Source organism: Miscanthus floridulus, chromosome 16 (genome assembly GCF_019320115.1).
Source record: "Miscanthus floridulus cultivar M001 chromosome 16, ASM1932011v1, whole genome shotgun sequence".
Lineage (NCBI taxonomy): Eukaryota > Viridiplantae > Streptophyta > Magnoliopsida > Poales > Poaceae > Miscanthus > Miscanthus floridulus.
The window spans coordinates 105,993,024-106,056,710 of record NC_089595.1 but is presented as its reverse complement, the minus strand read 5'-3'; the positions used below and the strand labels follow the sequence as shown (position 1 = coordinate 106,056,710).

The 63,687-nt window shown below is 46.4% G+C and overlaps 1 protein-coding gene and 1 long non-coding RNA gene across 2 annotated transcripts; one reads left to right on the top strand and one right to left on the bottom strand.

The window, feature by feature from the left end:
• Positions 1–14,936: 14,936 nt before the first annotated feature.
• On the top strand, positions 14,937–19,025 carry LOC136512165 (uncharacterized). Its single transcript, XM_066506147.1, has 7 exons — positions 14,937–15,705; positions 16,130–16,369; positions 17,199–17,288; positions 17,771–17,920; positions 18,029–18,153; positions 18,557–18,686; positions 18,788–19,025. Exons 1-7 carry the CDS (start codon positions 15,076–15,078, stop codon positions 18,911–18,913), a joined length of 1,491 nt encoding a protein of 496 aa, XP_066362244.1. The 5' UTR covers positions 14,937–15,075; the 3' UTR covers positions 18,914–19,025.
• Positions 19,026–19,169: 144 nt separating this feature from the next.
• Positions 19,170–23,443, bottom strand: LOC136512166 (uncharacterized). Its single transcript, XR_010772993.1, has 5 exons — positions 22,579–23,443; positions 21,875–21,931; positions 21,582–21,765; positions 20,825–20,906; positions 19,170–20,372 (listed from the first exon to the last, which is right to left on the bottom strand). It is a non-coding gene; the product is annotated as an uncharacterized lncRNA (long non-coding RNA).
• Positions 23,444–63,687: the final 40,244 nt, after the last annotated feature.

Genomic DNA, 63,687 nt, shown 5'->3' with positions numbered 1-63,687 from the left:
TTAGACATGAAGCCACCCAAAAAGGTGAATGATGTCCAGAAGCTTACCGAATGCATGGCTGCTCTCAGTCGTTTTATATCAAGATTAGGAGAAAAAAGACTACCATTTTTCAAGCTGCTCAAAGCATCCGAGAAGTTTGAGTGGTCGGAGGAAGCAGACGCTGCCTTCACACAGCTAAAACAATACCTTACATCACCTCCGGTCCTCACTGCTCCCAGAGAAGATGAAACTCTCCTACTTTACATTGCGGCAACTAATCGGGTGGTCTCCACTGCTAGGGTGGTCGAGCACGATGAGCCTAGCCATGCCTACAAGGTATAGTGACCAATCTATTTCATCAGTGAGGTACTCAATGAATCCAAGACCAGGTACCCACAGATTCAGAAACTGATCTATGCCATACTGATAACATCTTGAAAAACATTACTTCGACGGATATCGTGTGGTGGTCATGACCGAGTACTCTCTATGAGACATTATTTGTAACAAAGATGCGAATGGGCGCATCGTCAAATGGGCAATGGAGCTATGCCCTTTCTCTTTGGAATTTGCAAGCCATACTACAATCAAGTCTTAGGCACTCGTTGATTTCATCGTTGAGTGGACAGACTTAAGCACACCTCCCTCTCAGGGGCCCGATGAGTATTGGAAGATGTACTTTGACGGCTCTCTCAACATCGACGGCGTAGGAGCAGGAGTCCTTTTCATGTCACCATCCAAGGAGCAGCTCCGGTATGTCCTCAGGATTTATTTCCCAACATCTAATAACGCCACCGAGTACGAAGCATGCCTACATGGTTTGCGCATTGCGGTCGAGCTCGGTGTCAAACGTCTCTATGTCTACGGAGACTCGGCTCTGGTCATCAACCAGCTCAACAAGGACTGGGACATGACCAGCGAAAAGATGGATGCATACTGCAAATCGATCAGAAAGCTAGAAGGCAAGTTCTACGGCATCGAGTACACACATGTGGTCCGAGACAAAAATCAAACAGCAGATGCGCTGTCAAAGTTAGGATCATCCCGAGCCAAAGTCCCACATGGCATATTCGTTCAAGACCTGCTCACGCCTTCCATCGAAGAGGAAGATTCCACGGTCGACAAGCCTCCAGACCAGCTATTGGTGGCTACGGTTCCGGCGTCAAGCACCACTGAGCCACCTCCGACCACTAATGAGCCTGACTGGAGAGTACCTTTCATCAAGTACCTGATAGATGGCAGCGGTTACACTGATCGGACAGAAAACAAACGCCTGATGCGTCGCAGTAAGCAGTATCTACTCGTTGATGGCAAATTATGGCGCAAGAACGCAAAGGAGGAAATTTTGATGAAGTGTATAACCCAGGAGGACGGCGAACATCTCCTAGACCAAATCCATTCTGGCTCCTACGGCAACCACACAGCCTCAAGAACGCTGGTTGGCAAGGCTTTTCGAGCAGAGTTCTATTGGCCTTCAGCTGTAGCCGATGCAGAGAAGCTAGTCCGCCATTATGAGGGTTGTCAGTTCTTCGCCAAGAGAATCCACGTACCGGCACATGAGATCCAGACAATACCAGCCTCTTGGCCCTTCGCATGCTGGGGACTGGATAAGATCGGGCCCTTCAAACCGGCTCCTGGGAAATTTACATGTGTCTTTGTGCTGATCGACAAATTTTCTAAGTGGATAGAGTACATGCCTCTGGTACTGGCATCTTCAGAAAAGGCTGTCATGTTCATCGACCAGGTCATCCACCATTTCGGCATACCCAATAGCATCATCACTGATCTGGGTACTCAGTTCATCGGGAACGTTTTTTGGGACTTCTGCGATGAAAGGAGCATAGTGGTAAAATACGTCTCAGTGGCACACCCTAGAGCCAATGGACAGGTCGAGTGGGCGAATGGTATGATCTTGGACGCACTTAAGAAGAGGATGTATAGAGAAAATGACAAAGCTCCCAGAAGATAGCTCAAAGAGTTACCAGCCGTAGTCTAGGGCCTCAGAACCCAGCCCAGTCGCAATATCGGCGTATCTCCATACTTTATGGTTTACGGTGCTGAGGCAGTACTCCCAGCAGATATAGCCTTTAGATCAGCACAGGTGGAGAACTTCAACGAAGACAAGGCCAATGAAGCGCGAGAGCTAGAAGTGAATAGTGCAGAAGATAAGCGACTCGATTCTTGCGTATGTACAGTCAAATACCTTGCTGTTTTGCGTAGGTACTACAACAAGAACGTTAAGGAGCGGTTCTTCGTGGTTAGAGACCTGGTCCTAAAGTGGAAGACAAATTAGGCTAGTGTCCACAAACTCGCAACTCCATGGGAAGGGCCCTTCATGGTCAAGGAGGTTACACGACCAACGTCTTATAGGTTATCTCACCTGGACGGTACAGACGTACCCAATTCATGGCACATCGACAAGCTTAGGCGTTTCTATGCTTAACTACTAAGATATGTACTCCTCTTGTACTTTTGATTTAATTCAATAAAGCTATTATGATTTCCCCGACCACTCTAATGTGTCACTTCAAAGTCTATTGTTATTCCAACTCAACCAGTCAAAACCGACCACCATTCCTTTCCGGGTTTTCGGAGCAGGCCCTGTCTCCGGTTCCTCCCAATGCGTGCATGGGATCTACTCTCTACGCTATGGGTGATCAGCAGGTCCTCTCTGGTTTGACTTGTCTGCGTCTACGTGTGCACAGGCTACACACCTCACACTCCAACCACAGGCTAAACCAGGGCCATACAAACCTGTCAAGATGACGTGTCGACTAAACTGGTACAACTAAACAGAACACTAACATGTTCTCACTTAGTTACACCAACAAGAGATCCAAGCTTAAATACGTTTTCTACAAAACAAACAAACTTATGATGATATACAATTATGTTATTACAAGCTTGCCTGAAAAGGTCTAAGTTTACAATAACATAGCTACATCTTCTTCTACAGCTATAGCCTATCCTATTGGCTAGTCAGGGCATGTGGCACCTGCTGCTCGCTGGTCCTGACATCATGCTCGAGTCTCAGGGACTCTTGTACTGGTTGAGCTGAAGAAGATGGCCCCGCCGATGCCTGGCTAGTCGAGACCGTAGGCTTCACTGGTTGGCTTAAAACTAATGGCGCTTCCAGCTAACTTGTTGATGGCGTACCCTGTACAGGTGCTATCCCACCTCCACACAGGTTAATGTCGCCAATTATTTTTGCTGACAAGTCCAGCTGGGTCATTCGAAGCTCCTCAGCCTTATCTAGATCTACCTCCTTCGGGTATCCAGCCTCCAGGCATTTGAGATCAATCAAGGGGTAGTGAGCACGCACCATGCTTAGTACATGTGCGCCTATGTACTCACCCGCCTCCTTCACGAACTCTTGGAACCATCCCCATGCCTTTTGGCATCTATCGACCAGTCCGAGCTGTGGCGTCCTTGGCACGTCCTCTGTAAGCGCTGGATCGATAAGGTTGAGGACTGGCAAAATGCCCGTTGCCACTTCCTGGCACCGGTTCTTCCATGCGTCCCGATCCTTGGTGATCTCTTGGCACTACGCTTTCCAGCCGTCACGGTCTTTTATCATGGCTTCCAGATGCTTCTTGGCATTGACTTTTACAACTGCAAATCGCACAAGACATTAAAACGTCATGCCATGATAAGATAAGGTGGGCAACAAAAGTGAGCAAGGGGGTCTGGAACACTTACTTTTTAGTTCCTCTTTCATCTTGGTCATGTGGTCCCGGAGCTGCGACTGGTCGTGCGCCAGTTTCTTGTTGTCCTCCTTTAGGCGATCACACTCTACGACCGCATGGCTATTCTCTTCTCAGAGACGGGCTACTTCGGCTTCTAAGCCTACACTACAGCTGTTACTACCAACAATGCAACAACACTTGTCATGCACTCGTTGTGATAAAGTGACTACTTGTTCTTTCCTGCTCTTTGTTACTGAGCTGGATGACCAGGTTCTGGTTCTGCGCCTCTTGCTCCGTCCTCTCATGATTGGCGGCTTTAAGTTGGTGGCGCAAGCATTCCACTTTGGCCACCAGTTCTTTATTGCTTGCAGTGATCCCCTCGATCTGGTCGAAGAATTTCTTACGGTACCTTATGGTCTTCGTTAAGTCCTATGTGCAAAAAGCTAAGTAAGAAAGTTTGACTACACAGCAAGATCAGGTGATGAAGCAAAACATACCTAGACCTTTGTCACCAGTTGTTTTGCCGCTAGTTCGACCTTCTTGGTTTCTTCGACCTCTGGGATTTCCTCATGAACAACCCATTGGTCGTTTCGCCAGCGCGACACATATACATGTTGTCGCGTGTCCTGTGGACGACCTAGGACCTCTTCTACTTCGTCCTCTTTGGCCTCTTCTTCAGGTAGCGGTGCTGGTCCGGAGTTTGCAGCTTCTGCGATCACTATGGCCTTCCCACGGGCCATAGCATCGACAAACGTGCTCTGTGCTATCATCTTCGGCTGCTGCTCCTCGGTCTGACCCATTATCCTTGGTGCTGAAGTGTCGCCCTCAGCAGGGTTAGTGTTCAAAGCACTTGTGCTTGGCTCGACTCTTCCCTCGACCCCCTGCTCGGGGACTATTGTCTGACCGCTTATGGTCTGAGGCTCTGGTGGACCTTCTGCTATGTTTTCCTCCATGGCCGGCTGCTGGGCAGTCTTCTCTGTAATTGTCGGCGGAGCCATGCCGCTCCCGGCTAGTTGATCCGGATTTTTGGTGGACACCGACCTAGTGTATCCGAGATATGGTTCAGAAGGCAACCATAATCAATAAAAAATGCAAGCTTACATCAAAGTTACTAATACTTACATATTGGAAGCGTGGAATGATGTGGCAAAGGCACATCTCTTTGGCCGTGCTTGCTCCACATGCTGTGTGGGTGACACCTGGTCTCCCTCTACATCTAGCACCGATGCTGGGGCTTGGTGCTCGACCCCTCCACCGCTTGTCCTTTGCACTGTAGTGGTCGGCGATGTGGGTTTCACCGGCACGGAGGAGCCGCCTTGCTCCGTCGACTCCAGTTGCCTCCTCCTCTTTCGAGGGACGAGGCAGAAGATGTCTATGTTCTCTCCCTCCTCTGTGTCATCATCCGACAGAGTGAAGATCGCCTAACGACGCTTGCTGGCCACCGGCCACTTACCAGCAGCCTTGGCCGCCGCCTCTTCTCCAACTCCGAGCATGACCCAGTCCACGTCTTCGATCCTGGTGCTGGTCTGGGCGGTTGGGCCGGCAACTTGCGGCCAATCTACACCAGGGGGTGGCGATACAAACACTGTTGCTCTATCCCGACCATTAATCTAGGAAACACAAAGGAGATAACACAGTAAGTTTCTGTTACAACATAAAACTATGGGTAAAAGGCAGAATGATTTACCTTTGGGGGAGGTCGGGCGAGCTTGAAAGCGTGCTCGATGTCGCTCAATCTGACATAATTTGGATCAGCTAAGTTAAATAGCTCTCCAATTCTGGCTCTGATTTCAATCTTGTCAAGCGCCTCTTGCCTAGTCCTCATTGGGTCTGCGCTACCTTGGTACTCGTAGCTGGGATGTACCCTCCTCTGGCAGGGCTGGATCCTTTGGCTGATGAAGTTCTAGACCACGCTTGGACCTTCTAGTTTCTTCCATGGGATCATCCCAAGTAGTTCTGGGATCTGTTTCAGGTGCTCGGGCTTCTCCGACCAGCTGGTCCTCTTCTCCAGAATGAACCCACATCGCACAGTGTGATCGTGTTCAACTCTTCGTGGATGTAGAACCACTTCTTGTACCAGTCATCAAGCGTCGTGTTCCAAGGGCAGTGCAGGTACTGGGCCTTCATCCCATCACGAAGGTTGAGGTACACACCTCTAGCTATCTTCGAGCCGCTGCTTCCTTTTTTCGTAGACAGAAAAGATGGCGAAAGAAGTCGAAATGGGGCTGGAAGCCGCCATATGCTTCGCAAAGATGAATGAAGGTGGAGACAAGAAGAATCGAGTTGGGATGCAGATTGCAAATCCCAATCTCGTAATATAGACAGAGCCCCTGAAGGAAAGGGTGCACTAGAACCCCAAAACCCCACTTGAAGAAATATTCGAAAACCACAATCTCACCTGGTTGTGGATCGGGGTACCCCTCGCCCTCCGGCACACGCTATCCTGCGAGTTCCTTGTTGTGGAGTACTCCCATGATGACGAGGTCTTCGATGGTCTGCTCGTTGCTTCTTGACTTCCACCACTCCTTCGCCATGACTCCAGCTTTCTTCTGGGTGTCACTTTTCACCATGAATCCGGCCTTGCTGATGAGAGCGGATACGGTGGAGGAGTGATTGGTGATGATTTTGGAGGTATTAGGGTTGGCAAGAGGAAGAAGAAGGCTACGACGGCGAATGGTAATGGGGTTCGGTAAAAAGTAACTTACCAATTCTATACTATATTTAACCAAGAGTTCCACCGTTTCGTCTGCCCGAGATTCTTGGGAGACGTGCACACGCGCCGCAGACGGTTGTTTTCACAACCTCAAGATCTATGCCAATATATGCGCCTCTTCGTTATCAGTGTATGCGCCTCTTTGTTACCAGTGTGAGAGGGCCCACATTGACGCACCTCCTTACTGGTGCCAAGTGACTGTTTGCTTGAAAGGACAAGAAGGCAGTATGACGTACTATACCCGTCTACTTTTTTGACCAGACGTGTCAGATTGGACTTGATAGAGTAAGAAGATAAATAAATACACGAAATAATAGTACAAGTGGCATTTGGTTCTTCGCCGCACGTCTCATGCTCAGGGATGGTCCAGACCACTATCGTGCTCGGGGACTGCTCCGACCACTACCGTACTCGGGGACTGCTCCAAACACTACCGTGCTCGGGGACTGCTCCGACCACTACCGTGCTCGGGGACTGTTCCGACCACTGCTCGGAGACCGCTCTCCTCGGCTACATATGATTTGTACTCCCATACAGTCGAGAGGCATTTATTTGGACCTTGCTACAAGGCTTATACTCTGCCTTCCAGCAAGCTCGGGGACTACATCGGTACGATGCACCTATCGGTGCATCTCGTATTGCTTGTACGACGATTAGATTCTTAACTTCAGTGAAAATTCTTTTTAGACCCTGGCACCACGTGCCTACATCACCTACTACCAGGCTCAGGGACTAAGTGGGCACACTTCACCTTGTGGTGAATGTGTTTATTTTTTCGACCCCTGCGCTTTGACTGATTGCCAGAATTACTACTGTCCAAGGGTCACTTACATTTCTTTTCAGAAATACAAGTGGGCACACTTGATAAGGAAAGAAATCTTTTTCTTTTTTCTTTAAGAGCACCATGCATTCTTCGGACAACCAGAATCTTCGGCTATAATCGTGGTCTACTGCTCTCTATTCTGACCAGAATGCTAGCACATTCGATTGGTCAATGTTTCAATCAGTTGGAGATGACATGAAGACGGATCGCATTAGTCGAAGGAGATTGAACGACGTGTCACAGCATAAAACATGGTACTCGGGGACTAGCTATCGGGGTATTAACCCCTATACCCTTACGGCTAGGCTTGGGCCGGCCCAGATCAGGGGGTCCGGTCCACTAGAAGACGACGCGCGGCCCGGCCAACCTATTTGGAATCCGGCGCAAGGAGTCAAGGCAAATTTGGAGATCAAGCAAGATCCTAGTCAGTTAGAATAGGAATCCTTATCCGGCCACCTATGGCAATTGTAACTGGCTAGGATTAGTTTCCAGATCTGTAACCCTGCCTCTCGAACTATATAAGGCGGGCAGGGGACCTCTCTAAAAAACATCTCTCATTGACATACATCAATACAATTAGACGCAGGACGTAGGTATTACGCCTTCATGGCGGCCGAACCTGGATAAAACCTCGTGTCTGTCTTGCGTCACCATCTTGTTTGTGGCTTGCGCATCTGTCTGCCGACAATCTACTACCTTAGGCATACCCCTAGGTAGACTGCCGATCATATTTCGTCAACACGGGGCATCAAGGGTGCTGACATTGGTGGCGACGCACCATCTGAACCTACACTTCGCTGCCAACTGCAGTGGGTATGCCGAGGGCTTGAGCATGGAGGACATCTAGTCGATTAGGGAGGGTTTGCTGCCGCACGCAAGGTCGGTGGTGGAGCAAGTCTCTGCCCAGTGGGTGATGGATGTCTGCCGTGAAGACATGGCCAGAAGCATGCACGGAGAAGACATTTCCCAGTCTGCAGATGGTGCGGAGCCTGGGTCGGAGGCAAACGTTGCCCCAGCCCCGACCGAGCCGAATGTCGTGTCACCGAGGAGTGAGCAACCTACTCCTCCGTCGGTCGCTCCGACAACAGATGCCGCTGGGCCGGTCCAATAGCTTGCAAAATATAAGTAGTTTAGTGAAGGTAGAAGTTTAAGTTTGTGGGGGAGCCCCCGTGTAAATATTACTGTGTGCTTAATGACTACAGTCGGTTTTGTTTTCTGTGATAGAATTGCTCCATTCGAGGGAGCCTGTTCCCTTTTGTTCCTTAGTTTTCCCTTAGCATAATTTTGTTTTTTATTCTTTCTTTCTCGTACCTGCCCGTTTGTCCCGTAGGCCATGGCCTTGGGAGCCCAGGGCGTGGCCCGAGAGGCTCGGCTACTCATAACCGTAGGGAAAGGCAGGGTGCGATCGGTTGGAATGTTTTTAAAGCAAAGCTACGTAAAGCAAAACTAAGGAACAACTATCCCGTTGGTTAGGTAGGAAGGAATTCCACCATATGTAAACAAAACAGGAAGGTAGTCATTTATGCATAATGATAGTAGTGTACCCTAGTGGAGCCCCTGAGTGCCCCGGGGCGAAAAGTGTTCGGGTCAGGGTGCTTTTGTAGGAGCATATACTAAGTAAACAATGATAAGATTGAAGCTTAGGAAAAACAACATAGCTATTCCAGTAGTTCAGAGAGATGGGCGTTGTTGTCATCCTTCGGTCGGTACGCGTCCTAGCTCTCTACGCTCCCTTTCTTGGTTGCTGCCTCCTTGCCATTGCCAGCCTACCGTAGAAGGTGCTTGAGGAGTTGGCAGTCCTTGTAGAGGTGTTTTACGAGGTAGTCGTGGTTGGTGCATGGGCTCTCCATGAGCTCGTGGAAGTGGCTAGAAGGGCCCTGCTGGGGCTGCGCGCCCGCATGATCAGCTGTGTGGACCAACACAGAGTTGGCCGGTTGGTAGCGATTCTTTCTGTTCTTTTTCCCCCTCTGCATGGAGGGGCCTTCATCCTGATCCCAGTGCTTGGCCTTGCCCTTGCCCTAGCCTCCGTCGGAGCACGATGGGAGTGGCGTTTGTTGGGGGTTTTGGATAAAGGTCCACAGTCCCAAACCATCAGGGCTAGGATTCCGGTCGCTGCTGCCTGTGTCTCGGTTCGGTCCAAGCCACGCGAATACAGGCGGTCGGTGCGGAGCGGTCGCTGGGTCAAGATGAGGTGCCAGTGCGGCCTCCTGTGCCACACTTGGTGATTGTAGCGGCGATCGGGTGGAGCGACCCATCTGCCGTGTTCTCGTTCCCTTAGCGGAGAGCGAGGACATGTATTGGCATCGCTATATGGAGCACTCCACTTATTGAACGGCGGCGGTCTCCACTAGAGGCCGAAGGTTCTGGTGGATCGCCTGTTCATGGGGGTCATTTGGCTTGGACAGGCCACGCAGAAGCATTGCTGCGGCGGCGATGTTCTGGTTCGCCCGAGCGAAGTGTAGGGGATCGTTCCCCCTGTCCATGGTGTTGTGATGGACCTAACGGGTGCGCCCCCGGGCGCCGCTTGCAGGTCTATGCGCGCAGGGCACAGTGTGGTGCGCCAGGCGTGCCGACGTAGTTGGTGGCTGATGCAGCCACCGTTGTCGTAGTTTCTCCCCGTGCTCAAGTGTGAGATCAGGGGTCTCCGCGTGAGGGTCTAGAGAGGTGTGAGTCCATGAGGACTCTGCTTCCACTGGTGGGTGTCCCGGAGGGTCCACCACAGCGCACTCTCAGGACAGACGGTGGCTAGGTGCCATGTCACCGATACTGGAGCCGTCACTCTCGCCATCGTCATCCATAAGGTCATGGAAATAGGTGGGAGCATAGCTCACCATTCCCATGAATTCAGATGCGAGAGGGGGCGGCGTAGGCATCCTTCGGAGCCCCTAGGCGTATGCGTCTGCGGAAGACGCGAGGCCGTAGGGGAACTAGTCGTACGGCGGTGGCGTTGGGGACAATGGGGTTCCGCTAGGTAATCGACGAAAGATAAAGAATAGTAAGTAAATAACAACGTGTATATTACTCACAGCGGGGTTAGAGCAGAGAGTTTGCTCAGAAAGAAGCGCAGATGCCACGTCGTCGAAGCCATGCGTCCCGAAGTTGATGGAGGACGCTCCTCCGATGGGTGCCGGGACACGAGCCTCCTCGCAGAGATGTAGCACGCCGAGCCAGTCGGCGACAAAGTTCAGGCTTCCGAAGAGGAAGGCCTGGGATGGCTCGAAGACGGGTGGGACCTGCATCCCAGTGGGTAAGAGTGTAGGAAACTCCAGCGAGCCGAAGCGAATCGTATCGCCCGAGCCCACCACGGCGAGGGTGGCGGAAAAGTGGGCCATCCGATGACCAAAAAGTGTTGAACGTATAGCGTCCTCCCCACGGACGGCGCCAACTGTCGGTGCAGAAAGTGACCAACTAGTGAATATTTGTAGTTTTGCTATATGTTATGATCAGAGGTGGCCTAGCACTCAATGACACATGATTTATACTGGTTCAGGTAACGTGCCCTACGTCCAGTCAGGGTCGGTTGGTGACTTTATTCCTGAGCCTAGGTGCTCGAAGTTTGCAGTGGGGTTACAAACGAGAAGGAGAAAGATGGGGTGTACAAGTGGTTCGGTCGGCTCCGGTCGGAAGGGCCGAGAGTGACAGAAACTTTGCTATGAGCTAAGTGTTCAAGCCGGGTGCTTGAGGTCCGAACCTAGCGGTTCTGTAGTTGTGAGCTATCGATCTAAGGAACTCTGGCCAACTAGAATCGGTTCTCTTTGTTGGAGGAAGCGCACCCCTTTTATAGATGAAGGGGACAGCTTTACAAGTGAGAGGGTGAGGGTACGTTTGCTGCCGAGCCTTGTTACCCACGCCTTCCAAGCCTTGTTGCCCACACCGGCGGGTACAAGATAGTGGTTGGCGCTTACAACACTGTTGCTGTCACTGTAGAATGTCAGATGCACATCGGAGGTCGTGCTGCCTTTTTTAGGGATGGTGGACATCGGTACCTACAAATACTGTTTGATGCCTAGAGGCATGTGAGGAGTCTCGCTATGTTCACCTGGTACGGTAAATCCTGGCGCCCATACCTCTATCGATGCCCAGAGACACGTGGGGGGCCTTACCGAATGGGAGTTTTAGCGGCCCCTACAATACCGTAGAGGGAGATGTCGATGCCTACAATATTGTTTGTGTCATGGTGGCTATAGAGTACTGTTCCGCACAAGGTATGGTCCCTGGTATAGTGGTTTTGACTTGTGAGCCTTGTCTTGCCTTTCTTCGCACGTCTTCTGGTTCCTACCGAGCGGGCGTCCCCGGTCGGATGGCTCCAGTCGACTCTGAGTGCGCCGGTCGAAGAAGAGCGGTGAGCAGGTTGCCTACGACCCTCGGTCAGAGACGTAGGGTTGGAGCCGGAAGTAGTGTTTTGGGCTAGGCCTTCTAATTGGAGAGGCTGTCCGGTGGTGGCTGGAGTTGAAGCGAACGCTCCGGTCGGAGAGGTGGGCCGAAGCAGCCGATGAGAGAGCATTGTTTCTCTTCGGCCAGTCCTTCCGATCGGTGATTGGGCCGCCCTTTCGGTCTATCATTTTAGACTCTTGGGCCGAGCCTTGGCATGGAAGCCGGTCCTCGAGGGACCCTAGGTTTATGAACCCGTCAGGAAGCAAAACTATTGTAAAGTAAAGATTAACGAGGAAAGGGCAAACTCCCAAGACACGACGTTGGAACTTTACTAAGCACATGCTCTTGGTCAACAAGCTTTCCTTCGGTCATGACATTGGGCTCGTCACAAAGGCTTTCACGCAAGCCACTTAGGCTCACTACTTGTCAACTAACTCTCTTAGTCACCAAGGTGTCATCCACTATGGTGCTTGTCCACCAAGGAGGTGGTCGCATCATCCCCTGTAGACGGTGTCTCTATCGCTCCACTTGAAGCTCAAAAGATCCTCGACGTTGTTGGAGAGTCACTAAGACTCTCAAAGGCTCTAGCACACCAAGATTATAAGGAGCACAAAGTGATCTCTGTCTAGCTCTTGATCTAAAGGCCTAAACACTCACTGAATAAAGCACTAGGCGTGATTACAAACCATAGATATGATAGCTATGCTCTCATATGTGGTTGGAGTGTATTTCAAAAATAGCAAGTTCCTCTAGCCTCTCATGTCTCCAACACAATTGAAGTGTCCAGCTGGAGTAATATAAATAGCACAAGCAAACCAACTAGACATTGCTGCAAATACACATTTTTTCAATCACAAATGATATTGCGACCAAAAAATACCATCGTTTGATTATCCTATTAGTACAACTAGCCATTAGAAACAGTTTGTGAACACCAGATGATAAGATGACTCACAAATGCTTACATTAGATCATACTATGATCATTTAATACTTTGTGCTTCACTTCTAGTTATCACCGGAAGATGACATATAGCGACAAAAAATGCCATCACTAGATTATCCTATGAGACTTTTTCAACACCCTTGAAAGGATAGGATGTCATCTAGAATGGAGTTAATAAGTGTTTCTAGAATTTAACAACAAAATCTCTCAACGGATTAGCTAGGTGCACAACTTCTGCACTTTTGCAGAACCACACTTTTGCGAAACTTCCACATTTTTGCAGAAATTTAGCAAAAAAGGAGAACAACTTGAAATTAGCAAGTCCACAATGCACCTACACTCATAAACACACACAATCAAGTAGTTTGAGTGGGAAACACAAATCAAAGCAAGAACTCAAAAGTAAGCAAATGCTAAATGAAGATTCAAAGATTTGTTTCATAAAGTTTGGCTCCTTCCAAGGGGCCGTGAGCGATCACCAAAGGTCTAGATCTAGCATTGTCTCTTTCCTTGCTTCACTATTGGACTTCTTTTGTTCTTGAGGCAAAGCCGATGCTTTCACAAACTTTCACGTAGCTCAAAATAAGGATAGGAGCTTGCCAGACAACATCTAGCTGTCTAGGAGGTTTAACCTCCAAAAGTAATATATGCTTCACGAAGCCCATAATTGTTTCTGATTTGGTTGCTCACTCTTGCTCTCAACAACTAGGCCCCACTTCATAATGTAGGATTTTGTCTTGTTTTCATGTGTTTTCCTGTTAAAATAAAATGATTCCTATGAAATTCTTATACTATTGTTGCAAAATTCCTGCATTTTAAAGGAAACCTAAATCTTTCAACCCAACTCTTTAGATTTCTCATAAATCACACAAACCTACAAAGAGGGGTTTGGACAGTGCCACAAGGCCTCTACGATGTATCTAGTTCATGCACAAAGCCATCAACCCTACAAATGAAGGGGAAGGAGTATAAATGCAGGCACATGAAAACTAGTCGTTGCAACAAAAAATGCAGAACCTCAACAAAAAGTGTCATAACTTTTTACTCAAAACTCCAATTTCGATGATCTTGGACTCTACGGAAAGCTTATTCGGAGGGCTCGCCATCCTAAATAAAAAACAAACTTTGATACTATCAAATGTACATGTTATGTGAAGGTTTCTCTCATGTTAGCACTTGGTGTTCGTTTAGTTTGAGCACTTGAAACTTGTCGAACTATTCATGTTGCCTCCTTCTTGATAGTATGCCATACTTATACTCAATATGAAAAAGATATGTCTATTTCAATCACCTAAGTTTTCATGTCATTTCTTATTATCTATTCACATGGGTGCAGCCATCTTTGTCTCTTTCTTTTTGACCAATTGAAAGGATCGATATATCACCTAGAGAAGGTACGTGAATAGACATTTCTGAAAAAAAAATAAAACTTGTAGTGGATTACGGGACTAGAATTTCTTGTTAGAGCTAGAATTTTGTAGACACCAGAATTAGGATAAAAATTCAAGATAGAACCAAGTACCGACAAATTTAATAAAAAAATAGAGATCAAAGTAGAGGGCTGGAGTTAGTTTGTCTCCGTTAGATCCTCTTTCCCCTTTCTCTTAAAATTTAGTATAGGAGATTCAGAAAACTGGATTACACTGGATAGGAGATATGTGCTCCATCCGATTGAGATAATCTCATCCCTTTATTTACGTGAACCCCACATGTCAATGCCAAATCAATTTGCAATCTGTCTTCCTCTCCTTTCTTGTTTCTCTCCTATCCATAGCGGCACGCAACAACGACGGGCTGACCTAGGCATGGGGGTACGACGGTGTGCGGAGCTTGCGCAAGAGCGCGCGGTGCGGCGCCAGCATGCTCGGCGTGAGCCACGGCGAAGCGACAGGCGAGGTGGTTGCGCAAACGCGCGTGGCATGGCGACAGTCATCTTGTCTCGCTAGGGCATAACAAGCTGGCGTCGGGCCATGGCGCGGCGGCGGCCCTCCCATGTTTGCGCGTGGTTGCAGCCCACCTGGCGCGGCGGCGTCACCTCCCGATTCGGCGCACGGCGTGCCCAGCGCGGCTATGTGTCGATGTCGCTCAAGAGCGTGGGTCCTGCATGTCAGTGAGAGAGGAATATGAAAGGGAATTGAGAAAAAAATAGAGACTTGAAAAGGAAATCTATTGGAGCTTGATTTTTGTCTTCGATCTTCTTTTTTATTGGTTGTAGGGAAATGAGATAACTTGTTCCAATCAAGTGGAGATGCTCTAACCATCTTCCATTGCGCGCGTGACATGTCCTCACGTGCTCCCGCCACAGAAGCGAACATGTAGGCCCCACAGCGTGCCGACCTCGAATAATATCCAGCCGTCCATCCATCCACGTCGTCTCGTCGGGGACAGGCAAGACGTTATCGCCGTCGCAGCGCCTCCCGATCACCCACCACCGGTCCACCACCACCACTGAACCCGCTTCTTCCTCTCCACACCTCTCGGCTTCGCGAAACCTCGCCCCCATTCCCCTCGAAGCCTACGGGCTCGGGGGGCTTCGATCGAATCGGATCGGAAGCATGGAGATCTCGCTCGAGGCGTCGTGGGTGGGCGTGCAGCGGCACGGGCAGGACCTGGCGGACCGCCTCGCGCAGGGCTTCTCGGGGCTCCTCCTCCACGCGCAGCCGCCGCAGCTGCCCCCGTGGTCGCCGCCCGCGCTGTTGCCGCCCAAGATCGTCATCCCCTTCGACATCGACCTCCCCGTTGTCCCCTTCGTCAGCGGTGTGCGCCGCGCGGCCGGGGCCGTGGACCTCCCCGCAGTGGCCGTGTCCTCTCTCGTCGAGATCGGCGGCAGGCTCGGGCAGGCGGGGTCCGAGCTCGGTGCGGCGGTTCAGCACCTCGCGCGCCAGGTGCCTGTGCCTGTGCCGTTCCGGAAATGGGAAGTCGCACAGCCGCCGACCGCGGTGACGGCGGACGAGGGGGAGGTTGCGCTCGCTGTGAGGGCGGTTGGGTCCACGAACGTCGCTTTGGAAAGGGCTGTAGACATAGGGTCCCTCGAGGTGGCAGCAGCTGCTGCTGCTGCGGTCACTGGAAGTGCCACTGCAGCTAGTGTGGGTGCGGTTGGGGCCATGGGCGACGATGGACTGGATGAGGAGGAAGACGGATTTGATTGCGAAATTGGGACATTGGAGAACTTTGAGAAGGCTAAGGTTTGTATGATCAATCGGATTGACGATGAACTTGCACATAATTGACACATTTTCTGTCACGGGATAACCTAGACTGTTCTGTTCTGAAACATTTTGGTGAGCTAAACTGTGCTTAAGAATATATGATGTTTTGGCTATATGGTTGATTTAGGTGAACTGTTTATAATTTGTCTACATTGAGTTCTTTTTTATGCTTTGGTGCTTTAAATAGCTCTCACTCATCTAATGTGTCTGTTATGGGCCCTTTATGTTAACAACTGGTTGTGATCATTGGTTGTAATTAGCACTACCTGCAGTTCAATTATGCTGTTGGCTGTTGCTGTATCAAAAACTTCTTTCTTACCTTCTGTTAGTCGTATGCGTATTAAATGGATTTTTTAATCCTGAACTACGAGTCATAACTCTTGTATTGATGTTGGCACAGGGCACTGTAAATATCTCAGCAACTTACAACACCAGGCACCATGACTTCGAGAGTTCAGTAGTTGCACGAGGAGACCTTTGGAGGTTAGAGTCATCACGTGGCAATTTAACTTCTGGAAATGATAGCTCGCCACTTTTCCTTGTTCAACTGGGGCCTTTACTGTTTGTTCGAGACTCCACGCTTCTTTTGCCCGTTCATCTGTCAAAGCAACACCTTCTTTGGTATGGTTATGATCGCAAGGTACTTCTCCCCCCTTTCTTTAGGCTTGATGTCATTTCGTCTTATGTATGTGGCCATTCAAATTGTATACTTACATCACTTATCTTGTGATTTGTGAAGACTAGCAAACTATTTGATTATTTTCTATACACCATGGTAGCTTTAAAAGTTTAGCATGCAGTTTATGGTTATAGAAAATCTACTGCAGATGGAACTCGTTCTTGGTTCGAAGGATAGTTCATACATGCAAGTGATAGCATATAATTAGGTGTTAGAGAATACTCTCTGGCGAATCTTTTGCTATCACAGTTATTTATGTTTTTGCACTCCAATACTCAAGTAGCTCTATGGAAGACTTGCATTTCCCAGCTAAATATCTTATCTTGTTTCTGAACATTACAGATTGATATTCAAACTTTTGTTGCTTTTTTTTCCCACTCAAATACTCAAGTAGCTCTATGGAAGCTTTATATTTCCTTAGCTAACTATCTATCTTCTTTCTGAACATTACTGATTGATAACCAACCTTTTGTTGTTTATTTATGTACCCATATCTATATAAATTATTTACATTGCCGAATTTTGGCCCTATCACCAAAGTCAATAAGTCATGCATGTAATATTCTTTTGCTGTTTTCAGAAGTATATTATTTTTTGCATACCAATTTCTGCTAAATCACTGAGGACGTCTAGCACCTAATATAGTTGTGTTTGTCGCCCTCTCTATAGAATTTCACATATTCAAGCATTTCCAGTTTCTGTATCAATTACGCCTATCCAAGCACTTCAAGTTTCTGTACTGGCTGTTCTTTATTGCATGTCCATATTGAAATTCATGCACGTGTTGCAGAACGGAATGCATTCCCTATGTCCAGCTATCTGGTCAAAGCATAGAAAATGGATGCTGATGTCAATGATGTGCCTCAACCCTGTAGCTTGTGTAAGTGTATATGCCTTTTACCTGTCTCTCAACACACCATTTATCCTATTGGTTGTACACATTTTTTTTTCTTTACCAAATTTCTGGTTCTATGAAGATTCAGTCATTTATATCTAGCAAATTAACAATGGGATTGGCTCATATTTGCAAATTGTCACTCCATATGATAAGAACATTGGCTGGATAACTGGGCAGCTGGTGCCTAGTTGGCTGGTTAACAAGCTTTCCTGTTTAATTTTGCCATCATGCTATCAAAGGATATATGATTCCTATCACATAGTTTTTATAGGATTGTCCCCATTAATCGCTTGCAGCAAAATGGGACTCTGACTAGAGTTTTTATAGAATTACTGTGCAATAAAATAGGACTTGCTCATAATTTCTGTGGCATGCCCCTATGTAGAAGTACGGATTGCATCATCTTACCACTGCAGTATGACATTTCTGCTGTTTAATGCTCTTTGCTTGGATTTTTGTTTCAGTCCTTCATGGATGTGCAATTTCCAAATGGACAATTGACATATGTTGCTGGTGAGGGGATAACAGCAAGTGGTTTAATCCCTTTATTTGGCGGATTCCTCCAAGCACATGGAAAGTGTCCTGGTGATACAAGAGTGAGCTTCTCTTTCAAGGTTAGTATATGCGGAAGCATGCTACCTGTAGCATCACTTAATCCTCTTGAGATCTGTTTCTAATTACTTCACCTGCCTCTTCTTATTTCTACTCCATTTCTTTTGAAGAACAAACAAGGTACTAGGTTCACTCCAACGTTTCAGTGGCCTGATAATTCCGTTTCATTTGGAGTTGCACAAGCTGTAGCATGGAAGAGGTCTGGCCTTATGGTGAGGCCCAGCATTCAAATCAGGTAGATTGATATAAGCACTTGCTCAGAGTTATAATTAGCGTTTGCTTTTCAAGATAAATGAGGTTATTCTGAATAGCTTAGTAAAAATGTGGCCTGCTGTTAGTCACAATACAGTGACATCTTTTGTTGGATGCATCGTCTTGTAAATATTTTTGTTGGTCAGGAAAGCTTTGGCAGATAAACTACATTCTACCATAGAATACAACCTGAGAGCGTGTTCATTGATCTTGCTTATGTCATTTTACTTTTTGGCCTTCTTTAAATGAGTACAAACATGGGTGGATATTTAAGTGTCTTTTGGGTTTTCACTACTGTGGTTCTCATGCCATTGTATCAATCCCTTCTTTCCAAGTTTATTTTAGTTGCACACTTCTGAACTTATTAACCGAAGTACATGCACCAGTGTTTGCCCCACTTTCGGAGGAAGTGATCCTGGAATACGCACCGAGTTTGTCCACTCTTTGAAAGACGAACTCAGCGTAATGTGTGGTTTCTCTTGCTCAAGACATCCCTCAGCATTCACAGCTCTCTCTGTAAGCACTCCACCTCTTCTCATGTATAATAAGTTGCCTGTAATTGAATTGCACTGTGCACACCTTACCGCGAACTGAGGCCTCGAATGGTGCTTTGGCAGCTTGGGCGATCCAAATGGAATGGCCAGGTCGGCAGTTCGGGACTAGTAATCACCTTGGAGACACCCCTTGACAACACCGCAAGGCCTTCTTTATCTGTTCAAGTGAACGGGGGTTTTGAGTTCTGACGTCTCCTACGTGAGCTCTGGATACAACTGTATATACTGTATCTCATTTCGAGAAGATGATACCACTGTATATATTGCACGATCCCCGTAGACATATAGCTGCGTTTCAGTAGATATCTTCCCAACGAGTGAAGTGTATATGTCATGTGGGGCCGCTCCTATTCTAGGAAACGGCGTGCCCGAGACGCCCGTCGCGCTACTGAATGCGCGGCTGGCTCACAGCCGTCGGCCTCAGGCCATGCAGGGCAGGCTGTGTCAATCAGCGGATAGGAATAGAAAAAGAGATAAAATTTGTTCTTAAGATTGAGGAGCTAGTTGTTAGGCTCAAGGCCTATTTAGCCATGTACGTGGATAAGGAATAAAGCAAGTCCATCTAATCTCTCTCACCTTCCCACTAAGCCTAGCCGACCGAGGGGCAAAACCTCAGCCCTAGACGACGACGGCAGGAGATTACGAGCTCCGTAGTCGAGGGCCAGCTACCTTAGGGCACGACGCCCTTGACAACCTGGTATCAGAGCGAACCTGCTGCGTCGGTTACATGGGAAGATTTGGACTCCTTCCGCGACAAGCATCCAGCGTTCTAGCTCGAGGACGAGCTGCTCGTCAAGGGGGGAGAGATGTCATGTGGGGCCGCTCCTATTCTAGGAAACGGCGCGCCCGAGACGTCCATCGCGTTACTGAACGTGCGGCTGGCTCACAGCCGTCGGCCTCAGACCACGCGGGGCAGGCTGTGTCAATCAGCGGATAGGAATAGAAAGAGAGATCAAATTGGTTCCTAAGATTGAGGAGTAATTAGCTCCTAGTCGTTAGGCTCAAGGCCTATTGTTTTGGTCCACTATATATGAATAAATTTGAAGGCTCATATGTCGTGCGTTACAACTATTTGTCTTAGTAACAACTATACTAAATATTTGTCTTAATAACAACTATGCTCCTATGTCAATTTTTGATGCGTGTCATTTTTTTTTACCATTTATGCGATATACAGAAGGTCATCACATCAATCCTATCGAACTAGAAATCATGCACGGCATTGCCGCGCGGATGATCCTGTGCCGGGCCAGCACCAGCCTGCGATACTTCAGCCAGCCGCTGCAGGCGAACAGGACCGGATTCCATACACATTGTGTATAGCTTGGTTGAGGAAATCATTCTCAAGAAAGGATAATAGCTATATCAACTTGAATAGATAAAAGGAAGTTCAGAATACGTGGTAGATCTAGATAGTATAGCGATTCAGAAGAACTCGTGATAACCAAAGAAGACATGTCAACATCTCATTGATCTGATTTTGTGTATATTGCAGTATATACGACGGACACCACGGGGCCTCACATGGAGATACACAAAAGGTGCTAGAACTCCTATATATATAATGACTGCAGCATGCAATAGCCATATAACCCTTCTGTTCCAAGTCTTGTCTTCTATTTTCATGTTCCTGCTTGTTGAATAGTCGCTGCAAGTGTGTAACAGGGAAAAACAATCAGAATATGCTTTTTTTTTGCTGTATGCCTATACTGAGTTTCAATTATGGGCAGTAAACTTTAGGGTTACTCAATCAGAACTATGGAGATTGGAGAATAGGATAAACATGATACATTTGTCTCATGTGCAAGGGAACTTTGCTAATATCATGTGGAATCGAAAGTGATGATGGAGCTTAAGCTATAATCTGGTCCAGCCAGAGATGCTTTTTTTATTACTTATTTACCTTTTTATTTTTCACTTGTTGGTTTAGAAAATTAGAAGGTTTCAAATAAAGATGAGTTGAGTTCCAATTGGATTAAATTTTGGTAGGTCTTGGTGCACATTTTTTCTCTTATATAGAGATAACAAATTTAAACGAGCTTCTGTTAGTATTGTTCTATTTCTACTGCTGGGACCTTGAGATATGTGATGGACCCTGACCTGGCCTTGCTGTTGGAATTTACCGGCAAAGAGGGTGTTTTTGCTGTCCAGGGTTTGACCCAGGGGAGCACGGTAGGTTGTCCTGCAAGAGCTCTTTCTTGCCAGTTTAGAATCCATATGAATCAGTATAAGCACAAAATAAAAGGAATAGATGTCTAAGCTATTACCTATGTGTATGCAAGATTTAGGGAATTTCATCGCGAGGTAGCTTTATATCCCCTTTTCTATAAATTTTTTTATAATGGGCCTTGAAGTTGGAGCTAACAACACTGATTGAAGATTTGTTTTGTTTGTCAGTCCAATCGTACAAGTATCATGCAGTGATAATTTTAGCGTAGCCGTAGCATAACTTTCCAATGTGTTGCACATGACAACTGAGGCTGTGAGGTGGACTAATGTGTTTATGACAATATCACTCGATTGAAAACATATTGACATTTTTTTTCTTTGGATTAGTTGCTTAAAGTAGTGCATAAAAGATACTAATCAATGTTAGGCATGCATTTCCACATTATACCATACTGCAGTTAAGATTCTTGTCTGAAGTTGAATGATCCTTACAGGTTTCTGGTCTAATTTATTTAGTTTTGCAAGGAACTTGTTCATTCTTATAAGCACATTATATATAAAACATCTGCACATTCGAGATATTCATCTAAAAGCTCAAAATTCATGATTTGAGATTATCTACCAAAAAAAGGAACAAGATAAGCATTGTCAGACAATGAACTGCCTTATTTTCTTTGTAAACCCATACCTTTCTGAGCAAGAGCATAATCAGAATTCAGAAGTGCAAATACAATGTCGATGTCACTATCACTATTGTGGACCAGCTTGTAGAGTTCCACGTCGATATCAACGGTGGCATCGCGACTGATTCTTTCTGTTGATCAACTCCAGGTGCTGAATCAGTTTTGATTGGTTGACATTCAGGTTGCGCTCTGCTTGCCAAGCAGGCGGCAAATTTCATGAACAATGGAAGCAATACCCGATCAAACCAAAGCCTCCAAGAAATGCCAGAGAGCAAGAATAGCTAGCACGCATCCTAACCTTGTCATGGGCTGGCTGCTTGGCAACGTTGTCTTCTTTTCGTCCCTTCTACTCTTCCTGAAGAGAGGAAAGGAACGCCACGGTTAAACAAATTTGGACCCAAGAACCATAAAAAAAGACACGATCTTGTGATAGGAGATTACTGCAACATGGGCTAACAAAGTTGCTCAATTAATTATAGGGTAGTTTAGATGTGCTAAAAGCCTGAATATTTCCTCTACCAAATGCATAGAAAAGAATACCTTATTGCATTCGCCGCTTTTCTTATTTTTCCTGTTTTATCTTATAGCATAGTGAATAAAAGCAATTTCGAGAGTGAATGAAATGTAGCATTGGTACAAATTCTATTTTGATAAAACGGTAGCGTAACCAAAAATACCATTACAAATCCCAAACCAGGTTCAGATTACGCATGTTTGGGCTTAAGGTTAGAAATCGTTTCTGAACGATAACACTGAGCACTGCATAATTCAAAACTACGAAATCTCTCCCACTCAATCAATGCACATCTAGGAGCTAACTAATCATTTCGTCTCCCTTCTCCTTCCTGAAAATATTTGAATACAAATGCTTTCTAATAGCATTACAATAAAGTCGGCAACCAGCACGTATCTACCAGTACAAGCAATATCCGAGTATTGATGGACGGTGCTACGACGTTCTCTGCTCAACTATATAAAATGCGTATACTGCAGGACACATACCTGCTGGCCGCTATGGGCCCCTTGGCGTCAGGGGCCTGGAGCGTGTGCCCGCTCGCCCTGCCCCTGGGTCGGGCAAGTTGGATCAGTGCCAAATCTGGCGGTTGCCACATTGCCTGGAGGAGGGGAGTGGTAGTCCATTGCTGCGGGAGAGTGAGGTACGGACGCCATGGATTTCGGCTATAAATCACGGCGGCGTTCATCCAGCCGAGAACGACGCCATTTAGCCACCGCCATTGTCGACGCAATCCATGCCAACATCACTTGTGGCTAGCCATGGAGGAACGACTGAGCTCAAGGCGGGGGCGAGGGCTGACAGGGTCGCTGGGGCCTCATCCGACGCCGGGGTGGCCTGGACTGGAGTGGCTAGGGCCGCCGCGCCAGCACCCTGCCTGCGCCGGGGCCGCTGGGGCCTCCACCCGCACCGGGAGGAGGGAGGTGTGGGGGTCGCCCGCGAGCGGCCTCCTCCTCACGGGCTACCGCCGCCGCCAACCGCACGGGCACAGCTGGCGGCGCCCATGGTCGCGCAGGTGCGCGGGGGCCCTGGGCAGGCTCCATCACTACCGGCCGCTCTTCCCCTGGCGGGAATCGGCAGTGCCAAGCGCGTGCTCTTCTCTGCTCCCGTGGGGAAGAAGGGGAAAATCTCGTTGGTGCAAGGGTCTTACGGACGCGCGCCAGACGGGCCGTGCGCATGGCCGGCGGCCCGGGTCCGGGTTGACGGCTTAGCGGGGCAGCGGGGGTTGATGGTGCCCGCACCCCGCCCGCGCTGGGGCCGCTGGCCGCCGCCCGTGCCGGGAGGAGGGAGGTGCGGAGGAGGCGGACGGCGGTGGGAGGACTGGAGGAGAGAAACGCGCCGCGGACAGCAGCCTGTTCGTTTGGACTTTGGCTGTCGTAAACGATCGTAAATTTCAGTCGAAATACGTACAAATAGCCTATAGTACTTTTTTACGAACCAGCAACGATACGAACCAGCCAACCGAACACGCCGTAGATCGAGAAGACGCCCGCGAACGGGTTTGCGAGGATTCGCGACCGCCCGGGTTGACGGCTTAACGGGAGTGAGACTCGCTACAACCCAGATCGGACGATCCATATGACGTATTGGCTGGATAACGGCTGAAGGGTTTGCGGGTGACGTGGTTCGATCCGTTGCCCGTCTTTTTGGAAACATGATTCCTACGTAGAGATGTGAGACAGTGAGAGTGGGGGTCTGCCTGTCCCAATTCAATTGGGGTGACTCCTTTTTACACGCTCGATGGTGGCAGTCTGGCAGAACAAGGCTCACGAGCTAAATGAGTTTTTTTAATCAATATTTTAAAATTCAACCTGGTTTGAAAAGGCTTTTTATACATCTATAATCTTTTTGGTCGCACCAATAAGACTAGTGCGATAAAACTACTCTGTCGCGCTACATGTACCGGTGAGACAAAGGTAGGCCAGCGTGGCGGGCTAGTGGGGCCTGCCTTGCTGCGCTATCCGGCTCGGCGCAATAGGGCATCATGCCATCCCGCCTGGCACGACACTGCCATGATCGAAGGAAGCTCAAAGGCGTGGGCCCTAGTAGGTCATTTTGCGCGCCATGTGTCTGTAGGTAGTGAGCACCCTTTTTGCCAATAATTACCAGAGGCATATTAGAAATGAATTGAACGTTCATATTCAAAATATAATACGCTTGTGAAGAACCACAAATGATGTCATTATTCGTCGTTGGGACACGTGGGAAAGCGGAGGCAGGCCCTTTTCATTACGCGTTAAAGATCTACTTATACAAGTGCATATTCATACTTGTGCAGCACATGCCAGGGCAACACCGGCCGGCATCATTTGAAAGTCATGCAAGCCGACTTTCCTAGTAGACAAGTGTTGTGTTTACTAAAATTACCTTACATATGAAATATCAAAACCAGGAGAGATTGAAGGCAAGGTTGTACAACATATTACCATGTAGTTTTCAAGGGTGCTCTCTCTGGATGGGCATCGACCCTTGCGATCTGATTGTAGGGGTCCTTGTCATCTGACTCAACATTCGACGGGCCAGCTGGAGTAAGGTGGCTTAAGCCAAATCCTTGCGGACCTGTGGAGAGACTACACTGCACTTGAGATGCTATATCCATGCTTCGCATTGGCTGCACTTAGGGAGATTGATGTCCATAATCTCTCCAGTAGGGGGTTGAGAACCCGAAGATTAATGTTGTGCTGTCGGTCCGTGCATTGGTCACAACCTAGAGTTTTCTCTGGTCATACTTTAGATCCATTTTTTTTAATCATATAGTCGTGCTACTAATCCGTTGTCGTCACCATAACCATGGGAGTGCATCACCTTGTGCCTCCTTCCTCCATGACAACACCAGTCACGTCAACAAGACTGTATTATGTGACAACATGATTGCTCGTCTATTCAGTAGGGCAGGCGCAATGTATATGTCTCAGATGGCATTAGGGGTGGGACCCATCCCTAGCGGAATTAGATATGGTCACAACAATGTTTACTACGCATGTAGGAGATAAGAGTGGGATTGGCTCACTAGAAAAAAAATTGATCGCCTAACCACCCATAAAGTCTGTTGCGCGAGAAAGCGATCCCCAATCCTCTTAGAGTGGAGAGAGTTTGGTTATAGCGCCAACAAAATCCTTCATGCGCAAAATACGCTCTCGCAAAATTCTACGCTAGATCCATCAATGTGAAGCTTCGCAAAATTCTACGCTAGATCCATCAAAGTGAAGCTTCGCAAAATTCTACGCTAGATCCATCAGAGTCGGTGGGAGCTAGGAGAAGCTACTATTTTAGCTCCATCTCTCATCCACCCTTTGGAAGAGCATGTTTTAAGAAGCTCATCAAGTAGAGTTATTACATTTTACGCCGTTTAGCATAAAATAGCTCCAAAAGCTCATTGAGCTGGTGGAAAAGGCATACCAAACGAGATCTAAGATGTATTAAGCCGAGCCATCGCACCACTGTATACAGCGGATATGAAGTGAAAAGGGCTTATGAACATCTGCTCTTAGTGATGCGCATGGCGATGTCATATCTTGGGCCTGTCCTGATCGTTGTCTCTGCCTGTACAGTGGGAGTAAGGATGAAAACGGACGGAATCGAACGGAGAACTCCTCAACCGTTTTCTACTTTTACATTTGAATACGAAAATGAAAACGAAAGCGGACAAACCGAACACGAAAACGAACACGAACTTACGGAATATCGAGAATTTCGAAAACGAAACAATTCGAGCGGAATTATATCGAACACGGTCGGTATACGAAAACTCAATACGAAATACCGACCCGTAGACCAAGTGCATACATGATCAAGTTCAAGTGCATATAATAATTAACAAGTGCATATTATAGAAACATGAACTCGAACTGAGTCAGAATAATTTTATTAATCTTTTTAGAATAGATGTAGTATTTTATTTTAAAGATTTATTCAGATTTTTCTTTTGAGTAACTAAGATTTATTCGGCTGATGCAAAAACTATCAAATGATTGACTTTGCAGGTGGGGGTTAAACCGATGAGCTTGATGGGCTATGGCCCAGGTGGGCTTTCGTGTAGATGCTGCCGGTTTTCTGACATTTAGCACCATCTCATGAGGTGAAGAGAGACGAGGCTGAGCGCCGTCTATAAGAGAGGGCAGCTGGCCACCAGTAGAAAGAACACAGCTGCGTGGTGAACAACCTGTAATTGGGTTGTATGACCTGTGCAGTTGGCCAAATTCGGTTTAAACCGAATTTTCAATTCGGAATATTTCAAATTAAAAGTAGAAAAGTAGAAAACGGTCGGAAAAATGTCTAAACCGTTTTCTACTTTTACATTTGAAATACGAAACATCTGAAATACGAAAGCGAAAACGGTAAAGTCGGACAAGAAAATGCGGATTCGATCGGATTAAATATAAAAAAACGATACGGTTCGGTTCGGGATATTTCCGTTCTGTTTTCATCCTTAAGTGGGAGTGCCGTCTCACAGTATAGCACGTGTGTCTATTCACCCAGGAACAAGACACCATTAGCACACCGTGCCACCACCGTCGCTGAGCCCGATTTTTTTATTTTTTAGCTCTTTTTTTTAATTTTTCACAAATATAACCCTGAAGGTAAGATTTCAAAAATCTAGACTCTTATCTCGTCACCATCGTTGCTAGCGCCGAGCTCTTGGGCTAGACGCAGACATGACGGTGACATGGCAGACAGCTCGGCACCGTAGATCTTGGGACCGAGCCTAGCGCCATGCTTACTGACACCGAGCCTGTCTTAGGTATGACATTACGGGCGATGCAAGTGCAGTAGTAGGTACGGTAACAGTCCAAGTCTAACCAACTGCAGAGGGAACAGAGAGACGCCAAGCCTGTCTTACGTATGACATCATGGACGATGCAAGTGCAGTAGTAGGTACGGTAACAGTCTAAGTTGAACCAACTGCAGAGAGAACGGAGAGACTTTTGGTCTCCGACAATGGCTCGTATAGTATATCTAATCTAAAATGAAGAAGATATTATTGATAGATGCTGCAGCTGTAATATAATACAGCCAACGACACAGCCAGTCTCGGTATATAGCCTAAGGGCATGTACAACCTACGGACGGGTTCCGTCTCTAAGCGTCTCGAATCTATCATACACATAGATATAAAGATAGGCCATACAACCCATAGACGAGAGTCCGTCTCTAATCTGTTTAATGCTTTGCATATAGCTAGGATCAACTATAAATAATTTTTTGTACACCATTGTGTGACTATTTGATAGAAAATGTATCAAGGATAAATAAGAGCAACATGATTACAATATTTTTTATAAACCATCAATATATAATTATGTTATATATAGTTGCGACGTCTTTTGTCTAATTTTCTTACCCGGGAAGAAATTTAACTGGGAAGTATTCATGTAACTAGTAGATAACATTCAGATAACTAGGAGATAACAGGAAGATATATATCTGAAAACAGGAAGACACCTTCCAATTCCAAACCAAAGAACAGGGCTGCTTTCGAGAGTCTAAAATTCAGAACTGAAAACAGGATAACTGAAAAAGGAAAACATTGCTGACGGTTCAGAAGACTTCCGAGTCCTTGAGAGTCTATTCACTAGCAGCATTCGTGCTCAGGGGCGGATCCAGCGGTGGGGGGTGTGGGGGGGGGGGGGGGGGGCTCAAGCCCCCCCTACCCAAACCGAATCAGTGCAAATTACTGTAGAGTCCCTATGAATTTTTAGGCAAAGTTCTATAGTATAGGGGTTGAGACTTAAGATCGAGTAACAGTGTTGTTCAATCCCCCTAAAATATTTCCTGGATCCGCCGCTTTTCGTGCTTCATGTCTACATTGCAACATTCAGTCATCAAAACAATTCTCTCACAATAAATCTGAATGGTACAGAAAGCCAAGGCAAATAGCACATCAACAGATACCCCTATGCAGCCACTTCAAATCTGCTTGTAGTCTGAACATCCAGCTTCTTATACAACTCTCTACTTTGTATTTGAGCAGGTAGCTCTTCCGATTTCAGAACGGATAGCACCCTGATGAACAAGGTATCCAAGTAGCACTGCACATAATCTCGCTGAACAACCAAATAGTAATAATTAACAATAATGCAGATATGATGCAATTTGCATCTTCGCCGTACTGCATCTAAGCATTCTAATACAATAATTAAACAACAAGGTGCATAAGCCATACGCCCCATACCTGCTCCTCCGCAGTGAAGTCGATCACGCACAGGTCATGTTGCTCCCACCGCACCCAATGCAGCCGCTCCCCGCCGCCGGCGTGCCCGGGCTCTTCCGCTCTAAGACCGACGCCGCCCCAATGCCATACTTGGGCTCTTTCGCCCCAAAAGCTGGTGAAGAGAAGGGTAGATTTGGCGCGTAGAATCTTTCTTGCGCGCGCCCTCAACTTCCTCTGCGGACGCGCCCGCACTGGATCCGTGGGCTCGTCGACTCAAGGAGCCCCTCCCGTACAACGCGTCTCCAGCGGTTGAGAGCGTCTTGGAGCACGCGCCCTTGCCGTCGACTCGTGAGGCGACGAGGAGAGCGTCGACTCGTGAGACCGGGGTTGTTTTCGTAAAATTCACGCGCTGGAGACGGCACCAGAAGACGTGTTGTACGTGCCCTAAAGACCTCAACCGTTGAAGACTAGCAGTAGCAGTAGGCCAGTAGCAAATACTACTCCAGTAATTAATAGTAATGAGTACTCCGTACTTGCGGGCAGACATGAGGTGTCCGGACCGAAAGCCACAGCAGGGAGGACCGAGGACCGATTGCAATTGCAAGCTACTCCCCCATCACAATCACATTTGGCCTGGCATCGCTGGATTGGACGCCACGAACCGCGCGCCTGCCTCGGCGCCAAATGAATTAAGGTGGTGTTTGATCGATGACTAAAATTTAGAAAGTGTGTTGAAAAGATATTATACAGGGTATTCGGATACTAATAAAAAATAAATTACATAATTTATCAGTACTCCACGAAATGAATTTTTTAAACCTAATTAATCTGTCATTAGCACATATTTACTGTAGCATCATATTGTCAAATCATAAACTAATTAGGCTTAAAAGATTCGTCTCGCAAATTAATCGTAAACTATGTAATTAGTTTTGTAATTAATCTATATTTAATATTCTATGTACGTGTTCAAATATTCGATGGAACAACCACTGCAATTTTAGAGGGGACCTAGCAACGCAGGACAATCGACAGCGTGACATGCCCCCGATAATAAAGAAAAAAAATAGTAGTAGTATAAGCTACTGTAGGCGCCAATCGTCCGGCCTAACCACGCGGCGTCCGCGTCTCTCGGTCCACACCTGCCGATGCCCGATGCCCGATGCCGATCCATGTCCATGTCCGTCCTCACGGCACGGGCCTCCCCGCACGTCGCGCTCCGCGGCCGGTGGCCAGGGGACGACGACGCTTTTACACGCGCGACGCCGGCTGCACTCCCAAGTCAAGCTCTCGTCCCGTGCCACCGCCGCCGCCGCAAAGATCTACGATACCAAGCTTAACGCTAAGATCGATGACGCCGAGCTCGACGTCAAGGTCTAAGACATCGAGCTGCCTGTCATGTTATCGCTATGTCTACATCCAGCCTCTGTCTACATCTAGCCCAAAAGCTCGGCGTCAGTAACAATGATGCCGAGACATATAAGCTAAATCTTACCTCAAGGACATATTTGTGAAAAAATTTCAAAAAAAAAGCTAAAAAATAAAAAATTCGCTCGCTGAGCGGCCGAGACATCAAAGAGAAGCGATGGCAAGTGCCGAGCACAACGCTACCGGACACCTGACCGGCGCAACTGGCACGACAGGGGAGCTTTGACGACGACTTTGTAGCAACGTTATCTAGTGCATCGCGTTACACTTTTTACAGTTACAGACATGGACTTTTACACTGTTTTCAGCTTGGCCATGCACAAGCACGTACACCTTATTCGACTCTTTCAACATTTTGGATGCATGTGTCATTGTCGTGCTTTGTTTTATCTCAAGAACTGGAAAAAAAAAACGTAAAGGTAGCAGTAGCGAGAGCAAAGAAATCGATCGCGCCGGAGTCCCAGCACGGCTGCTGCACACTGGTTAACGAGCACCAGGCAGTGAACTGAGGCTAGTGCCCGGCGCCAGGACTGGGCACCGACCGCATCAACCGCGCCGCCCTGCCGGTGGCCGGGAACCACCTCGGCACCGCCGCGGGCTCCTCGCCGCCGCCGACGACACTCGGTGGCGGTGGCACTCTGAGCACCAGGCCACCCTCGAAGTACATCACCTTGCCGCCTTCCTCTTCGGCCTCCGCCAGCAGCTTGCGGCCCTCGCATGGCGAGCAGCGAGACAGCAGCAGGAGCAGGCACAGGGCAAGGCACGCCCACGCGGCCCGCAGCGACGACGACGACTCGGGCGCCTTCCCGCCGATACTGCCGCCGAGTGAACCCATTGGATTGGAGTAGTATTGGACGACCTTGAGGTGGTGGCCGGTCGGCGTTGCTTGCTCTGCTCTCGTTGGAACTTGGAAGAGTGGCGCTCGGCCCGGCCTGCACTGCTTGGAGGAAGGTTAATAATACAGCTGGCTTGTTGGCTGTAAGGTTTTTTTTTAGCCTTTTCTTAGCTTATTCATACAGTAGTTGGCTCTTTACAGTTAATACATGGCCCACTTGTCTCTCTTACAGACTTTCTTGATTCTTGTGTCCAAGCCGGCTGTAAGCTTACAGCCCGCTTCTCCCCTCTCTCCTTCACTTCAGTATTTAGTCGGCTTATAGCCTGCTATTATACTTGCTCTTATAGTCGGCGGCACGGCACCTGCTTTGTTGCTCAGACAGGCTTTGATGATTGGCTGCTTTGCTGGTGGCGATGGAGCCGAGCGCCGCGCTCAATTTATAGGCCCGCGGCGCGGGGAGATTCCTCGTCTCCGGTGGAGAACTCTTCGCGACTAACTGCCGGCCACCAAACTAGGGCCTGTTTAGTTCCTAATTTTTTTTTAATCTTGCGGCACATGCATGAAGTATTAAATGTAGATAAAAAAAACTAATTACATAGTTGGGTGAGAAATCGCGAGACGAAACTTTCAAATATAATTAGTTCATAATTAGACACTAATTGTCAAATACAAACAAAAGTTCTACGATAGCCAAAACCTACAATTTTTTGCATCTAAACGCGCCCCTGGTATCTTTCTCTACAGACGGCAGTTGGGTTCTCAACTTTTCCGCTCATGTCTTTCCGTAGTACCATACCAAAGCAGGAGAATTCTGTATGTAGCCATGCTATACGTTATAAAATTCCGCTCTACTGTTAAAGCTGCCGAAGTGGAATTCCCGGTGTTCTTTTTTAACGGACGGCCGATTCAGAGGTGATGACCGTCCTTTTCGATGAAAAGTTTGGTTGAAAAATATTGTTTGCTGATTTATTGTGATAAACCAGCCAGGTTGATAAGTTCTAGCGAACCATCTCTATGTACTACCGCTTCCAATCTGAACATGTCAACCGTCTGACTAACGAGTTCTTTTGTTATTAGAGATAACAACATGGGCAGTTAGTTGGAACGTGTAACTGATTACTTTTAGGTGAAGTGTTCTAACCAAACTACATTTGGCAAACATGCAGCATCTTCAGTACAAAGCTTGCGCGAATCCTCAGTTAAGTATGAGACTTCTCAAAAAAGAATATTGATGGACTTTAGAGTGTCTGTATAGTACTCCGTATACTAGTAGTGTACTAGTGCTGATTGCTGAAAATGAATATATAAACAGTTAAACACTCGTGTGGGGTGCGTACGTGTGCGTCAGCGACGGAGTTCTTGACCTATAAGGAGAGGAGGATCACGAGCAAGTAACCTAGCCAGCAACTAGCAGCCAGCAGCTGCGAATCGGGATGTCGGCATGTGCTAGCCACCGGTTGCCATGGGGAAAAAACCGAAGGAATCGCGGGCGAAACAGACGGCGGCCAGCGAAAGGGCGGCCAAATCTGACTCGAGAATGCATTGCAGGGCCGGGAGGGAGAGAGCGGCCAGGATTAAACATGCATCCGGCCATTGCTGTGTTCGTTCTTCTTCTTCTCTGTTTCCATCTGCTCTATCGCGTCCTCGTGCAAGCCAATGCAATCAGTCGTCCTCGTGGAAATGGCATATTCGTTCCTCGCCTCATGCATCGTCTGACTTAGTATAAACCTTGTTTTTAATTCCCTTTTTATATAGGGTATAAGACGTGGTTTTTTTTAGGTTATCATGGCCGACCGCGATAGATTTGCAAAAGGGAAGGAAGCATGGGAAAACAATGGTTCACAAAGTTCAGCAAATGGCCATTTTATTTGCATCGTTGATTAGGTCTTTAGTTTATCACAGGATAACTCAATCAGCTTCGCAGAGAATATGCCAAGAGACCAAGACTACTCATTGCGTGGCCCAAGATCCTTTCTGCTTTTCACTTTTTAAAACAAAAAAAACTTCACGAAACTGCTATCGCTCAAGAAGTCAAGATCCTCTCTAATATTCATGAGAGAGAGAGAGAGAGAGGAACTTGGAGAACGACTGTCATTGCATCAACACTCGGACGGCTAGGGTTAAATGAAGCGATGGCGCAGCATGATCCAAGCAACGGGCAATGATCCAACCTCCACTAGAAACACCGGCGCGGCATTACCGCGCCCAGCTTGGAGGAGGCCAGCTGCCCAGCCCATTGGAATTTTTTTATATATGTCGTTGATGCTTTACTTTTGTAAAGAGTACTATAATTTTCTGGCTATCTTTAAACACACCAATTTGTTGCATCGGCTGATACAATTGGATTATAGTAAAGAGTAGAGATTGTTAACAGGGATATTTCTTCTTCCTTTATTCGGAGTGAATTAGTTCGCATATGTTTCATCAGAGTATTTTGGAAGTATGGATTTCACTGAGATTCTTATGTTTTTTCTGAACTGAGTGAACTTTGCTTTGAATGCAACAAACAGAGTTTGCCATCTCATTCACTGCTCGCTGAACAAACTGAGATAGTATGGTCTTGTCGTCAATGAAAGAGATCTGAACGTGGAATGAATAGTTACTGCAAAGGACTGAAGTGAAATCCAAAGATAATCTCTAATAAACAGCGATGAGTCATAAAAAGGTTGCCTCTATTTACGTAGCTAGCAGTGAAGATGTCCTTTCTTCTTTTTCATATCTCTAAGAAAGTTGTTGACATTTTTGGAGAGTGTCTTGAGTACTAATATGTATTTTCCAGAAACAGTTTATGCAAGAAAAGGCAGGACACATATACCAATATACCTTCTCCAGTTGAATATTACTACCTTTATTGACTCCTGTAGAATTCAATTGGAAAGATAAAGTTTATAGTGCATAGTGCAATCAATGAATTTCTTCTAAATATAATTGAAAGACAGTAGTCATTCATGCGAACATTTCTATTACTGTTGTGTAAAATATAATTGGAAGGAAATAGTAAACTAAATAATTCTTGCGTAAACCAATAATATCCTTGGAACTATTACTGTTGCCTGCTTAGATTTTTTAACCAGTTTAATCTTGTATCGCACAAAGAAAAACGTGTATGCATTCTCAACAACATTCTAAGTACTAATAACCCCATAAAATATATATTTCAGTTTTTGAGCAAGCATCGATGAATGAAGTTTATTAAAGAAAGTTGAATGTCACAGTTGATAAAACATTCTGCGCTGCAGAACCTATCCAAGTCACAGCGATCTGAAGTCATTTCATCGAACAATCTAGTGGCGTAGCGAAGCAGCTGCAGCAGGAAAGGGGGACAAGGCGACAATGGAATTGGTGGAGGTCTTTGCCGACGATGGCAATCGAGCAAGGAGGCGAGGTGAATCTGGGCGGCCATTGGCCCGCGCCTTACCACCGCCGTGGTTGCCCCGGTCAAAGAAGACCTCGACGCCCTAGCCGTGGATGCGGACGAGCACCTTGTGCGGGTCGACCTCGCCGCTGAGCGAGGTGATGCGGAAGACATCGTGGGTCATGGCGCCCTTGATCGACGAGCGCGCTAGGGTCCATCTCGCTGCCCCAGAGATCGCCGGCGAGGCGGTGCAGGATGCGGTGCGCGTAATTCGGGATCCAGTCGATGCTATGCTCCGCTCCAGCGCGGGCACGGGAGCGGGAGCCGCGGCCTCCGCGCGCGGTGGCTGGTCGACGACGTCCATCGGCGGCGCGCGGAGGAGGAAGGAGGAGGCGGCGACCTGATGAGTCGCACGCCGGGTGGCCCGAGGCGAAGGCGACGAGTTTTTGGGTTGCGAGACTTCGTGAGATTTCGGGTCCGTTTCGAAGCGGGTAGGACCTGAACCGATTGCATCGAACGGCCCTTGTCGCGAGCTGCTTCGATCCAACCGTTACCAGACTAACGGGTGACATGGCCCTATTGGGCGCCCGCGGTTTGGTAGCCGGATTCCTTTTAAGAGATCCTCCGTGCAGCTAAAGCCAGTAAGGGGTGTTTGTTTCCCCTCCTAAATTTTAGTCGCTGTCTCATCGGATATTTGATATATGTATAGAGTATTAAATATAGACTAATTACAAAATTAATTATATAGTTTGTGATTAATTTGCGAGACGAATCTTTTGAGCCTAATTAGTCCATAATTTGACAATGTTTTGCTACCGTACACATATGCTAATGACAGATTAATTAGGCTTAAAAATTTCGTCTCGTGAAGTACTGACGGATTATGTAATTTGTTTTTTTATTAATATTCAAACATTCTGTGCAACATTCTCGACGTAGCCGGATCCAAACACGCTAGCTTCCTCCGAAAAATCCAGAGCAATCGATTCACGATCACGACGCCAACAGCTCTGAACCGTCGGCGCTGAACCTCGGACGACATGTCCCTGTCTCTCCAGTTGCAGCCTCGCAGGCCTGCAGGCTGCAGCTCCACAGCGCTCCATTCGCTTCACACTTGCCACATTGCGCACGCTCTGGTACGTTCGCGGCTCAGTTTAATTTGGCTGGGTGTTCGCGCACGAACAAGTCTTCATACGAATACGGTGAGAATTAGGAGTCGTTTCGCCTGGAGCGCCATATATATGTACACAACAAACAACACGCGCCATCAAGGTCTCTTTAGATTAGAAACAGCATACCCTCCTCTCAAAAGAAAGAAAGAAAGAAACAACATACCCTGGCAGCGGCTATGGACTGTCCTAAGTGACCTAACCGCTCCAGGGCATTGTAAGAGACAACGAAGAATGAAAACCACGATAAGGTTTAAGGATAGAGAAAATTCCCTAGACTAGAAAATTTTATCCTTCTTTATTGACATTGGAACTTAAAATGTTTCCTATCTGTCAGTCAGTTCATCTTTTGTCCATAATCCACACTTCCATCAGGGCGTGTTGTGTTCAAGTTGATGCATGTTGCTACATATATTTTTTTGTCTCATTTATTTATTTGTAGATGTTTTTTCCCTGGTATTTTAGCTGCTTATCTTCTGAGCATTCACACGGGAGGGGCAACATGGTCTTTTTGCGATGGACTTAATGTCGTTACAACAAAAAAAAGTGACGGTAGTGTTTGGAGAACAAAAAACGAAATAAGTGACGATAGATAAGGAAGATTTTATTAAATTTTGGTATCAAATAGGAAGGAGATGTTTTGTAGTGTCAAATAGAGAATTTTTTTTAGATAAAAGATATGATAAAAGCTAATAGTATATTAATAGATTCAATTGTGTGTGGTCGATTGGCCATCACCCTTAGTTTATATATAGGTTGGCTGGTCTTTCCAATACATCTATTAAAAATTCGTGTTGATTAGATCTGAGCATATTGCAGGCTAAGCCTGACCGAAAAAGTTTGGCTATTTTGGGTCGAAATAATCCTGCTCATGACCATTCCACTGGATGAGTTGGGCCTGGGTGTGCCTATGCATTTCCTGTGAGAGTAATTAAAATAAATATTTTGAGTCGGGCTCAGGCTGAGAAAGTATTTTCTAGACAGTTAACCTATATCTAGGTCTTGTTCACTAAGGCTCGCAGGCCGGAGCAAGTTTGACGGGCTCAGGCCAGGATCGACTAGATTTTCTTAGATTTATGCCACGTTTGGCATGGCTTCTCCATTGACTTCAGGAGTCGTTTGGGCCGTTTTCTACCAAGTGAGGAAAACAAAATAGCTTCACCTAGGAAGCCCCTTAAATCGTATTCTCATAGAGGTTTGAGGTGGGATGAAATAAAAAATAGTGGTTTCACCCGGCCTCACCTCGTCCCGGTGGGTCCTACATTGGGTCTCGTGGTGAGAGCATATTTTAAGAAACTCTACATGTGGAACCATTTTGCCAAATGGTTTAACAAAACGACTCCAACTCCACCGATGGAGCTATTCATGGAGCTGAAGAAAAAAATGGTTTTAGTAAAGCCATGCCAAATGGGACGTACTCTCGGTGGAGAGTCAATAAAAAATCCTTGCATGCTGACATCATATCAACCACATCAACACGACCAGTGTAACACTCCTGGTGTTACATTGTACAATGTTTGCTAAAACACTGCATGAGCATCATACTTGTGTGTAAATGTATGTAATATAGAGTATACATCGATTTTCAGAACTTGAAATGTTCATTTGAAATAAGAAACAAGTGTTACATTTCATGTCTCTTCATATCGTTTAGGGTTCTAAGTGAATTTTTATTGAACAAAAATACTATAGAACGTTTATGCGAACTTTGATAAAGTTTTAGTATGAACTTCGTAGGCAACGATGAAATACGTGCAATCGAAGATGGGGTTCGCTAGCTAGTGTAACAAGTAGCTTGGAAAAGGGATTCGACGCGAAACCGTTCTAGGTTTAGTCGTTTCGCGTAAGTCGGTAAATGGGTCGACGAAGGCATGTTCAGCTATTTTTGTAGAGCAATCGGCTTTGGAAGTGGCGAGATGTCATGGCTTAGGTCGATAGCCCTACGTAACCCCTAGAGGATTAGAATGGCTGGTTTGGTTTTCGGATCGTCGAATGGGTCGTGGTAGCAGCTTTAAAAAGCGTGCAAGGCACGTCTTCCACATCCGGGCGCGGTCACCGCCTCCTCTCGGCCTGGCGCCTCTGCTCTGGCCTACCCAGCGCGCGGTGCCGCGCCGGCCGCGGCGCCACCGTCACGCCTGTGCAGCCACGTCCGCGCGCGTGGCTCCCTGCGCCGCTGGCCACGGCCTCCTGCCGCCAAGCTCTGGTGCAACTCACGCACACCGCACGTGCCCAGTGGCCGTTGTCCGCCGTCATCGCAGTGCGCTGGCTGTTCGGCCGTCACTACCACCCGGTCATCACCGCTGTAGCGCGCCTGGCTCACGACTCATGCACACAAGCGTGCACTGGGGCCCAATGGACCTGAATGCTCTGCCCTCCATCACGTCCGTCTGCGTCACTGCTCGCCGTCACGTCTACCGACGTGTTTGGCTCGTCCGAACCGGCGTCGCCACTCGCCCAAGCACGCTCACGTGCACCGCCTACACAGCCACTGCTCTCATTGACCTTGCGACTACGCACGCATGGGTTGGCCCCATCGGCCCTCGTCTTCATGGTTGCACGCGTGTACACACCACACCTTCCCATCGCCTCGTTTAGAGAGTCATCGGCTAGCTTGTCCCCTCTCGCATTTGCCCACGTTCAAAGGACGAGTGGGAGTACAGCGTTGGGCCTAACTTGCTCGGGGCGGTAGTACGTTGTTGGGAGCCGATTTAAGCTTTCGTCGTCGCCGTTGTCACCTCTGAGCCAAGTGTCGTCGCCCTCAAATTGGCAGTGTACCATCCATCCCTTTCCAATTCACCGTGTGCCCAAATAGCTAGAGTAGTTAGCTTCCGATTGGAGTCAATTCGATGGGCTTCCATCCTTCGGTGAGGTAATGGGGAGAGCTTTCCCCTCGGTGGTCTGCCATGGCCGACAAGATGAGTTCTCGACCTGAGGCACTGCTCCTTGCTCTTTTGTTTCAGTCGAGCACGGCTATTACCTCTCCTTGACTCATTTGCCTCACCCGAGCAGTGGCCCCGCCGACGGTGCAACAGGTCACCGGGAACGTCTTCTCCGTGGCCGGCGTGAACCGAAACCACCTTGCGCGCATGGCCAGGCTGTTGCTGTTCCTCGCGACTTAGCCTAGCCCGTCTGTCACATCGCTGGTGAGGTCCTCTTGCTTCTAGAGTAGCTAGTTGACTCAATTAGGGCCGAGGCTCGCCGGAGCGCGGGGGCGACCGCTAGTGAACTGGCTTTGAATCTGCTCCTGTGTCCAGCTCGGTTGGGCGCAACAGCTATTTAATTAGGGCTTCAAGGTGGTTACTTTTAGACTGCAGATGGTCATCGAGTAGCAGTAGAAGCGTTTGGGTAGGTGGTTTCATCGGCGTCGGGCTACTACGGCCAGACCCCATCGCAGCACGTGGCCACGCCTGCGTGGTGCGCTGTTCTGTGCATTTGTTACCTCAGTCGATTGCGCATGGTACGTAGATGCTCATGGGGGTGCTAGTGTGTGCTAAAGGGATTGGTGCTCGTCAGCGTTTGGTCGGCGAGGCCGCGGCGTTGTTAGTCTGGCCAGGGGCTTTGTAAAACACGAATTTGAATGGAAGTAGGGTCCTAGATGCAAACTCTATGACTGAGTGAAATAGTGCTCGAGTGGGTTTTGCGAATGAGGTAGAGAACGGGGGCTTTTTCGCTAAAAAGCCAACCGCGCGCGGCTTCGCTGTGGGCTGCCTGCGTTGGGCCACGTCGCACGACGCTGAGTGGGCTGTGTCGGTTGCTGCGTGAGCGCACGGGCGGGAAGCCGGGGTGGGCCAAGTCGTCGCTCGCGGGCCGCGCGGTGAATTCATTTTTCAATTCTCTAGTAAAACACCAACGTTTATTCAATATAATTTCTAGCTAAACTTTGATAAATTGTAGTAAATTGTGTAGTTGTCTAAAAATAGTGAAACTAATTTTGTTAGGTTCACAAAAATACCGTCTACCTGTTAGTATAGTTAGATTACAGTTAACTGTGACAATGGTAGGTTCATAAATTCAAACTAGAGAGCTTAATATTATGTGAATTAATAATTGTAGGAATTTTTGTGGTAGATTGATGATAGATATGGCTATGAAAATTTTACAGTAGGCTCACTAGATTATTATGTACTTACTGTAAATTTTGTAGCCCTAGAGTAGAATGATAAATAGAGTAGCTATTATCCTTGCTTTATCATATATAATGTAAATCAACATTAGGAGTAAGAATACCGGTAGTTGCTATAATAATGTATGCCATACCTCATACTTGTTATTGGTAGCAATAGATAACATAGTACCGTAGTCGGTAGCACTAGCTTAGTAGTTAAACAGATGTACTTTTAAGAGTTGTTGTTGTTGTTGTGTTACTAAGCATGACATCATCATTTCATGCATGTAGATCACGAGCTGGTAGAATTCATGCCCGTCGACGAACAGGAGTACAAAGAAGTCATTGAGGAGTACGAGGAGGAGATCCTCATACAGGAGGGAGCCCCGAAGCCGTTTGGTGCTGACCTTACTGACCCGTCGCCTGCCCAAGGCAAGCCCCAGTGCATAACCCTTATTTTTAATGATCACTGAATATATATATGATGTGCATTTAGGTAATATGTATTTTATGAAAACTACATGCATAAATATATCTACCTATGAGTCATACTAGTACAGGTCGAGTAGCTGCTATGCTCAGGATATCGGTAGCATGATTAACCTGCCGTTACTCGCAAATATGTGATAAATATGATCACTCATGATAAAATGATGGAAAGAAAAAATGGTGACCGGGCAGGGATATGGTTTGGGTACTGGTGGGTGTAAAGGGTTGTGTCCTACGGCCAACAGGGCATAGCTCGGTTACACTTTTTCCCTGTCTATGTCAATTAAAGACCGGTCGTTGCTGAAAGCATCTAGACCCCTAGTTGGGTTTCGATGATTAATGACAATACAAGACTACTATGACTAACGTGTGTTTTGCAGATGCAATTAAGTTAGGTCATGGTAATGGAGATCAATCGGGCAATCAAAGTTGTCATGCCCCTATGATGGAAATCGTTTCAATTTTCAAAGGATGGACGACAAGGTTAAGGATGACTAGTTCTAAGTGTCGATTGGAGTTGGAGAGACACTTAGAGTAGTTTAGGACTTTATTTTTTCTTTGGCCGTACTATTAAGGGGGGTATGGACGGGTAGCTTGACCTAGTTAAGTCTAGTGAGTTAGGTGTGGTGTACACTTGTTAAAACTAGCTCTAGGTAGCTCCTATGAATGCCGAAGATCCTTTGGAGCAAACTTCATTCACATATGATCGAGAGTTGGAAGTGAATGGAGGGTCAAATGCTGACCGGACGCTGGCCCTGGTGCGACCGAACGCTGGCCATAGGGTCCGGTCAGTTCATTTGATCAGATGTCTGCATTCGGTGTGATCGAACGCTGAAGAGGTCAAGTGACCGGACGCTGAAAGGCAGCGTCCGGTCGACTCCAGTAAGGTTCCAGGGAAGGGAATCAGTGACCGGACGCATCCGGTCAGTACTGACCGGACCCTGAGGGTTCAGCACCCGGTCGACTCCAGTAAGGGTTTTATGCGACCGGACGTGTCTGATCAGTGCTGACCGGACCCTGTCAGCGTCCGGTCAATACATTTTTACTGGTTTATGGGTTGAACTGACCGGAGCGTCCGGTCAACACGCAGAAGCTCATAACAGTTTATTTTTCAGGCTGCCTTATAAATAGAAGCTCCACTCGTGTGTGGAGTCACTTTTGCTCATTCCAATAGCTGAGAAACACATTTGTGAGTGCCAAGAAGAGCAAGGTCCTAGTGAGGTGTTTATGATTTGAGAATCCAAGAGTGAAACCTCATTAGTGAATCAAGAGTAGACAAGTGTGCATCCATCTTCTCATTAGGCTTCGCATGGTCAAGTGAGAGTTTGTGCTTGTTACTCTTGGTGATCGCCATCACCTAGACAGCTTGGTGGTGATTGGGAGCTTGGTGTTCACCTGGCGGAGCTTGTGGGTGACCCAACTTAAGTTGTGAGCGGTTTTGGGTGATTCACCGCGATGGAGTGTCGAAGAATCAACCCGTAGAGAGCACTTGATCCTTGCGCGGATCAAGGGGGAGCTACACCCTTGCGCGGGTGCTCCAACGAGGACTAGTGGGGAGTGGCGACTCTCCGATACCTCGGCAAAACATCACCGCGTTCCTCTCTCCATTTACTTTGAGCATTTACTTTAACTATTTACTTTGAGCAATTCAATACTTGTCTTTACATTCATAGAATTGCCATGCTAGAGTAAGTTTGGAACATAGGTTGCAAGTCTTTTGTGCGTTAATTTGATAGAAACACTTTTCTAGGCACAAGGGGTTAATTGGGCTATCTGTAGGATTTGATTATTGCAAGAAAATTTAGAATTAGCCCAATTCACCCCCCCCCCCCTCTTGGGCATCTTGATCCTTTCAATTGGTATCGGAGCCTCGTGCTCACATTTTTAAGCTTAACCGCTTAGAGTAAGATGTCTCACGGGGATGGACCTCCTCCTATCTTCGAGGGGGATGATTTTCCATATTGGAAAATTCACATGGAGGCATACCTAGAAGCTCTAGACGTTGGAATACTTAGAGCCGCCTCTCAAGGGTTCCCAATACCTAAGAATCCTGCACAACTTCAAAACGATGAAGTGAACTATGAAAAATAGAATGCAAAGGCTCGCAACACCATCTTTAGAGGCCTTTGCAAAGATGTGTTCAACCGCGTAAGGAACCACAAAGATGCCCATGCACTATGGTCGGATGTTTGTGCACTCCATGAGGGAACTAAGAGTGAGCGTGAGGAATGCTATCATCTTGTGGTTAAAAAGCTAAATTCATTTGAGATGCTTCCCAAAGAATGTGCTAATGAGATGTATTCACGTTTGAATGTTCTTATAGAGGAAGTCAATGGGCTTGGACTTACTCAAATGTCACCATTCGATGTTGTGAGAAAGATCTTGAGTGTCCTCCCCATTGACAAATATGGCCATATTGTGACTGTGCTATACTAAGGTGATCTTTCCACCGCTACACCGACACAAATCTTGGGAAAGATCAATGCTCATAAGATGTACATGCACATCACCCCACAAGATGGCTCATCCTCTACAAAGAAGAAGGAGAAGGACTTAGCATTCAAAGCAAGTCAAGATAAGGGCAAAGCAAGACTTGAGTATGAGAGCTCAAGTGATGAAGAAGATGATGAAGAAAGTCTTGCTCTCATGGTGAAGAAGACCGTCAAGATGCTAAAGAAGCTAAACAAGAGTGGCATCAAGTTTGATGGCAAGAAGAATAAGTTCTTCACTAGCTCAAGAAGAAAGTCAATCTCCGAGATGGATTGCTACAATTGTGGCAAACTTGGCCATCTTGCTCATCAATGCACAAAGCCTAAGAAAGACAAGTTCAAGAATAAGAACAAAGGCAAGAAAGATGACTCAAGCAATGAAGATGAAGATGAGAAGAAAAAGAACAAGCCATACAAGAAGAGAGATAGCAAAAAGAGAGACTTCCACAAGAAAAAGAAGAGTGAAAAGGCCTACATCGTCGGTGATTGGCTCACGGACATTGATTCATCAAGTGGATCATCCGATGATGATAGTGACAATGAGAAGGTGGCCGCCATTGCTATTGATCTTGCATCTTCACCGCCACCATCGCCATCATCTTCTACACACCTATGCCTTATGGCCAAGGGTGAACGCAAGGTAACTAAGAGTGATGATAGTAGTGATGATGAGCATGCTAGTGATGATGATAGCGATAGCGATGATGATGATTCACCTACATATGATGATCTTGTCAAAATACTAAGAAAATACACTAAGATCATTAGAAAGAGTAGAGCTACAAATGAAAAGCTTGATGCTAAAAATGATTCACTCTTAGCTAAGTGTGATACATTGGAAAAGACTAATGATGAGCTTAGAGAAACTAATGATGCTATATCATCCAAACTCAAGGAGCTCAAATCTTCTAAGAAAGAGCTTAAAGATAAACATGATAAACTTGAGTGGGTGCACAATGAACTCATCACTAGCCACAACAAGCTAAAAGATGAATACACTACTCTTAAGATTAATCATGATACTCTTGTTATTGCTCAAGAATTTCTACCAAATGAGCCATATGATGCTACTAACCATGTTGTCAAGATTAATATAGCTACTTCATGTGATGATTTAATTGATGAGAGCATTGAGCATGGATCTAGTAGCAAAAGCAAGCAAGTGGTTGAGTGCAATGACTATGATAAGTATGTCAAGCTCAAGAGTGATCATGAGAAGCTCATGAAAGATCTTGAAGAGATGAAAAGCCACAACATCATTATGCTAGAAACTCTTGATCATGACAAAGAGTTGATTCTTGAGAATGAGATGCTCAAAGAAGAAAATAAGAAGCTCAAGGAAGAAAAGAAAGATGATGCTCTAAAAGAAGAAAATAAGCTCAAGTTGGAGAAAGAGCATCTCAAGATTGGATTGAGCAAGTTTGCTAGAGGCAAGCATCTCCAAAGTGAGCTACTCATGAACACCGTCATGAAGATGGATAGAAGTGGCATTGGATATGTGGCAAGTGTAGAAAAGAAGAAGGCTCAAGCTCAACAACAACAATCAAAGCCAAAGCCAAAGCCAAAGAGATGTTTTGAGTGTGGACAAGAAGACCACTTTGCTCATGAGTGTCAAACTCCACCGCCACAACCCTTGCCCAAGCATGCTAGACCCTTTGCTTTCAATGCTCACTACATGCTTAGAAAAGATTCAAGTGGAAAGATGAAAGTCATGTTCTTAGGACCCCCAACAAGAGTAGACCTAAGAAGATTTAGGTGGCTAAGTCACTTGTTGAGAAGGTGAAGGGTTCTCAACAAGTTTGGATTCCTAAAGTTTGAATCTCATGTGTGTAGGTGAACTACAAGACCGGTGGAAGTCATTGGGTTATTGATAGTGGTTGCACTCAATATATGACCGGTGATCCTCGTATGTTCACCTCACTAGATGAAGAGATAGATGGGCAAGAGAAAATAACATTTGGAGATAACTCAAAGGGCAAGGTTAAAGGATTGGGCAAAGTGGCAATATCAAATGATCATTCCATCTTCAATGTGCTATATGTTGCTTCATTGAGCTTCAACTTGCTATCTGTTGGGCAATTGTATGATCTTGGCTTCCAATGCTTGTTCACCGAGAAGGAGGTTGTTATATCTAAGGTAGATGACAATCAAGTGATATTCAATGGATTTAGATACAACAACTTATATCTAGTTGACTTCACCTCCGAAGATGCAAATTTGAAGACTTACCTATTCACCAAAACAACTCTTGGGTGGCTATGGCATAGAAGGCTTGCTCATGTTGGGATGAGCTCACTCAAGAAGCTTATGAAGAATGATTTAGTGAGAGGGTTGAAGGATGTGAAGTTTGAAAAGGACAAGCTTTGTAGTGCATGTCAAGCCGGCAAGCAAGTTGCAAATACTTATCCAACCAAAGCTTTCATGTCAACCACAAGAGTGCTAGAACTCCTACACATGGATTTATTTGGACCAACAACATACAAGAGTTTGGGAGGAAATCTCTATTGTCTTATGATTGTGGATGACTATTCAAGATACACATGGGTGTTCTTCCTTCATGACAAATCCAAAGTTGCCTCGTACTTCTGAAAGTGCATCTAGCCCTTTAGTGGGTTTTGGTTGATTGAATGACAACGTGATTAAAGGACTAACCCGTTTGCTAAGTGTGGACAGGTAATAGGTTATCTCAAAGGCACTTAATTAAAGCCAAAATGATGTGTTGTTGTATAAACAATCTAGTTCAAGCACAAGACAACAATGCAAATGGAATTCATGTGAAGGCTTATTTATTGTGGGATTTCCATGTACTATGTGAAAGCAAGCTTGATGATTATTAGTTAATGAGACATGAGGGATTGCATATGGAATGGTCTCATATTTGAAGCTTGCTAAATTAAAATGAAAAAGATAACAATACATATGAATGGATGATTCAACACAAGATGTGACTTGATGGCTTGAGATGGTGAAGATAGCAAGGAAAGGCTTCGAGGTACTAAGCAAGGGTGAAGGGCAAGCGACGGCTTGGCGGCCGAAGAACCTAGCTAGGGTGAAGAAGAAAGTACTTGCATTTAGTTGAGGTACTAATCAAGCTTAGATGGTCATATTGATGTGAAGGATCAAATCTATAATGAAGTATTTGATGGAAGTGACTTGATACATTTGGGATTATTCAAACTTGATGAATGGAATCAAGTCACATGCTCAAGATGGCTATGCTCAAGTGAAAAGATCAACATCAACATGTTAGCACCCCTACTTGATGAAGATTGGAAAGGACGACATCAATTCAAAAAGAACAACTCAAGTGGTACAAATTCATATTTCGTTTATCTTGAGTTTAATAGGTATGCCGTACTATTAAGAGGGATGCATCATGTTGATAGATAATGTTTCATAAGTGCTCAAGCCAACCCATGTGAGTTTTGAGTATTTGAGCGACAAAAGTGCTGATTGATTTCTTGCTGGTCTGGCAATACCGGACGTGTCCGGTATTCATACCGGACGTGTCCGGTATTTGTCCAGCAGCTGCAAACCTGTCGTTCTCGGGTTGGTTCGTCGGGAGTTCCGACGTAGGTCGGGAGTTCCGACGGTCGGGAGTCCCGGCATGGGTCGGGAGTTCCGACGTGGCGCACTTCGACCGACTTGGAGGGTTCACTGTCCTGGTCATACCGGACATGTCCGGTATGCATACCGGACGTGTCCGGTATGGATGACCAGAAGCCAACGGCTAGTTTTCAAAAGCCGTGAGGGTCGGGAGTTCCGACGTAAGTCGGGAGTTCCGACGGTCGGGAGTTCCGACATATGTCAGGAGTTCCGACACCTCACTAACTTTAACTCAGTTACATGTTTTTCAAATTACTGAGGGTCGGGGGTTCCGACTTGAGTCGGGAGTTCCGACGGTCGGAAGTCCCGGCATTCTTCGGGAGTTCCGACGCCTCACAACATCACTGTAACTTAGTGTCCGTTGGCGCAGTGCATGAGTCATACCGGACGTGTCCGGTATGCATACCGGACGTGTCCGGTATTGCAACGGCTATAAAACGGCTAGTTTTTCAAGGGGGCTATAAATACCCCCAAGCCTCCACCTTTGGAGGCTGCTGATTCTGCTGAGTAAGACACACGTTTTTGAGCCTTGCCAACCCTCTCTTAGTGAGTGTGTGATCCAAATTGCAAAATCAATTTGTGGGTTGATAAAGATTTGAAAAAGAGAGCAAGCCACCACTTGAGCACTTGTGCATATTGTCAATCTCGTGATTCGCATTTGTTACTCTTGGACTCTTCGGTCCTAGACGGCTAGGCGTCGCCGGAGAGCAACCGAGAGATTGTGGTTGCTTCGGAAAGTTTGTAACGGTCGATTCCGCCGCCTCGGAATCAATTAGTGGAAGGAGGAAAAGGAGTTGGAAAAGACTCCGGCTAGAGTGACCTTCGTGGTACCCTCTAGGGCTGACCTTCGCTGGGTCGCCCGCAGCCCCCTCAACGGAGAGTAGGACTCGAACGAGTCCGAACTTCGGTAAAACAAATATCGTGTCTTAATTCGCATTTCATTTGATATTTGTGTTGCTCTAGCTGTGCTGCAGGTTCTCTGTGTATATTGTCATCTCCATTAGGTGCCTGCAGTTTGGTTTGAAGATAGAAATCGAAAGGAGCAAGTTCGGGGCTGATCTGCAGAAATCGTGTATACCGGACACGTCCGGTATTCATACCGGACACGTCCGGTATTTCCTGCCTGCACTGAAAATATTTATTCTCTGTTTTAACTTGGTGTTGCAGGGTTGTAGTTTCTAGATATATTCTTTATACCTTGTTTACTTTGTGACTAACTTGTGAGGGGAGGTAGTACTCTTAATTTGGAGTTTCCATTTTGGAAACTCCCCTTTCTAATTGTTTCCGCATTTAAAGGTGTTAATTTTCAGAAACGCCTATTCACCCCCCCTCTAGGCGGCATCCTAGGTCCTTTCAATTGGTATCAGAGCGAGGTTCTCACCTAAAGCTTCACCGCCGTGAGAAAAGGATGTCGACGCCTATCGAGTTGGAGCCGGTGCTTCTCCAAAATGATGGTTCAAACTTTCTATCTTGGTCAATTCATGTACTCAATGCTTTTAGACATATTAGTCCTATTGTTGAGCATATTGTGATTTGCAAGCATACCTCTTTCTATAGTTGATTGGAGCAACTATAAGAATTTATCAAAAGAGGAAGAGATATGCGTGCAACTCAATGCTCAAGCTATTAATATCATTTTGAGTACATTGAGTGCAGAGGTTCAAGATGAGGCAATATTCAATGGACAACCACCTCCGGAGAGTGCTCATCTCATTTGGACCAAACTCGTTGAGTTATATGGAGAATCCAAATGCGATGATGCACTTGAGGTCGAGTCAATGGAAAGTATGTCCATTGTGTCTTCATGCAGCAAAGAAGCCTCACAAGACCTCAAGAGCACCGAGCCGGAGCAAGAAGTGCAAGCAGCACATGACGTGCTGTCTGCCTGCACATACCGGACGTGTCCGGTATTCATACCGGACGTGTCCGGTATGGCCGAGGCAGCAGACCAGCAAGCAGCTGTTTGCAGCGATGCTCAAGCCCGATGGCGACCAAGTGATGAGTCAACCTCAGTATCTCATGATACTCATCACTTGTGTCTCATGGCCAAGAAAAGCAAGAAGAAGAATAACAAGAAAGATCAAGAAAAGGAGAAAGCACAAGTAGATGATCAAGATAAGAGTGATGTTGAAGTTGAAGACAACTACAACCTTGATCATCTCAACCATAAAGACAAGTTCATCATCATGAAGATAGTTGAAAAGAATGATGAGCTTGAAGAAGAGATTGAGAAGCAAGAGCAATCGCTTCAAAATCAAGAAAAGTTTCTCATCTCCAAATTGCAAGAGCTAAAGGCAATAAATGAGAGGTATGAAAAATTGTCAATTGAGCATACTTTAGTTACTAACTCCTCTTCTAGTGTTTCACAACTAGAGAAGGAAAACTTTGAGCTCAAGGCAAGGCTAGATGAACTATCAAGCAAGTATAATGAGCTACAAGCAAATTATGTTCATCTAAAGTGCTCTCATGAGGAAGTAGTAGAATCAAGCATCATGCTTGAGGTGGCTCATGAGGTTGTGATTACATCGGTAAAATTCTCTCAACCTCTCACACATCCGCTCACTAGTACACCATCTCAAATAAATATTTCTTGTACTAATGAGTGTGCTCCTCAAGCAAGCCAATCTTCGATTGAGCTAAATCTTATAGAAAACATAGAGCTCAAAGAAGAAGTGCAAAGATTAAAGAAAGATGTGATTCGGTTGAAGGGTAAGGAGAAAGCACAACCTTCTCAAGATAACCGTGATAACATGGTGAAGAAGCTTGAGAAGGGTTCAAACCTTGCTTCCTCCAAAGCCCAACAAAAGAATCACATCTCAAGCAAGGCCAACACAACCAAGAGCAAGAAACATGGAAAAAGGATGTGCTATGGTTGTGGATTGTATGGACATGAGTGGGCTATGTGTCCACACAAGAGTTGGGCCGACAAAGTTGAAGCCGCCAATCAAAAGGCTTCTACCAAGAAATGCCAAATGTACAAAGAAGCAAGAAAGGAAGCCCAAGTTGCAACTAGAAGATGCTATGGGTGCAATGAGATGGGCCACAAGGTTGATAGATGTCCATACAAGCAAAGCAAGCATAGAGCACACAAAGGCCGCATATGCTATGCTTGTAGAAGAAAGGGGCATCTAAGCTATGAATGCCCAAATGGTAAAACTCCTAAGCCAAACACATTTGTTTATAATGATATGCTTAGGAAGACCACAAATGGAGTTAGCTACTAGTAAGGTGATGTGTTCACCACAAACTAATGCTAAAGCCATTTGGGTGCCTAAGCACTTATTGACTAACTCAAAAGGACCCAACAAGAGTTGGGTACCAAAGTGTGCTTAGGTTAATGATTGTAGGTACTTGGTGATGAGATGAAGATTTCGGGGTGGTTGAGCAAGCAAATTGACAATATTCACTCAATCTATCAACCAATTCTCATCATAATCTCTTATATGGTTGACCTGAAGATAATTCAATGAACATATCATATATTTCATCCTCACCATTGGTAACAAGTACCTAAACCTTGTAGGATAGCCACTTTGTTTGTTTCGTGTTCTATAGTTCACAAATAGGTACATTTGTGAAATAATGAAAGTGGCTAATTAATTTCACTTGAGATTTATCATATTTGCCATATGATGCTTTTATTAGCTCTCTAGAAGAGTAATTTATTTGTTGAGATGCAAGTATACAATAAATAAATATTACAGTTGAAACGAAGAATCACAAGCAGCAACTTAACTGGTTCTGTCTTTCACATATCGGACGTGTCCGGTATTACTATCGGACGTGTCCGGTATGGCCAGGGACAGAAAGTCAGTGTTTCTGTTCTGTGTATTCCGGACGTGTCCGGTACACTACCGGACGTGTCCGGTATTGCATGGACCAGAACACTAATTGTGTTGCAACTGAGTATTCGATCCATACATTTTTCATATATCCCTAACATACTCAGAAGCTTGTGTTTTATCAAATCTAAGTGGATTGTGAGCATCTCTTAAGCTCACTTTTAAATATGGCAATCTTATTTGGTTCATGGTCAAAATGAAAATTGGCTCTCAATTTCTTATCAGAATAAAAGTGCTCGTTGAAAGTCATTCAAAATACTTGAAGCACTTATTTAGGGGGAGCTAAATTTCTATTTTGCACCATTGTGGACTAACAAATTTATCTAGCACTCTTTGTAGTCCTTTGGATGAAAAATTGAATTTGTATCAAGCATGATTACTTGGCAATCAAGGTCAACATAAAGATTATCATGCCATGTGTCTTCTTAGTGGTATTCTTGTGGGCTCAAGGCAAAGGTATGTTTTTACATACATGTATTGTAAGTGCATCTAAGGCCCTTTATATGTTAGAATGTGCATTTGTGTGACATAGGAGAGAAGTTTTTCAAAACCCCTAACTAGCATGAGTAGGAAGTGTGAATTTGAAAAACTATTTGAATCTTGGTCTTTGTGACCTAGCCTTGCCATGTGATGATTATAGCTCTCCTTGATTGTTTGATCAGCTAATCACACATGACATGGCTCTCTTAAGTCCACAATCTACTTTGTCTCACTTTATCTCTCTCAAGCAAGCAAATTATTGATTATGCCATATATTTGGAAAAGAGAAAATAAATTGATGGCATTCGATAAGAAAAGTGATAGTACTCGGTTTGGATCAAGATCATACATCTTTTTGGACTGAGCAACAACTGAGAAAGGGTTTGGAAGAGTGAGAACACATTTTGGAATTACTTGGGCCAGCCCGCGTATACCGGACGTGTCCGGTATGCTACCGGACGTGTCCGGTATGAGCGGGACTATATAAACAGAGCGTACCCCTTCGGCCCAAACAGACTTGCCTCCTCCAAACCAACCAGCCGACGCCCTTCTTCTCACCTAGGGCGACCAAGGAATTCACCAAGGAAAAGAGAGAGAGGGAGATTGCATTGGAGAAGGCTTGGATCAAGGATTGATAGCCCGTGGACTTGGATTTCACATCGCATTCTCGTCTCTTCTCCAAAGGTACCCTAATCGCGGACCTCGTCCGATCTACATGGTTGAAGACTTGTTTTGAAATTCCTTCGGTCAATATGCTACATTAGTGATATAGAAGCAATGTCCAAAGTTTGGAATGGATCCGTGATGGTTAGAATCAAGGAACCCCGGTTAGGGTTGCTGGTCGCCCATACCGGACGTGTCCGGTATGCTACCGGACGTGTCCGGTATGGCCCAGCAGAGCAGACTGCCTGCTGATCTCTGACTCAATCCTATCTAGAATGGTTTGTTAGGCTTAGTTTCTTTTGTATCTACGTTTTGCAAACCTTGTGACAATGGTGTGTCGAGGTGATTGTAAAACCTTGGATGAAAGAATCTATGTCTAATTACAAGCTATGGGCATGTATCTAAAATTCTTTGGAAATCTTTGGATACAGGACTGCTGCCATGAGTGGACGACAGGAGCCGAGGTCCAAGCACAGGCATGATCCAGCACTTGAGAAGTACAAGAAGGCGAGACAGGATATGCATCCTGGATTTCAGCCGACCAGCAGGAGGTCCACCAGGGCTGCCACTAGTGCAGCAGCTCAGTATGCAGAAGGGTCAGGGAGCTCTTCTTCTGACACTAATTCTGATGCGTTCAGAGTGGAGTCTAGAGAAGATAAAAAGAGGAAGAGCACTCATAGAGGATCAGATGGTGACAGCTCAGATGAGGAGCAGGAGATTGAGGAGGAGGAGTCAGTTCCTCCAGTTCAGCACCAGCCTGGTCAGGGGATGCATTATGGTCTTCTTGAGACACGTCTGCCCAATGTGCCCTCCTATGTTCCCAGAGTTGACTACAGGGGAAAGGGTATGACCAGGAAGGCTAGAGATGAGCGAAGGGTTGATCCGAGGAGCTTACCTAAGGTTCAGTACGATCACCGCTTCCAGACAGCCTTTCACCTGGACTTCTACTCCAGTGTGATTCTCACCAGGAACCCTGTGATTGCCAGGTCTCAGTGGATTGACTGGCAGTACGTTACAGAGTTGCAGAAGGCCTCAGTTGATCATGCCATTGCCATTTGCCAGCGCACTGGGGTCTATGAGATCATGGAGTTCCAGCATGACTGGAACACAGAGGTAGTAGCTCAGTTCTATGCTACTCTATTTGTTGAGGAGGATGAGCGGCGTATGCACTGGATGCTTGAGGGCCAGTGGTACAGTGTTGACTATGATGTATTTGCCGCCCAGCTTGGTTTCTCTGAGGATGATCTCCAGAGGGACAGGATCCACACCGAGCAGGTGTTACCTCCTGAGCAGCTCGCATATATGTATCCTCCTGGTGGTCAGAGAGGAGCTGTGGGGAAGGTTCTAGGTCTTCACCCTACCTACAGGTACCTGGACAGGATGTTCAGGAAGACTATTGACTGCAAGGGTGGAGACAAGGGCACCATTGCTGATTACTCCAGGAACCTACTCCACAGGATGGCACCTGATGCTCGGCCCTTCAGCGTGTTTGACTTTATTTGGTCCGAGATCAGGAGTGTCGGAGAGAGGCCCCTCAAGGGCTGTGGTTTTGCTCCTTATATCATGCATATGATTGAGCAGGTGACAGGGCACACATTTGAGTATGATAAGATTCACAAGGCCCTGAAGATTATTGCAGATCTGCCTGAGACAGGGTTACCTCCAGCTGGACCAGGAGGAGCAGCAGCAGCAGCCAGAGGCAGATGCACCTGAGAGTGGTGCACCAGCAGGAGCTTCACCTTCACCACGTGCACCTTCACGTTCTACTTCACGCCGTGGTAGTCCTCCTTCGCCTATCCGCAGGCTTTTCAGCTCCATATTTGGGATGTGCCGTGACATCCAGACTAGGCAGCAGAAGGAGAGGGAGGCTAGGAGGAAGGACACTCGGACTTTGAAGCAAATTGCTTCTAATCTTGAGCTTGATCCTCCTAGGTCTCCTCTATCAGATGAGGCAGCTAGTGAGCCTGAGACTGAGGAGCAGCAGCAGGCTAGATATGATAGAGAGTATGTTGAGTTCATACAGCGACAGCAGCAGCAGCAGGCACCTGAGCACCCTGACACTCTACCTCTTCAGGCTCGTGTGCCTACTCACTCTCAGCCACGTCCCATGCACTGCAGACGACTATGCTACAGATTGGTGGAGTGACCTGACAGGTGGTGGTGGCTTCTACGGGTCTGGTGGCTATGACGCGTCTGGTGCGGGTGGTTCTCGTCCAGCCGGTGTTGCACGCTCAGATGATGAGGATGCTGGTCGAGATGATGATGATGATGAGTGATCCCAGCTTTCCATAACAGCTTGTAGCCCCTTTGTCCTTCGTATGTCATTGTTGGACCTTTGTGGTGATAGATGACAAAGGGGGAGAGAGACTGATTAAAGATTCAGGATAGTTTCATTTGCTTATCTTTGTACCTGAAGATATGTACTGCAGGCTGAGAGAGACTGATTAAAGATTCAGGATAGTTTCATTTGCTTATCTTTGTACCTGAAGATATGTACTGCAGGCTGTAGTTTGTTTTTGAGCTTCATTGATGTATCTTGGATTTGAGATAGATTGTATCATGTGAGAGATGAGACTTACTTATGCTTTATCTTTGTATCTCCTGAGACATGATCTTTATCTATATATATCAGTGGTTTCTGGACTTGAGAAAATTTGTAATGAGTGCTATGTGTGAATTACATGTGTCATATTTATTTTCATAAGGACTATGCATGCTAGAATGAAAATATTTGATGTGATGCTTTTTATATTTATTCTTGTGTGATATATCTTGTCATATGCATCACGGTTTCACTTTGTCACACACACATGCACTCCACGGATGCAATGATTTAGGGGGAGTCTCCTATTTGTTTTAGTATGTGCAATTGACATTTGAGGTCATTTTGTGGATTCTAATCATAAGCACATATTAAGGGGGAGCCTCTCATAAATCATTGAACCCAAAAGCTTAAATGTTTATATCATTTTGTAAGCTTTAATCAAGTTGTCATCAATCACCAAAAAGGGGGAGATTGAAAGTGCATCTAGCCCTTTAGTGGGTTTTGGTTGATTGAATGACAACGTGATTAAAGGACTAACCCGTTTGCTAAGTGTGGACAGGTAATAGGTTATCTCAAAGGCACTTAATTAAAGCCAAAATGATGTGTTGTTGCATAAACAATCTAGTTCAAGCACAAGACAACAATGCAAATGGAATTCATTTGAAGGCTTATTTATTGTGGGATTTCCATGTACTATGAGAAAGCAAGTTCATGATTATTTGTTAATGAGACATGAGGGATTGCATATGGAATGGTCTCATATTTGAAGCTTGCTAAATTAAAATGAAAAAGATAACAATACATATGAATGGATGATTCAACACAAGATGTGACTTGATGGCTTGAGATGGTGAAGATAGCAAGGAAAGGCTTCGAGGTACTAAGCAAGGGTGAAGGGCAAGCGACGGCTTGGCGGCCGAAGAACCTAGCTAGGGTGAAGAAGAAAGTACTTGCATTTAGTTGAGGTACTAATCAAGCTTAGATGGTCATATTGATGTGAAGGATCAAATCTATAATGAAGTATTTGATGGAAGTGACTTGATACATTTGGGATTATTCAAACTTGATGAATGGAATCAAGTCACATGCTCAAGATGGCTATGCTCAAGTGAAAAGATCAACATCAACATGTTAGCACCCCTACTTGATGAAGATTGGAAAGGACGACATCAATTCAAAAAGAACAACTCAAGTGGTACAAATTCATATTTCGTTTATCTTGAGTTTAATAGGTATGCCGTACTATTAAGAGGGATGCATCATGTTGATAGATAATGTTTCATAAGTGCTCAAGCCAACCCATGTGAGTTTTGAGTATTTGAGCGACAAAAGTGCTGATTGATTTTCTTGCTGGTCTGGCAATACCGGACGTGTCCGGTATTCATACCGGACGTGTCCGGTATTTGTCCAGCAGCTGCAAACCTGTCGTTCTCGGGTTGGTTCGTCGGGAGTTCCGACGTAGGTCGGGAGTTCCGACGGTCGGGAGTCCTCGGCATGGGTCGGGAGTTCCGACGTGGCGCACTTCGACCGACTTGGAGGGTTCACTGTCCTGGTCATACCGGACATGTCCGGTATGCTACCGGACGTGTCCGGTATGGATGACCAGAAGCCAACGGCTAGTTTTCAAAAGCCGTGAGGGTCGGGAGTTCCGACGTAAGTCGGGAGTTCCGACGGTCGGGAGTTCCGACATATGTCAGGAGTTCCGACACCTCACTAACTTTAACTCAGTTACATGTTTTTAAATTACTGAGGGTCGGGGGTTCCGACTTGAGTCGGGAGTTCCGACGGTCGGAAGTCCCGGCATTCTTCGGGAGTTCCGACGCCTCACAACATCACTGTAACTTAGTGTCCGTTGGCGCAGTGCATGAGTCATACCGGACGTGTCCGGTATGCATACCGGACGTGTCCGGTATTGCAACGGCTATAAAACGGCTAGTTTTTCAAGGGGGCTATAAATACCCCCAAGCCTCCACCTTTGGAGGCTGCTGATTCTGCTGAGTAAGACACACGTTTTTGAGCCTTGCCAACCCTCTCTTAGTGAGTGTGTGATCCAAATTGCAAAATCAATTTGTGGGTTGATAAAGATTTGAAAAAGAGAGCAAGCCACCACTTGAGCACTTGTGCATATTGTCAATCTCGTGATTCGCATTTGTTACTCTTGGACTCTTCGGTCCTAGACGGCTAGGCGTCGCCGGAGAGCAACCGAGAGATTGTGGTTGCTTCGGAAAGTTTGTAACGGTCGATTCCGCCGCCTCGGAATCAAATTAGTGGAAGGAGGAAAAGGAGTTGGAAAAGACTCCGGCTAGAGTGACCTTCGTGGTACCCTCTAGGGCTGACCTTCGCTGGGTCGCCCGCAGCCCCCTCAACGGAGAGTAGGACTCGAACGAGTCCGAACTTCGGTAAAACAAATATCGTGTCTTAATTCGCATTTCATTTGATATTTGTGTTGCTCTAGCTGTGCTGCAGGTTCTCTGTGTATATTGTCATCTCCATTAGGTGCCTGCAGTTTGGTTTGAAGATAGAAATCGAAAGGAGCAAGTTCGGGGCTGATCTGCAGAAATCGTGTATACCGGACACGTCCGGTATTCATACCGGACACGTCCGGTATTTCCTGCCTGCACTGAAAATATTTATTCTCTGTTTTAACTTGGTGTTGCAGGGTTGTAGTTTCTAGATATATTCTTTATACCTTGTTTACTTTGTGACTAACTTGTGAGGGGAGGTAGTACTCTTAATTTGGAGTTTCCATTTTGGAAACTCCCCTTTCTAATTGTTTCCGCATTTAAAGGTGTTAATTTTCAGAAACGCCTATTCACCCCCCCTCTAGGCGGCATCCTAGGTCCTTTCAACTTCAAGAAGTTTGCCAAGAGAGCTCAAAATAAATTTGAAGTAAAGCTCAAGAAGATAAGAAGTGACAATGACAAAGAGTTTGACAACACAAACATAGAAGCTTATTGTGCTGAAGCTAGAATCAAACATGAAGTCTCCGCAACTTATACTCCTCAACAAAATGGTGTAGTTGAGAGGAAGAACTGGACTTTGATCACTCTTGCAAGAACAATGCTAGATGAGTACAACACCCCCGAAGCTCTATGGGCGGAAGCAATCAACACCGCATGTTTTGCATCCAACCGCTTATTCCTTCAAAAGTTCCTTGGCAAGACACCTTATGAGTTGCTCAATGGGAAGAAGCCGGACGTCTCATTCTTTAGGGTGTTTGGTTGCAAATGCTACATCTACAAGAAGCGGCAATACCTAGGGAAGTTTTAAAGACGTTGTGATATAGGTTTTCTTGTTGGTTACTCATTGAAGTCCAAAGCATATAGAGTATTTAATCATGCCACCGGCTTGGTTGAAGAAACATATAATGTGGAATTTGATGAATCTAACGGCTTCCAAGGAGCACATGAGAATCTTGATGATGTAGGTGATGAACCGTTGAGAGAGGCTATGAAGAATATTCCGGTGGGAGACATCAAGCCAAAAGATGATGAAGATGATGTACAAGTCATTAACCAATCTTCTTCATCAAGTTTACCACAAGATGGTGAAAAAGATGGGAGAGTAGAAAATGAAGATACTCATATCTCCCATGAGCAAATGGTGGTACAAGCACAAGATGTTGATGCTCCACAACCTCCTCCTCAAGTGGTCAATAGAAGAAATACATCTCTCCTACAAGATCATCCACAAGATCTCATCATAGGGAGTCCATCAAAGGGTGTAATGACTCGATCTCAAAAACTTACTTCATTTATTGCTCATCACTCTTTTGTCTCTTGCTATGAGCCTACCAAAGTAGAAGAAGCTCTTAAAGATCTGGATTGGATCAATGCCATGCATGAAGAGTTGAACAACTTCACTCGCAATGAAGTTTGGACTCTTGAAGAGCGACCAAAAGGTGCAAGAGTCATTGGAACAAAGTGGGTGTTCCGCAACAAGCAAGATGATCAAGGTGTTGTTGTGAGGAACAAGGCTAGACTAGTAGCAAAGGGGTTCTCTCAAGTTGAAGGTTTGGATTTTGGAGAGATCTTTACACCGGTTGCAAGATTAGAAGCCATCCGTATCCTTCTTGCATATGCATCACATCATGAAATGAAACTATATCAAATGGATGTGAAAAGTGCATTTTTAAATGGCTTTATTAATGAACTAGTCTATGTTGATTAACCTCCCGGGTTTGAAGACCCTAGATATCCTAATCATGTTTATAGATTGTCCAAGGCACTATATGGGCTTAAACAAGCCCCAAGAGCTTGGTATGAGCGCCTTTAGGACTTCCTCATTGAAAAGGGCTTCATCATTGGGAAGGTTGACACCACACTATTCACCAAGAAGCTTGATGGACATATCTTCATTTGTCAAGTATATGTTGATGATATTATCTTTGGATCATCAAATGAAGACTCATGCAAAGAATTTGGTGAATTGATGTCGAAGGAGTTCGAGATGTCAATGATTGGTGAGCTTACATTCTTTCTTAGTTTTCAAGTCAAGCAAATGAAAAAAGGCATCTTCATCTCTCAAGAGAAATATACAAAAGATCTTCTCAAGAGATTCAAGATGGATGAATGTAAGCCAATCAAGACACCAATGCCTACAAATGGACATCTCGACCTAGATGAGGGAGGTAACCCGGTTGATCAAACTCTCTACCGTTCTATGATTGGTAGCTTGTTATATTTAACCGCATCTAGGCCCGACATCATGTTTAGTGTGTGTATGTGTGCTAGATTTCAAGCTAGTCCTAAGGAAACACATTTAATTGTCGTAAAAAGAATCCTTAGGTATCTTAAGCACACACCAAGCATTGACCTTTGGTATCCCAAAGGAGCTTTATTTGAATTAATTGGCTATTCCGATTTGGATTATGTCGGATGCAAAGTTGATAGAAAGAGCACATCTGGAGGGTGCCATTTGCTTGGTAGATCACTTGTGTCTTGGTCCTCCAAGAAACAAAATAGTGTGGCTTTATCCACCGCCGAAGCGGAATACATTGCCGCCTGTGCTTGTTGTGCACAAATATTATATATGAAACAAACTTTGCTAGACTATGGAGTAGTTCTAGAGAAGGTACCTCTTTTGTGCGACAATGAAAGTGCCATAAAACTTACAAATAATCTGGTTCAACACTCTCGCACCAAGCACATAGATATCCGCCATCACTTTCTAAGAGATCATGTTGCTAAAAATGATATATCACTAGAAGGTGTAAGATCCGAAGATCAATTAGCGGATATCTTCACTAAACCGCTAGATGAGGCTACTTTTTGTAGATTGCGGAATGAGCTCAATGTACTTGATTTTAGTAACTTCACTAAAAACTAAGCTTGTGTTGTCCCTTGCATTCATTGTAATATACAACATGCTTAATTTGTGGCAATGCATATAGGGCTTGTCTAACATGGTTAAGATAACCGCCGAAAAGCATGTGAAGAAGCTTAACCTTGGATCAAACTTGACAAGCAACTAGATTTACTTACAAGTATTGCATATGCATGAATGTTGTTTTTGTCGTTTTGTTCCATTTGCCCTCTTGTTGCCTATTTTCTTAAAAAGAATTATAGCCTAAGGCAAAATATTTTGAAAAATATGAGGGTTTGAGAGAGGTCACTCACATCAGTCCCAATTGGTGTTTATTTGGATCTTATTCGAGTTGGGACTTGATTGGGAACAGGCAGCGCGAAGGAAGTTTGAAGATTTGCTAGAAAAGATGCACTGGACGCTGCATCGGATGCTGCTATCCAGTGTCCGATCAGTTCACAGGAGGTGAACTGCTGGTGAAGGAGTGACCGGACGCTGCGTTTGTGCGTCCGGTCAGAAGGGGTTCCAGCGTCCGGTCGTTTGGTGAAGAAACAGGCTGTACTGACCAGACCCTGCCTGCGTCTAGTCATGGACCACCGGACGTGTCCGGTCCCAATTCCAGAGGAATTGGACCTCACTGGAATCGACCGGACGCTGGGTGGTAGCGTCCGGTCGCTACCACCGGAGCGTCCGGTCAGTGGATCTCGCGTGGCTTCAGGACTCTTTTCTCTGTTTCCTTATCTATCGCGTTTGGGGGAACTATTTAACCGAACCGCCATACCCTTTTCCCATATCCCACCGTGACCAAGCCCCCGAGCCCTAGCCAGCGCCGCCGCTCCCGCGCCCAAGCCTCCGCGCCCAAGCTTGCCACGCCGCCGTAACTCGCCGTGCCGCCGCAGCCCCGAGCCGACCACCTTGCGCTCGCTTCGCACGCCACCACGCCTACCCTGCCCTGCCTACGCTCGCCCCTGTGCCGCGCCAACCCTAGTTCGTGCGCATGTCTGATCCGTGCGGCTCTCCGTGACAGCGCCATCGTCGGTTCCTCTGGCACCAAGCATCATTCAAAGTCGATTCCAGTGCCCTAGGCCTACCTCCTCTCGGTAAGGCTAGTTCCTTGTTTCAATTTCGATTTGCTTAGATCAAATTGCAATACAATGCGCTGATTTCAAAAATTCTAGGGCCACCAGTTCATCGTTGTTCCTCGTAACCCTAGTCCCTACCAGTTCCGAGGGTTCCCCCGTGTGTCGCCTTTCCTTTTCTCGGATCGCTGTTTTGTTAGGTAGCTTGCCCGTCGTCTCAATTTCGTACCTACATCGCTTGCTTCCTAGGTTTTCGCATCTATTAGATATATTGTATTTATTCATATATCCATCTATTCTATCATGCAGCGAGTCGGTTCCGTTGTGGTTCTTGTGGCAGTTGGTAGTCAACTCGGAGCCAAGCTCACGAGTAAGGATCGAGGCCAAGCCTCAGGAGTGTCAGTTTGTCTGCTGATCTTCATCAGCAGCAGTTCACCCTCTTGTCAGATCAAATGGCTCGCACCAAGAACGTTGGTGGTGGCCCAGGTGATGATGATTGGAGGCCCCCGCCTCGCCAGCCTGCAGGATCGAAGGGCAAGTCAACCAAGCAGGTGACATCCAAGAAGCGCAAGTACCTCGACACAGAGACAGCGAGAGTAGCAGCTGTTACAGAGGCCACAGAGCGTGCCGAGAGAGGCGATGCCCACAGTGGAATCGTCATAGCAGATCAGCTGGCACCAGATGCGCAGGACAAACTGAGGGAGATTGAGCGACTTCATGGTAGTCCACCTGGGACTATCATGATGGTAGGACGTTGTCTAACCATTAAGGAGCCTTAGCGTCAGGGGGAGTCCCAGTAGGAGGCACAGCAGCAGCCCCCACCAGCAGAGCCTCAGCCAGCCTAGGAGACTTGGGAGAGTCAGCAGACCAAGGAGACTGAGCCGGCACCCCAGCTACGCCGCTCAGTTCGTACCAATGCTACAGTCCACCGAGGCTAGCTACACAGCGTAGGGGGTCATGCCCTCTGCCCAGACCATAGTGTCCGCCTCTAGTGGTACACCTCGACTTGAGGGCTGCTACAGCCAGGCAGGTTCACTAGCTGCGCTTTGTTGAGTTCGACGTGTGGTTCCCTCCGAGGAGGGATGAGAGAGCAGCTGAGGGGTTCTATACATCGCTCTAGGAGGACTTCTACAATGCCTATATCAACAGTAGGGCAGTATTCAGATCACAGAGGGTCTACAGTTTGGAGTCTATTGTGGCAGCAGCTGGAGAGCACATCCGCCCCTACTTGTCATATTTACCAGGGCTTGCAGATCTGATTGGCCAGACAGGAGTATATGTACCATCTTGGGTCCGGCAGTTCTATGCTTCACTCCATGTTGATCCGCATCACAACTTCATTCATTTTGCATTCAACGGCAGAGATTACCGGGTGATGAGCTCCAGGGCCCGGGAGATACTGCAGCTATAGGATCAGCCTGTCAAGCTGCATGAGGTATGCTATGGATAGCGGAGCCTCCCAGGCATCCTCATGGAGGGTTGGTGCCCCCTACAGATTTAGTGCGACATTACTTCAAGGAGCCCTTTGGTGAGGGGTCGAGCAGGAACCCCAGTGACTTGACTCCTACAGCGAGAGTGCTAGAGGCCATTATCAGGAGGACACTGCTTCCTAGGTTAGGATATAGGGAGGGCCTGACTTGCTTATAGCTCTAGCTTCTTAATGCCCTGATGTAGCAGACCGTATTCGACATTTGGGACCTCCTTCTATCAGAGATGGATGATACTATTGCTGAGGGTTTCAAGGGTCGCCGATAGCTTCCTTATGCACATTGGGTCACATTCTTGATGCTCAAGTGTGTGCAGGTCAGGACTCTTGAGTTAGTTGCCGAGTACAGGGCTGCCACCACAGAGTTTCTAGCATACAACATGGCATAGAGGATTAGGCACAGCACTCCATAGGCACCAGCTCGGCCCAGCCGTCATCCAGATGTTCCCGAGTCAGCAGCTCAGCAGGATGAGATCATTAGAGGCATCGCCACTATAGAGGAGGAGTAGCTTGAGGCACAGCAGGAGATGACTGAGTCCAGTGATAGCTCGGATGATGACTATCTGCCGATTCCTCAGATGCCTCCACGCAGACATGATGTAGAGGCCGATAGTTCTAGCTCAGCTCCACCAGCACCGCAGACGGACCCCGCATTGATAGCTATTCTTGAGCGGATGCAGCAGGACCAGTCACGATAGGCATAGGAGACCGCTGCCAACTTCGCACAGTTCCAGGCTCGTTAGGACGAGTTCTAGAGGCAGCAGCAGCTTCTCCAGCAGCAGCAGCAGCAGATGCATCACCAACAGATACTCATGCAGCAGCAGCTTATGGGCTTTATGCAGCATGTCGTGACAGCACTTGGGGCCCCACTGCCACAGTCTTCGCCCCAGCTTGCTCAGCCTGCCTCCACCACGACGACTCCAGCTATACAGCCCAACGGGCTTCAGAGTTAGGGATAGCCTCCAGCTCAGTTTGCTTCACCTACAGTTCAGGTGTCCCAGTGGTTGTCCTCACCGATGGTTGCCCCGCAGTTCACTCCATATCACACGGGCTTCTCACCAGAGTAGTCACCCTCGCTATTTGTGCCTAACACGTCAGTCTCCAGGAGTCTTGGAGCATCTTTCAGCGAGCTGACCGGCATGCCTACACCACCTCATATATATGCCGCCGGTCCTTCTACAGCAGCCCCAGTCGCAGTGACTACTCAGAGGCTTCCTAGCTCAGTCGCATCATCAGATCCTACAGATGTACCAGCAGCTTCATAGGCAGCACCTGTCCTAGCTCAGACACAGACCGCTTCAGCGACACTTCCTGCCACAGAGGGTTAATCAGTATAGAGCTTAGGGTCAGATGATGATGGTGCCCAGTTCTAGCTTGCCCCACGTACTTCAGCGCCCGACTCACACTACAGCCCTGCTGACCGACCCTTAGGTTTTGGTGTTTGACGCCAAAGGGGGAGAGGGTTCGAGTATGTAGACTCAGGGGGAGCGTGATCTAGGGGGAGCTAGTTATATAGTATTAACTTATTATATACATTTGGAGTTTTATTTGTGAGATACACTTATTTATGCATTCGTGTGATTACTTTCATGCATATTATTATATCTATATGATAGTGCTATCTACATGATTATGATATATGACATGTGTGCTCTCTACTTTACATTATTTATGTGTCATATCACTTGTGTTATGCTCATTTGCCTTTGCTTCCGTAGTTTTACTCCGATGCAAATGAGCTTTGTTACTCGTACTCATGCTTAATTCATATTCTTTGAGTACATTGTGTTGGCTTGGGTCATATAAGCTTGACTAACACTTTTGTTCTTACCGACAAAAGCTTATATGAACTAAGCCCGTCAAAAACCTCACTCTTTCACATACTCGAGGTGGTATTGTCATCAATCACCAAAAAGGGGGAGATTAAAAGCATCTAGGCCCCTAGTTGGGTTTCGGTGATTAATGACAATACAAGACTACTATGACTAACGTGTGTTTTGCAGATGCAATTAAGTTAGGTCATGGTAATGGAGATCAATCGGGCAATCAAAGTTGTCATGCCCCTACGATGGAAATCGTTTCGGTTTTCAAAGGATGGACGACAAGGTTAAGGATGACTAGTTCTAAGTGTCGATTGGAGTTGGAGAGACACTTAGAGTAGTTTAGGACTTTGTTTTTTCTTTGGTCGTACTATTAAGGGGGGTATAGACGGGTAGCTTGACCTAGTTAAGTCTAGTGAGTTAGGTGTGGTGCACACTTATTAAAACTAGCTCTAGGTAGCTCCTATGAATGCCTAAGATCCTTTGGAGCAAACTTCATTCACATATGATCGAGAGTTGGAAGTGAATGGAGGGTCAAATGCTGACCGGACGCTGGCCCTGGTGCGACCGGACGCTGGCCGCAGGGTCCGGTCAGTTCATTTGATCAGATGTCTGCGTTCGGTGCGACCAGACGCTAGAGAGGTCAAGTGATCGAACGCTGAAAGGCAGCGTCCGATCGACTCCAGTAAGGTTCCAGGAAAGGGAATCAGTGACCGAACGCGTCCGGTCAGTACTGACCGGACCCTGAGGG

Bases quoted from the DNA above. Each gene is read 5' to 3' on its own strand.
- LOC136512165 (XM_066506147.1), top strand. From the start codon at position 15,076: ATGGAGATCTCGCTCGAGGCGTCGTGGGTGGGCGTGCAGCGGCACGGG. The intron at 17,921-18,028 runs GTTAGTATATGC...TTTCTTTTGAAG, and splicing joins GAGTGAGCTTCTCTTTCAAG to AACAAACAAGGTACTAGGTT. The intron at 18,154-18,556 runs GTAGATTGATAT...TACATGCACCAG, and splicing joins AGGCCCAGCATTCAAATCAG to TGTTTGCCCCACTTTCGGAG.